Here is a 71,230-nt window from a genome sequence, read left to right on the forward strand (position 1 = left end):
CTCACTTGGAAGGTCATACAAATCCAAAAAGATGTCCAAGATGCCTCTGCAGCTCCCAGCTCTGGCCCCTATAAACTGTTCAGCAGAATCCCACCCCGTGCCAAAGATCCTGTGCCATTAGGGGGTCATTGGTGAAAAGCTGACCTCTGGTGGTATGTGGGCTGTCATCTTGGCTCCTTGGAAGCCTGGATCCCGTTCTGAAGGCTGCGAGTGCAGTTTGGGATCCAGGTCTGCAGCGACTGAGGATGGATGAAACTCCGAATCCAGAGGTCACTGCGTGCGGTGTACCTGGCTAGCTGTAAGGATGTCACCACTCAATCCTGCTGCGTGCGGATCTCTCCAGGCTCAGGATTTAAAGGGTAGGCAGAGCTGGCAGTTGGTGACTGTGTCTGGTATTTGCTCAGACAAGCTTCGTGACTGCCAACAAGGGATAAAGTGTTCAGAGCTTGCTAGTCAAGGCTGACCTGTGAGTAGATGAGGGCTGAAGGCGAGAGAGGGGAGGGGACAGCCAGCGGAGCCTGAAGTCAACTAAGGGAAGGCCATGGGATACTGCACATACTAAGAGAGGGCCACCTTTGTCCCAGTTCCTCGAGAGATAGGATGTTTTCGGCACTCTGCCAAACTCTGGCCAGGGGGATTTGTTGCTTTCTTGTCTTCTCAGCTTTGGCAGCCAGACATCTACTGCCCCCTGGCAGACACGTTTGCTCCTCTCTCCATGGTTTCACATCTATGGACCCAGGGTCCCTGCCAGCATCTTGACTGGGGGAAGCTGGGGTCCACTTCTCCAGCTTCAGAGGGTACACAAACTGTTCTCAAGATGGGGGAAGACTGAGTCAAAACCCAAGACTGGCACAGGTGCTTGGCAAAGTGTCACCCTGGGGTGGTTGCACAGTGGGGACATCTCACCGGTGTCCATCACAATCCATCTTCTCTTTCCATTCACCAGGTGTATTGTGTGTGTGTGGGGGGGGAACTGGCCTCCACCCCCAGATCTCAGGACAAGAGCAGGTGCATAGCCTTATTACTTAGCACCAAAGGCTGGTAGTGGCTCTTCCCCACCCACCTGCTCAGGATAGTTACCAGAAATCCAGAATGCTCTGACCAGCTCACACCTACAGTCACATGCACAGAGCTGAGTGCCTGAGCCCACGCTCAGTCACAGGACATGTTTCACAGGGGACAGCCACCTCCAGACATTAGTATCCAATCCCTTCTCTGTGTTCCTTCCTCCAGAACATCTGCTTCAGCAGGGAGGTGCGAAGGGTCTTCCATCAGGTTGGAATTTGGGAGTCCTCTATAAGGAAAAGGCAGCAATCCCAGACAGGTGTTTAGCAGCAGAGGGCCAAATATTTGTGTGTGGAATAAGAACAGTGAGCAGGTATTGAGTGATTCTTACAAGCTAACTTAAAAGCTTTTGCTAAAGTCTCCCCATGACCTATGATTCTATTTTAAGGAGGGGGTAATTGAGACATGGAGATATCAAATAATTTGCCCATTGTCCCAGGAGAGCTAGAGACTGATCACAGTAGTGTGATGCCAGGGTCCAAGCCCACAAACCCCTGCCCAGAACAATGCTGCTCCAGAGCCCCAAGACAAATAGACTTCACAGCCCATCTTCACCAGCTCCATGACAGGGCAAGGAAGCTCAGACTTCAGGGACTCTGCACTCACAGGGTCTCCTGAGATAGACACTTTTTTTTTTCTAGGCAAAGGAAACTGTATGAGGGCAAACATGTCCAACTCCTTATTCTGTGAAAGCTTTGCTGACCCCCATCCCTCCCTTTCTTGTCCAATGGTGGGGGACTCCATTGTTCCTTTTGCTTTTCCACACACTTTGCTTTGTTCACAATTTTATTTTAACAGGTATATTGAGAATTGTTTGCACTGGGTGTGATGGTGCACACATTTAGTCCCAGCACTAGAGAGGCAGAGGCAGAGGCAGGAGGATCTCCTTGAGTGTGAGGCTGGCCTGGTCTACAGAGTGAGTTTCAGGATAGTTAGGGCTATACAGAAAAAGCCTATCTGGAAAAAAAAAAACCACACACACACACACACACACACACACACACACACACACACACACACACACGGTTTGCAAGCACATCTCACCTATTGATAAACCATAAGCTTCCTTTACGGCAGGAATCCTGGCCTTTCCTTGCTTTTTCTAGCTCATTACAGAATTTCTTACAGGCGTTAATTACTCAATAAACACTTCCCAGAGGAGAGAGATGAGTTATGGGATATGATGAAGGATCTGAAAGAATTATAATTTGCTTGAAATACGATTCATGAATGAGAGCTGGAGAAACCTGCTACCGTAGTTGTGAAAGTAGGCATGGCAGTATCCCGTGCTGGTAAAGAAGTAGAGAAATGGAAACCTGGACACTGCTTATGGGCCTGCTCTGAAAAACAATCTATTAGCACCCAATAAAGCCAAATATGTGCAGACTCCATCATCCAGAAACTCCCACTCCCGGGAAACTATTTTCTTCAGTAACTTTAGTTATGGCAATTTTTGTGGTTTTTTGTTTGTGTGTACTTTTTGCTGCACTAGGGATCAAACTTGTGGCTTTGCACTTGCCAGGCAAGTGCTCTACCATGAGTTACATTCCCCAGCCCCTGGTTTTCAAGAGGGTTTCACTTCTGTACCTCAGGCTAGCTGGGAACATCGAATCCTCCTGCCTTAGCAAGAGTAGCTGGGAATTTCATGGGTTTTGTTTTGTATTGTTTTAAGGGAAAAGCATAGAACAGCAGTTCAACACTCAAACGCATGGTTGAAAGAGATTACCAGCAACTAGGTCAAACAATTGAATCTCACATGTCATCAACCTTGTGAGCAAGAGCCTTAATACCAGCAGTCAGGAGACTGAAGCAGGGTCATCAATTTGAGGACACCCTGGGCTACAAAGCCAGACTCTATTTCAAAAACAAAACTTTAAATCCTACTCAGCCCTTGGGAGGCAGAGGCAATTGGATCTCCATGACTTTGAGGCCAGCCTGGCCTACTCAGTAAGTTCCTAGCCAGCCAGAGCTACATAGTGAGAATCTAACATTTACTAGGGATACTTTTCAACTCCTGTGTTCAGAGTATTCATTTAAAACCATGGAATGAAGAAGACTCAGGGTGAGTGTTCACACGAAGAAGAATAACCATAAACTTAATTAACGTTCAGTAGTAAGTGTTTAGAATATCGTCTTTGAAAGTAGTGTGTCGGGCTGGAGAAATGGCTCAGCAGCTAAGAGCACTCTCTGCTCTTGCAGAGGTCCAGGCAAGGCCACATTCACTAACATCCTCCCTGTTACCAGGGAGTCTTTAATAATTGATTAATAATTTAATAAATGATTGAGGCTGCCAGGCTCGGAACCACATAAAATGTTTCTAACTCACTTGGAAGATCAAATGTTATTATTTGAATACTGAAGCCAGGAGCTTTGCTCTAACACATGATAATGTTCTGTGTTACCAAGGGCTAAAGGCCATGGAGCCAACTATGGACCAATCCTTCTGAAACCACAGTCCCAAATGAAACTTCATCATGTAAGCTGATTTCGATTTCGTGATGGACTAGCACACTGGCTGTCATTCTTTCAAGTAACAAGGATGTTATGTGTCTTAGTCACCGCTCTATTACTGTGAGGAAACACCATGACCAAGGGAACTCGTAAAAGAAAGCATTTAGTTGGGGGCTTGCTTACAGTTTCAGAGGGTTAGTCCATCATCATCATGGTGGGGAGCGTGGCAGGCAGGCAGGCATGGTGCTGGAGAAGTAGCTGAGAGCTACATCCTGATCTACGGGGGGGAAGAGGGAGGGAGGGAGGGAGGAAGGGAGGGAGGGAGAGAGAGAGAGAGAGAGAGAGAGAGAGAGAGAGAGAGAGAGAGAGAGAGAGAGAGAGAGGAGAGAGACTGGGCCTGTCATGAGCTGCTGAAACCTCAAAATCCACCTCCAGTGACATGCTTTTCCAACAAGGACCTCCTAAACCATCTAACCCTTTCAAACAGTTCTGCTCTTTGGTGATTCAGCATTCACATATAAGAGCCTACGGGGGTCATTCTTATTCAAACCACTATATTATGGAATAAAAAAAAGAGTTAATTCATCTCATGACTAAAATCATCACATTCACACTCATGATGACCATGCAGCCTTGATTTGCAATGGAAAACTCATGTACAGCTCTGTATCCTGACACAGACCTTTGAAAATTTGTTCTATAAAGGGTCAAGATTGAAGTCTCTTAATGAAGTTTGCATCTTTAATGCAGACCATCAGAAGCATAATTCAATCCTCAGTGCACCGTACGAGGAATATGGCAGTACAAGTACTCCAGCACTGCCTGGATCCCGTTGCCCACTATTGCTTTGGTACCATCAATACAAATGTCAACGTTTGTTGGTTGTGCTGGCTCCTGGGTTCTATAAGAAAGCAGGCTGGGCAAGCCAGTAAGCAGCATCCCTCCATGGTGTCTGCATTATCAGCTCCAGATTCCTGCCCTGTTTGAGTTCCTGTCCTGACTTCCTTTGATGATGAACAGTGATGAGGAAGTATAAGCCAAATAAACCCTTTCCTTCTTTGGTCATGGTGTTTCATCACAGCAATAGTAACCCTAAGACAATGACAAGAGCAGACAAAGGCCTAGTACTACTGCAAGAGTAAGTTTGGCCTCATGGCTGTCCCTCAAGTATCTTGGGTTGATTTCAGGAATGATTTACAACTCATTGAAAACCTCTGCATTAACTTTTTTTCTTCCCAAAGCGTGAAAATAGTAAAGAATGGAACTGATACTTGAAACTAAGTTTTAATGACCAATGATTCTTGGTCTTGTGGATTCTCCATTATACCACAGCATATTAAATAAGTGATAAGGATAGAAAGTATGATGAAAACTGCATTAAAATTGAACAAATTGCTACTGCAGGACTGGTTATAAATACAATTCACAGAGGCTAGGAGTATGGGGTTGGGCACTTATAGAGTGTGTTGGACCCTGAATTCAATCCACAGTATTGCTAGAAAAAAATTACTATTAGTAGGCATCAAGTATGTCGACACATTTTAGGCATTATCTATTCTAGATCATAAAGACAATTTAAACAGATTTTTTTTTTTTTTTTTTAGTTTTTTGAGATAGGGTTTCTCTGTGTTGCTTTGGAGCTTGTCCTGGAACTCACTCTGTAGCCCAAGCTAGCCTCGAACTCACAGAGATCCACCTGGCTCTGCCTCCTGAGTGCTGGGATCAAAGGCATGTGCCACCACCGCCTGGCATTAAACAGATTTTTTTAAACTATGATGGTGGGGCTGGAGAGACTGCTCAGTGGTTAAAAGTACTTCTTGCTCTTGGAGAGAACTCCAGTTGCTAGTACCCACAGGATGGATAACAAGTCTGAAACTCCAGTTCCAGAGGAGCAGATGTCCTCTGCTGGCCTTCTTGGGAATTGTATGCACAAATATACACACAAACACATGCAAAAAGATACACATAGAATAAAAATAAATAAATCTAGAAAAAAGGGGGAGGGATAGAGAGATGGCTCGGTGGTTAAGAGCACTGGCTGCTCTTCCAGAGGACCCAGGTTCAATTCCCAGTACCCACAAGGCAGCTCACAAGTGTCTATAACTTCAGTTCCAGGCAATCTGACACCCTCACATAGACACACATGCAGGCAAAACACCAATGCACATAAAATAAAAATAAATAAAGCCAGTGTGGTGGTGCATGCCTTTAATTTCAGCACTCAGGAGGCAGAGGCAGGCAGATCTCTGTGAGTTCGAGGCCAGCCTGGGCTACAGAGTGAGTTCCAGGAAAGGTTCCAAAGCTACACAGAGAAACCCTGTCTCAAAAAAAAAAAAAAAAAAGATTTGAAAGGAAAATAAAACCCCACCATGATCAAGATGGCCCTGATGCTGTTTCTTTCAGTGTTTGACTAGTTGTCCATAGCAGATCCCAAATCTTTGTCTTAATGGCATAGCTCACGCTGGGTATTAACAACCAGCAGCTTTCCATGAATGACTCTTTAATAGAGGTAGAGGTCTTGGTCCACAGGGGTGGGAAAGCCTGTGCATTAGCATCCAAAGACACAAAACCCTGCAGCCAGCATGAGGATACACCAAGTTTACCAAACAGCTCTGAAACGCTCAGTGCCCCTCTGAAACATGCAGCTCCCTTTCGAGCCTGAGAAACCATCAACATACCACCTCCTCGGCCTACTCCTGTCTCTGCCTGGCTTACTGCCTGGACATCTTTTAATAACAATTTATATCATTTAAGATGCTATTTTAAGCTGGGCGGTGGTGGCGCACGCCTTTAATCTCAGCACTCGGGAGGCAGAGGCAGGCGGATCTCTGTGAGTTCGAGGCCAGCCTGGGTTACAGAGTGAGATCCAGGACAGGCACCAAAACTACACAGAGAAACCCTGTCTTGAAAAACAAAACAAACAGACAAACAAACAGAACAACAACAACAACAAAAAGATGTTATTTTAAGCCAGGCATGGTGGCACATGCCATTAGTCCAAGCACTTGGGAATGTAGAAACAGGTGGATCTTTGTGACTTGGAGGCAAGCCCAGTATATACAATTTGTTCCAGACCAGACAGAGCTACACAGCAAAAACCTGTTGAGTGTATGTGCAGAGAACCATGGAGTTGGCCTGGCCTGGCTGCCTTGAGAGGCATTCATCATAGGTTTTTCAGGTTAGAGTCCCTGGCTCCTGGGGCATAATATACCTTCCAGTTCCTGAGAGACTGATGCACTCCCTCAGGCAGTGAAGCTTTTATTCAGGCTGCTCTGTGTCTCTCTGTGTGTTCCCTTAGAACTCAAAGAAACATGGAAACTTGACAGGACAATTGGTCTTAGACATTCATCTCGTGTACCCTGTGTGGCTTGCAAACTTCACTGTATCCTGGCAATTACCTGTGTTGATCCTGGCAATTGCCATTATATTCTGTTTCTGATAAAAGTATAAAGAGTCTGATTGCTCTCAAAAAAAAAAAAAAAAAAAGAGAGTCACAGCCTCAGTTGTACTGTGGCCCCCTGCTGTGGGATGTTCTGTATGGCAAATGTGTTGCTGATTAGTCAATAAATAAAACACTGATTGGCCATTGGCTAGGCAGGAAGTGTAGGCGGGACAAGGAGGAGAATAGAGCTGGGAAGTGGAAGGCTGAGTCAGAGACACTGCCAGCCACCATGATGACAAACAGCATGTGAAGATGCCGGTAAGCCACGAGCCATGTGGCAAGGTATAGATGAATGGAAATGGATTAATTTAAGCTGTAAGAACAGTTAGCAAGAAGCCTGCCACGGCCATAGAGTTTGTAACCAATATAAGTCTCTGTGTTTACTTGGTCGGGTCTGAGTAGCTGTGGGACTGGCAGGTGATAGAGATTTGTCCTGACTGTGGGCCAGGCAGGAAAACTCAAGCTACACCCCCCCCCCCCCAGCCTGGCCTGATTTCATTCCTCGCTGCCATATCAGGTGACCTTGACCAGGTAAGTAAGTGTGGGCGCTTATGAGGGAGGGAGGGAGGGAGGGAGAGAGAGCTAGGGCTTCCAGGTAAGATGGGTGGTGGACTGTGAGCCGCTCCCATGTGAGCCAGGGAAGTAGAGCCAGGGTAGGAATAAATAGACCCTATTCCAAAGAGAGAAAGAGGGGGCAAGCTTCAGAAACGCAGAAAGGTTTACCAGAGAAGAAGAGGCGCGAGGCACCAAGCAAGTCAGACACATCTTCAACTGCGCAGCTCCCTGGCAGTGGGCGGGAAAACAGAAGCAGTTTCCAAAAGGTAAACCAGGTGGCCCTGACCACGGGAGACAGACAGTCCCACCCTCAAGACAAACCCACGGCCCTCACAGGGCCCCAGTCAGACAAACCCACGGCCCTCACAGGCCTCCAATCCAGCAGCAGCTCTGGAGTCCTCTGGCAGTCAGGTCGGGTGAAGAGAAATCCCACTTTATCACACTATATGAACTAGAGGGCAGAAGCCAGGAGTCATTTTTACAGCTAATTTATTTGAAACTGAGCTACCCTAGAATCTTGAGATCAGGGAGCCACCACAGGTCAGGGGACCTCAGTTTGGCCTGCCATGGGAAATGTAGGGAGCCAGATGCTGACGAGCTGGGGTGCAGGGGGCAGGAAGTTCAGCTTAGTTGGAATTGCATAGAGAAAGATGGGTGGCTGGAGGCAGCTCTCAACAACTGAGGATGACCCTGGAGCTCAATGGCTCTGCCTGAGGCCAGTGGGTGGGTCTGCCCCGGCTGCCACGGGTGTACATGATACCCACAGCTGCATCCCTCCATCGGGGGATGGGAGGGTGGGGAGGTGGTCAGTGTGCAGGGGGGCTTGAAAGCATGAAGGCAGGCGCCGATGCCAGTGCTGTGGTTTGGAGCCACGCTCCCAAGGTACTTGGGAGACACCTCCCAGCTAAAGCATTACACAGTCGTCCCAGGGCTACAATATGGGGGCTCCCAGGAGGGTGAGAGAATCCAGGCGGACCACAAACTAAAATATAAGTATGGCCAGCAGAGGTCGCTAGTGTGCAATGGCGGGAAGCCACCAGAGTGAGCTCACAGCTAGGAGAAATCAGACATTAACCAATCAGCCTCAGCCTCAGCATAAACCACAGGAAGGACGAGAGTGTGAGCTCAGCTGCCTCTCCTCCACCTTCAAGCACATAACTAATAACCCTCAATTTTTGAGGGCCCAGAAAAGAGCTGACCTAACACTCCACCTTTGGTTTTTTGGTTTTTTTTTTTGTTTTTCGAGACAGGGTTTCTCTGTGCAGCTTTGCGCCTTTCCTGGAACTCACTTGGTAGCCCAAGCTGGCCTCGAACTCACAGAGATCCACCTGGCTCTGCCTCCCGAGTGCTGGGATTAAAGGCGTGCGCCACCACCGCCCGGCTCACCTTTGGTTTTTAACCCCATGATTCCCTTTTACTATAATTTTACATTATTTTTAATTTTTTAAATTGATTTTTAGTTACATTCATGATATTCATTAATTATACTCATATTAATTACATTTGTGGTATTCATTGATTACATTCGCAGTATTCACTTAATAATTATATTTATGATATTCAGTAATTACATTAATTGTATTGATTTATTATTACATTCATGATATTATGTCCTGATACTACTGTCCATTTGTGGGGTTTTTCCATCACACAAAACAGAGATTCTGTACTTGGGAAATCATTGCTCTATATTCCTTTCTTCTCTGTCTTGAGATAACGTCTGATCTTTCTGTCTCTATGAATTTGTATATTCTGTATATTTCATGTAATACAATTCTATAGTGTTTGTCCTTTTTTTAAATGTAAAAACATCTTAGGTACAGCTGCAGGAGAAATAATACACGGACAGCCTGAACATAAAAAAAGGTTATAATTCAAAAGTCCAGGGTTATTTTAAACAGTAAAATATTTTCTCTGTAGAAAATAGTATAAATGATAACATTTCCCAATAAGTCCTTTTAAGCCAAATGATAGCTGAATTATACATATAAGTACTGTTTAGATTCTGGGATACAGAAGAGACTTATCTTCATCTGTTTAGAGAGCTATGTTTTACTTAAGTTGTGTCCTATTCATCTTCCCCTTCACTGTTTGATTTATAGCAGACATTTTTCTATAGGTTAATCCATAGTCTAAAAAGATTTTAGCCTCCCCTCCTGAAAGTATGGCCAGCATTTTCTTTCATCAGCTTGATACAGTATAAATTTTTATCCTAATAGTGAAATGTTTCACTAAAGCTTGCTCAGTGATTGGGTAAAACCAAAACTTATTATAAGCCACAGTTATCCTAGGGTCCCCCCTGCTAGGTAGCCTCCCTAGATCTGTGGGTTGCAGTCTGATTGTTCTTTGCTTTATATCTAGTATCCACTTATGAGTGAGTACATACCATGTTTGTCCTTCTGAGTCTGGGTTACCTCACTCAGGATGATACTTTCTAGTTCCATTCATTTTCCTGCAAATTTCATGATTTGTTTTTCTCTGCTGAGTAGGAAGGACTCCATTGTGTATATGTACCACATTTTCTTAATCCATTCTTCAGTTGTCAGGCATCTAGGTTGTTTCCAGGTTCTGGCTATTACAAATAATGCTGCTAGGAACACAGTTGAACATGTGTCCTTGTGGTGTGATTGAGCATTCCATTGGTATATGCCCAAGAGTGGTGTGGCTGGGTCTTGAGGTAGATCGATTTCCAATTTTCTGAGAAACCGCCATACTGGTTCCCACAGTGGTTGTACAAGTTTGCACTCCCACCAACAGTGGAGGAGTGTTCCCTTTGCTCCACATTCTCTCCAACATTGACTGTCATTTGTGTTTTTGATCTTAGCCATTCTGACAGGTGTAAGGTGGTATCTCAGAGTTGTTTTGATTTGCATTTCTCTGATGACTAAGGATGTTGAGCATTTCCTTAAATGTCTTTCAGCCATTTGAGATTCTTCTTCTGAGAATTCTCTGTTTAGCTCTATAGCCCATTTTTTAATTGGATTGTTCAGTATTTTGATGTCTAGTTCCTTCAGTTCTTTATATACTTTGGAGATCAGTCCTCTGTCAGATGTGGGGTTGGTGAAGGTCTTTTCCCATTCTGTAGGCTGTCTTTTTTGTCTTATTGACCGTGTCTTTTGCCCTACAAAAGCTTCTCAGTTTCAAGAGGTCCCATTTATTAATTGTTGCTCTCAGTGTCTGTGCTGCTGGTGTTATATTTAGGAAATGATCTCCTGTGCCAATGTGTTCAAGAGTACTTCCTATTTTCTCTTTATCAAGTTCAGTGTAACTGGATTTATGTTCAGGTCTTTGGTCCACTTGGACTTGAGTTTTGTGCATGGTGACAGATATGGATCTATTTGCAATCTTCTACATGTTGACATCCAGTTATGCCAGCACCATTTGTTGAAGGTACTTTCTTTTTTCCATTGTACAGTTTTGGCTTCTTTGTCAAAAATCAGGCGTTCATATGTGTGTGGATTTTAATGACTTATTTGTTTCCCCCTTATTAGATCTAATTTTGCTTACACATCTTCATCATTGGGCAATATTTTTCCTTTTACCTTAGTTTCAGCTTGTCCAAGTTTCCTCCTTTCTCTTCTAATTTACAATATTTTGACTTACCTTATTGGTTTTCACTTGTTTGTTTGTTTTTATTTTGATTTGGTTTTGGTTTTTGGTTTTCCCAAACAGGGGGTTTCTTTGTGTAGCCCTGGCTTGTCCTGTATCTCACTCTGTAGCCCAGACTGGACTCAAACTCACAGAGATCTGCCTGCCTCTGCCTCCCAAGTGTTGGGATTAAAGGCGTGAGACACCACCATGCTGCTGTTTTGTTTGTTTGTTTGTTAAAGTCTCCCCCCCCCCCCCCTTATACATTTATGTACTTCAGAAACCTTTTTTTAGGGGCTGGGGAGATCACTCGGCTGTAAAGAGCACCTTGTTTCTTTTGCAGAGGACCAAGGTTTGATTTCCAGCATCCACATGGCCCCTCATAACCATCTGTAACTCCAGTTCCAGGGGATCTGACATCCTTTCTGGCCTCTGTTGCCACCAGGCACACACATGATGCTCAGACAGATACATACACAGGCAAAATATCCATATACATAAAATAAAATGAATTAAATCTTTTTTTTTTTTTTTGGTTTTTCGAGACAGGGTTTCTCTGTAGTTTTGCTTTGGAACCTGTCCTGGACTAGCTCTGTAGACCAGGCTGGTCTCAAACTCAGAGATCCACCTGCCTCTGCCTCCCGAGTGCTGGGATTACAGGTGTGCGCCGCCGCCGCCGCCGCCGCCGCCGCCGCCACCGCTGGCTGAATTAAATCTTTAAAGAACAAAATCTTTTTATGTTATTGGGACATCTTTCCGTTTGCCTTTTATCTTGATTTCTTTTCAATCTCTTGCCCTTTTCCTCTCCCTCCACAGCACTGTTCTCTACTCTTCTTCCTCCTTTAATTTAAACTTGTTTCTCCTCATTCTTGCCCTTCCTCTGCCCTCTTACTTCATCTCATTCCCTGACTATTCCCACATGTTCCCTAAATCACTTGAACTTCATAACACATTCTATTTATGTATTATTTTGGTGTTTCTGAGACAGGGTTTTTCTGTAGAGCCCTGGCTGTCCTGGAACTCAATCTGTAGACCAGGCTGGCCTCAAACTCAGAGATCCACCTGCCTCTGCCTCCCAAGGGCTGGGATTAAAGGTATGTGCCACCACCGCCTGGTTTAACTTCATAACACATTCTAAAGTAGTTTTACCACTTCCAGTTTTATTATCATTGGCAATATATTAGTGGGCTGTTAAGAAATGGATAAACTCCCAGCCATAGATGACTCACAAAATTAAATCAACAGGATATAAACGACTTAAACAGACTCATAACAATCAACAAGATGGAGACAGTAACCAAAAGTCTCCCAAAAAATAAAAACCTAGGACAAATGGATTAATTGCTGAATTCTATCAAATCTTAGAGAAGATATAACACTAATATAAACACTCCAACTGTTTCATACAATACAAGAGGGTAGGAACATTGCCAAGTTCATTGTACAGTTAGCAATACCTTGATATGAAAATTGGATAAGAACACACATTAAAAAAAGAAAGAAAAGAAAGTCGGGTTATAATTATTATTAGAGGCGTGCGCCACCACACCTGGCATAGATCTAATCTCTTTCAAACCCCACATCCTGATTCTCAGAGGCCAATTGGATCCCGTGTTAAAAATATTGACTTCCTATTCCCAGTTCAAGCCTGCTTCTGTTTCAAGCTTCCTATTTTAGTTGGTGCAGAGGCTGCCCCTGCAGACACTCAAAGTAAATCCTGTCATCATCCACACCCCCGACCCCGCACCCATTTCACACACTGATCCATTGGACAGCTATTATCGCCATGACCCTCTCCGGAGTTTTCCAAAGCCTGGATTTAGTCTTCCAGCCCATATGGTCCCCTCTGCCGTCACAGCAACTTTCTCAAATATCGAGATTTCTTTGTTTGGCTTGAACATATTTGAGGACTGACTCCTTTTAAGACTCAATGCAGACTCTCACCGCCTTCTCTGCATTTTTCCCTCCCACTGTCCACTGCATGCCCCTTCATGCGGAGTGACACGCGCCCGGACAGCTCCTCAACACTTCAATGCTGTGCTTGCTTTTCAGCGTGCTCTCCTCTGAGGCACGACCCTATCTGCGGTCTGTTTGCTAACTCCTGGCGCTTGGCCTCCTGCGCCATAAGCATTTGTACTGCGTAGACGACAACAAAACGTTCGCAGCTTTGCCAGAGCCCCCCTCCTTGGAGATGGCTGGTGAGCAGAGCCCACACTCAAGGTCACTGTTAGGGCACCGCGGGCCTTGCAGAGTCCAAAGCGGTGCATCCCTAGGAAGCTCTAAATTGGCTCCAACTGCGGCCGCAACGTGCACCCGCTCCTCCCGGCAGGCTGTAGGGGCGGCGCTTCGTGATTGGGGAGGGCGGGGACAGAGGCTGGTGCGGCTGCTGATTGGCTGCGCGGGGTCAGGCGCTGTGGGCCGAGTGGACGCGAGTGACTCTAGGGGCGGGTGCTGACCGAGAGTAACCCCGGGATCGTGTTCCCGCCCTAGCTGGACCTCGGAGAGCAGGCACCCGCAGAGGGCCAGGACTGGAAGAAAATAGCGTTGGATGCTTCCTTCTGTCTCAGGCCCTCGGCTTAACCTGTGTTGGAATTTAATAGGGCTTCGTGTGAGGTCACCAGCACAGTAGTTTATGGTGTGTCGGGGGTGGGGGCGCGATGCATTAGTGATCCAGAGAAGTAGCCACACTGCCTGTTCTGGAAAAGGTGTGGCTGGAGGCATGGCTGGAAGCTTTGGCTAAATGAATCCTGCTAGTACAAGCGCAGCTTCTTCCACTCAACCCCGAAGGGGACAAATGTTAGGGTGAAGGGTCAAGGGTGACACTCCGTCGTTGCTGGTTTTCAATGAAGAGTGCGTCAGCCGCTGTTGAAAACTGTGCACCCCACAAAAAATTGAACAAAATTATCACAGGAGAGATCTCATCTTGTGTACACAAATCAACAGAAAGTAGGTGTTAAAATATTTGCACATGAACGTGCAAAGTGCACTATTCATCGTAGCCGAAGTGGGGGGTGAGGGAGCAACTCAACTGTTCTCTACCAATGCAGTGGAATGCTAAATAAAGAAGAGTGAAAAACCCATATAGGCCACAGTGTGAAGATGTGAGGTATCTGCTGGAGGAGACTACTTGGACGCGGATTTAAGCCAGTAGAAAGTCTTTATTAGCTGGCTGGTGACCATGCTGGGCATTTCCCCCGTAGCCCTGAACCTTTCTCAGGGTGAACTTTTAAGTGCAAAAACTATGTCCTTGGTTGACACATCTCAGCAAGAACAGTTAGCCTGAAGGGGAACTACAGAAACCAAAAAGCACAGTTAGTACATTTAGAGACTTTTCCAGAACTATGGACTTTGATGAATTAAGTCTTTGTTTTCATTTTGGCAGGTGATGCTGCCTACGTGCTGGGTTCCATGGCCTGTATAGTACTTCCATCATGATGTCAGTTGTGTTAAGATCCGAGAGCCAAAGGACCTCCTTTGTGTGTTTGAGCCTATGGGGAGAGGCTGAGGTGGGCCAAAGAAGCCCAGGCTGAGACTGAACAGTACTGCCTGCAGAGGAAGAAGGAGTTCAAGGCCAGGGAAGCTGCGGCACTGGGGTCCCATGGCAGTTGTAGCAGTGAGGTGGAGAAGGAGACCCATCAGAAGATGACTGTCCTCCAGAACTTCTTCCAGCAGAACAGGGATGAAATCCTGGATAACCTGGATAACCTCTTGGCCTTTGTGTGTGACATCTGGCCTGAAATACGTGCAAACTACCCCATAAACGGATAGGAGATAGGAGCACATCCTCTGTGGATTGGCTTGGGAGACGCCCTTACAAAATAGGAAAACCTCCACAGAGCCCGAGTTCTGTTCTGGAAGGCATTAAGCTTCTCTGTACTGTTGTAGATCCTTCACTTGTTGAGAGTATCAAATCCAGCTTTTTGTACAGCTTAGTAAGTACCTGAAGTTTCATCTTTCTACCTTGTGTGCCTTTAAGGAGTGTATGTTTCCTGTGTGTTTGTACAAGCAGCAGGTATCACTGTTGATTTTTCTTTTATTAGTCTAGTAGGAAAAAAAACAAAACCAATTCTTTGAAGAAAGAAAGGGAGTAAATTCTTCCCTTCCGCTTTCTTTTTTCTTTTTCTTTCTTTTTCTTTTTTTTTTTTTTTTTGTGTTTTTTTTCTGAGACAGCGGTTTCTCTGTGTAGTTTTGGTGCCTGTTCCTGGAGCTCCCTCTGCAGACCAGGCTAGCTTCGAACTCACAGAGATCCGCCTGGCTCTGCCTCCCGAGTGCTGGGGATTAAAGGCGTGCACCACCACCGCCTGGCTCCCTTTCCACTTTCTTAAAGGTCAGGGGCGTTATCTATAAAAAAAAAAAAAAAAAAAAGTAGTAAATAGCCTTTGTAACTCCTATGAAGCAGCAGCCAGCCTAACAGGTCCGTCCGTTCTGGCTAATTTAGGACGGTGAATATGCTTGTTCAGGCTGCTGTTAGTGTATCTTAACCCAAATTGCTAGATGCTAGGACTCAAGAACATGTTATATGTTATTTTGATGTGCTTGTAATCATTTAAAACTAAACCTTTGTCTTGCCTTTCAAAAAAGAGAAAGAAAGAAAAAAGATCTGAAAGTTCTACTAAGGTCTGGGGGGCCTATTACAAAGAAACACACAGAATAACATGCTGGGATGACGTCAGGACACACGCTGTATGACTGTTTTTCTGAAATATGCAGAACAGTTGATCCATAGACAGTAGATTGGGTTGTTGATACAGTAGGAAAGCCGTGAGGAGTCATCTGAATGAATATGGGGTTTCCTTTTGGGGTTTGAGGATGATGAAGATGATGAGACGCGACACAGTGGTGCACACCTTTAACCCCAAAACTAGCGAGGCAGGAGGCAGGAGCCAGCCAGCTGGTCTACAGAGTGAGTTCCAGGACAGCCAGCTCTACAGAGAAAAACCTTGTCTCAAAAAATGAAATGATTGGGGGCTGGAGAGATGGCTCAGGTGGCTAAAAGCACTAGCTGTTCTTCCAGAGGACCCTGGTTCAATTCCCAGCATCCACAGGGGCAGCTTACAATTGTCCTGTAACTCCAGTTCCAGGACCACCCAACACCCTCATACAGATACACATGCAGGCCAAACACCAATGCACATAAATAAAAATTTTAAAAAAAGAATACTACAAAATAAAAAGCCAGACAATGATGATAACAATAATAATGGTACTTAAACAATATTATGACCTTTAATATAGTGCATTAATAATGCCATTTGTTTAGTTAGGTGTTTTTATTTTTGTTTTTTCAGTGTTGGAAATGCAACCTAGGGCATCCTGCAATGCATGACAAGAGTTCTACGTGTATCATCAGCCCTAAAAACTAATGAATGAATGAATAAACAAACAAACAAACAAAATAAATAAATAAAGCAAGCACCTAGCATCTACAATGAGGAAACATCACTCCGGGTTAACAAGTTGTAACTAACACAAATAGACTCAGAGGAGAATTATTCTTACCCCCCCCCCCCCCATCTCTAAAGGAAAGTTTGTAAGAATACAGGCAGGTGTGGTGCTGGACGGAGCAGGCCTCTCTCCACCGCTTTTCTCTCAGTTCCTCTCCCCGTTCACAGTCTGCTGCAGCCTGACCCTCACTGCTCATTGTTCCTTGTGGGGAAATGGCCAAGATGCCAATGCGGCTCTTGGATGTCCCCCAGCACCGAAATCACCATGAGTCAGCACAGCATACACTGCTCTTTTGTGAGCTCTCTGTTGCCTGGGCAGAGCAGGCTGGGCAGGATAGTGTGGGAGGGGCGGGTCACCAGAGGAGGAGGGCTCTTTCTGCCTCCAGCAGCAGATAAGAATCTCTGCCCCTTGGGGGAGCTTATCATTGGCGTTTATAGCAATTGCTCAAAATGTCAGTGCTTTCTTTGTGGCATAGAAACATTAAGTACAGGTCACAGAACAGAACTCCCACTTCCTGTGACATTTACCACTGAGTACCACTGTTGAGGTGCCGGGAGACATTTGCAATAGAGGCCTTGAGATGCTCAGAGATTTATATGGGACCAGATTGCAGTTCATAAAAGTCACGAGGAAATGTCAGCACTATTCATATGGTCTGAGAGGTGGGCTTAAAATTCAGGTGTGGTGGAATACTAAGGTAGTCACAGGGGAAGGGTGAGCTGGGTTTGTTTGTTTGGTCAGAACAAAGTAAGTTCATGCAGGGTGACTGTGCCTCGGTTCTGGGGGAGCCAAACCACTACACTAGCTACTTCTAAATGACCCCAGCCACCACATGGGAAGGACCCATCACCCGCTTCTGATGTGAGATGAGCATCTTCCAGCCTTTAGCTTGGTGCCTGACCAGAGAAATGCTGCTGGCATTGCCACTGCATCCTCCAGCCTCGTAGACTCAGAACTTGACTGTGCAGCTTCAAAAGACCCTGGGTTTGGGTTTATGTTTGGTGCAAGCCCTTTTCACTTACGAAGATGGTATCTGGCTTTTCCCAACCACTGTAATTTCATGTGGCAAGATTGTCATCTCAGAGTCTACATTATCGCAGCTGCTTTTTGTTGCGTGGTTAGACTTTGTGTCTTTGAAGTCTGATATCAGAAACCACATCACTGTTGAATTAAATAGAATATAGACGGAGTGTGTCCTTCAATCAAAGACTTGAATTTCACCAGTGCTGTCGTAATACATTTTCATTTGAATCTGAGCCTCTACCAGTACTAAAACCAATAAAACACCAAGTGCTCTTCTTTCAATGTTTGTTATTCAGACATGACCCACAAACCATAAAATCACACTTTTAAAATTCATGATTAGTAAGCCAGGACTTTTATTGTGACTCACATCTTTAATCCCAGCACTCAGGAGGCAAGAGGGCAGGTGGATCTCTGAGTTTGAGGCGAACCTGGTCTACAGAGAGAGAGAGAGTTCCAGGACAGCCAGGGCTATACCCTATCTCAAAAAAAAAAAAAAAATAGAAGAATAAAATTTATGATTAGCCACTTCTAGGCATATATTTGCTGAGCTGGGCAACCATCAGCCCAGGCATCGAACTTTTGGAAAGGTTTGTCACTTGCCGAAAAAAGGGGGCTTGTTACTTCTATTCTTCTCTGGCCTCTGGTAAATCCCAATCTGCCTTCCGACTCTAAATGTGCCTGTTTCAGACATTTCATATAAATAAAACCCATACAGTGCCTCTTGTGTCTGACTTGGAAAAATGCTGTATCTTGTACTTAATTCTTATGGTTGAGAAATACTGCACTGTATGAACATACCACATTGTGTTTACACATCTGCTGGTAGACATTTTGGATTGTTTCTGTTTTGCACTATTATGAAATAGAGGTAGGACCATTCATATACAAGTTTTTGTGTGGACACATCTTTCCACGTCTTGGGTGGATACCTGAAGTGAGCTGGTTCTTGCGTTGTTGTTAACTCTTTGGGAGATGGCTAATCCCCTTTCCAAAGGAGATTGTACAATCTCAGATTTCCGTCCAGGTATGAGTGTTAACGATTTGTCCACATCCTCAGCAGCACTTGGTGTTTACTTTTATTTTTCATTGTAGCTATCTTATTGGAAATGAGGTGTTTCACTATGGTGCTTGGTATATACTCCAGGTATGCCCCATGTACTTACTGCCCATCTATGGGTCTTCTTTTCATAAATGTCTATTCAGATACCTTATTTTTTTTTTTTTTTTTGGTTTTTTTCGAGACAGGGTTTCTCTGTGTAGCTTTGCGCCTTTTCCTGGGACTCACTTGGTACAGATACCTTATTTTTAATAGCAGGTGTTTATTGTTATTATATATTTGTTATTGTATCTTTCTTGTCTTTTTCTTGTTGGCTTGTAAGGGTTCCTTTGCTGTGGGTCTAGGATAATTAGCTCAGTAGTATAAACCCTTGCTTCCATGCAGTGAGGATCTGGCTCAATCCTGCTGAAGGCATTCATATCATACTCTTTAACATTAGGTCCTCATCCCAATTGCCTTTTCAATTTCCTGGTACTACCTTTGGAAGGACAAAAATCTCAGTTTTGATGAAACCTGATTCATATACTTAAAAATGTTTGTTGCTTCTGTTTTTCTACCAAATCCAGGAAATTATTGCCCTCTCTTATCCTATGTGATGGGAGGGAGGTGTACAGTGGTGTTTTCTCCTCAGAGAGTTTTGGCTTTATCTAATATATTTTTTAGTTCATGGTTGTATGTGATGAGGTGGTGTACTAACAACGAGAACAGCTACATGTGGATATCTACTTGCTTAACTCTGTTGGGAGATTCTCTTTACCAGCTGAATTATTCTGAGTGCTTGTCAAATAGCAGTTAATCATAAATGTATGATTTCTTTGTAAATTCTCTATTCTATTCCACTGAATTTCTCTGGTTTTTATACTTTCTTTCTTTCTTCTTCCCTCCTCCTCTTCTTTTTCAAGACAGGGGTTTCTCTGTGTAGCCCTGGCTGGTCCTGGAACTTGCTCTGTAGACCAAGCTGTCCTTGAACTCAGAGATCCACCAGCCTCTGCCTCACGAGTGCTGAGGTTAAAGGTGTGCGACACCACCACCTTTTGAAAAAAAAGTTTGAAATAAGGAAATAAATTTCCTCTATCTTTGTGAGGTTTTTTTTTCTTTCTTCATTTGTCTAATCCTGGGTCTCCTGAATTTCCCTGCGAATGTTATGATCTATATATTCATCTGCCTAAAAGGAAATTGACACTTGATAAGGATTGGTCTTGAATTTATTGGTCTGTTTTGGGAACATTACCATCTTAATAATATTAAGTCTTCCAACCCATAATGTTCTCTTTCCTTATTTAGATATCTTCTGATTTCTTTCAATAGTACTTTGAACTTTTCTTTGAGACAGGGTCTCACTATGTGCCTTGGCTGGCCGGGGGTCCTCACTTAGACCAGGCTGGTCGAAGAGATCCACCTGCCTCTGCCACCCTCACACGCCCCCACCCCCAACCCCCCAAGTGCTGGGGTCAAAGTTGTGACCACCCAACCGGGCGGGGCTACTTCATACTTTCTGTGCAGCACCTGGAGCACTTCTTGAGCACGACACCCACTGCTTTTGATCTTGTGATAATTCACTTCCATGTCATTTTAAAGTTATTTATTGCTGGGTTTTTGGCAGTAAGTTTATTTGCATATTATTTCTGGCAGGACATTAACAGCCTCCAGTTTGCTACATGTATGGCTTAAGAGTTGTATACAGTTGTGTCATCTACAAAGAGTTTTTGTTTCTTTCCCTTTTCTTGCCCTCGTAGGACATCCCTGGTTTTCCTGTGGGAGGAAATAACTGGAGTCATCGGGCATCAGGTCTTCCACTCTCGCATTCACCCTCGTTGTCATCTTAAACTGTTTTCTTTTACTTTTGTGACATGGTTTAATTCTGCTAGGATCTTTTCCTACTTTTAACCTCCCATACAAATCATGCAAAAAACAGAATTTATTACTGTCTTCTGGGAGTGTTTACCCTTGAACAAGGAGAGGGAAAAATAATAGTTGGCCTGGCTCTTAAGGGCTGGAAAAGACTCAGCATACAGTCTCTGATTCTGGGTAATCAGAATTAATGAGTCTTAGTTGAGTTCTAGGGATTGAACCTGCATTGACTTCATGCTAGACACCCCTACTAAGCTACACCCCCCCCCACCCCCGCACCCAGCCCTCCCCTTTACTTCTTTAAATTTTGAAGCAGTCCTCACTGGCAGCCTTGAACTTTGAGGTCCTCCGCCCTCACCCTCCTGCACCATGGCCTTGTAAGAGACCTTTAGAATGTCTAAGGTAAAGGTAGATCGGCTGAAGTGAACCGGTGCCAATAGCTGTGTACTCTTGGAAGCCCAGATGTCGGCTGGGGAAGTACCTGCAGGAAAGCCAGCCTTCTACAGTCTGTGTGTTCCCATTTTTGGTACATAAGTAACCTCAGAGAAAGAAGAAAAGGCTAGAGGAAAACAATACAGTGAATTAACATGCTCAGAAGCTACCCAAGACAGGACGTTCCTGAGATAAGCTGGACTGCCCAACCTGAGCTGCAAGGGAAGATCTGCTCTTTAGGTGATGTTGGTTATATCCATTTGGCCATGAGATACATGGAAACCTGGCACTTCTCCAAGCCAAGGTAGTCAGCTGGTGATGTTTTTTTATTTAACGCCAAATGACTACCAGTTTCCTGTTGCCGGAACTGAACCTCAAATTATACCTAAGAAAGGCAGAGCAGGTTTACTGGGGTATGACTCAAACCCCGTGGCTTCTAAATTCTTTTTCTCTCTTAAAGGTGAAGGACATTGTGTGGGGTGGGTGAACCAGACATAGTCAAAACACTGAGACATATTGCAGTCAGATCCATTTCATTTTATTATGAACAAACACAACCTCAGATGAGTAGAAATACTTTCAGAGTTGGTATTAATGAAAATTATTAATTACAAATAACTACTGTTGCACATAATAAAGGAAAAATCCCACCCAAGGAAGGAAATGGAGTCCTGCATGTTTTCATAGCAATGAGTATACATTATCTAACGCATCCATTCAATCTCTGAAAAGAATGATGTAGATTAACAATGTCATCTGGGACATAGGCACGTGTCAAGTCCATGGTGGGACACAGTTACTATAAAAAATGTGCAGGACTTAAATATTCCTCTGCTGAGGGATCCCCAAATGTTTTATAAAGAGCATTTAGCCCTGCTCAAACCTACCCACTGAGGTAGGTCAGGATTATTATCCCAGTTTCACAGAAGTAATACTGAGTCACATTATTGTTAAGTTGACATATCCAGTGCTATGGTTTGAGTTTGTCCCATAGTTCATGGGTTGGGAAACTTAATCCCCAATGCAACAGTGTTGACAGCTGGGACCATTAAGAGCTGATTAGGTCGGGAGGGCACTTCCCTCATTAACATCCTTGTCCAAGGAGTGAATTCATTATTTGTCAGAGAGTGGGACTGTTACCAAAAAAATGGAGCGTGGTAGGAGGCCCTGGCCTTCACCACCAGCATAACATGGCCGCCGCTTTCTTAACTTTCCTACTAACCTATTTCAGCTAAAGAAGACGCTCAGGATACTAGCAAACCATGAAGAAAAGCTTTCACTTTAAATGCTACAACCAGCGTTTAGTCTCAAAACAAATAGCAAAACCCTACAAATCACATACGTTCAAATTACTTCCACCATCCATCAGCTATGGGCACTTCATCAAAACAGCCCTAAGAAAACTTCCCCAAATGAAGCCCCCAAAGGGGAATGCTGCAAATTGATGTACAGTGACCTCCTCCAGCCAGGTCAGTTGATACTGCCACACGGACAGGCTCTCCAGTTTTCAAGGGACTCCACAGAGGCAGAGTGCAGGCTTACAAGCAACAGATTAAAGAGGTAAGGCACCCAAGTCAGATTTTAGCATGTCCACATGGCAAGGACTGTTAGGAAGTCACTCAATCAGATCTTAGTTTCTTATTAATGTGTCACTTTGATTTGAGCTTTAAAATCCTGAAAGTAGTATTCCTTAGTGAGCTGGTACACCCTTATCGGCAGGATACATATATAACGGGGGTCCTCAGCCACAGCACGGTTCAGATCCACGGGGCAGGCTTAGAAGAGGAAAATTGCTTTTGTTTTTCACATATTATTTAAGCGGGCACCTGCTAACCCAAAAGGCCTTTCCAAGGAAGAGGGCCCACAGGTCAGCAAATACACTGTAATCTCCCAAGAATTCTGTTTTAGGTGAACAGCTAAAGGGTAAGGCTGCTTTCATGTGGGCACACAGAGGTCCTGAAGCCTTTACTCCACCAACACAGGAAGACTGTGGGACGCAGTAGTCTATACAGCATTTGGCACACTACAAGCCAATCTTAATACAGCAGACCCACATTTCTGCAGTGCTGAGTGAGCTACAGGGACGGACACGCCAATCAGTTTGCTGAACAAAATCCTTTTTTTGCAAAGTCCATGGCATCTCGACCTCCTATATTAGCCAAAGCTTTGCAGCGGACTGTGGCTCCAGGTATAAGGGATTCCAGCTGAGGCACTTAAGAACACAGACCTGGGTTCCTGTGCTTTGCACTTAGCCAACATGTAGCCCAGGAGTACTGAGGAGCCCAAAGAGCTTTACTGAACATGTGGGGGAGCACTGAGCATGCTCTGCCCTGACTCACACTGCGGCTAAAAACCAGGAACTGTGTCTCGCCCTTCCCCGGCACACTGGCACAACACGACTATTTGTTTTGGAATGACTCACGAGAAAAAGAGCCTCTTTGAGTCAGGGATGTTTCTAGAAAGTTTGCCAACCTTTTTCTTTACAGTTCCCAGAGTGTCAGAAGCCTAAGGGACAGAGGTGGAGGATTTGAAAGTCACTGGAAAGGGGACAGCCAGCTCTCCTTACTACTGATACAGCGTCCTATCTCTGAACAAGAAGCCGCTGGGACTGCACATTTACTGCCTGTGAATACACAGGACAGTTCTGCCTAGAGCAAGACTAAATGTCAAAGAGGAAAGAAAAAAAAAAAAAAAAACCAAACAAACATACAACCCAAACCACAAAAATGGGAAAAAGAGGCAGACGTGGTAGAGCTAAGAGATTTTGGGCCATGTGTCACAGACAGAGTCCTCCATGTAGGCTGGATGGCCAAAGAGCCAACGAGGCATGAGTCAGTACTGTAAGGGAAGCCTTATGATAAAGAGCGAAGAGCTACCATCTAACCTGTTTTCACTAGGATACCCCAAAACTTTGAAGCCCCCTGGCAATGTGTCCCCAGCAGCTTTCCTCTGGAAAGTTATTAGGAGCTGCCTTACAACGCCTTCCAACTTCTCCACCTGCTGCCCAACAGTGGGAGGAACAGACAACACGTTCAGCGTCTCCTTTTCGGAGGGAAGCACTCTGAGTATTTGCAAGTTCCAGGGCAGACTTTATGTCTCTTCAGTTTTAAGTGTGGCTTAAGTTCAACTCTTAAAATGCTTCCACTGTTCAATGTATAGAAACGCCACAGCCATCCTTAATTTATGGGAGTAACCAGACAGAAGAATGGGAATCAGAAGTTGGGCGTGCAACTCACAGAATGCTCAAAACTATGAGTGACTGTCCTCATCAATTCCAAGCATGCCTCACCCAAAGACCTCTGGCTCTTATGCCCTTATAATCACTTTTTATTTATTTATTTGATGTCTCACCAACTAGCCCTGGTTGACCTTGAACTCAAGAGATCCACCTGCCTCTGCCTCTCAAGTGCTGTGATTTAAGGCATATGCCACCCACCACACCTGGCCCCATGTCCTTATTATTAAAGGAGAAGAAAATTTTTTCTCAGTAGAGACCACTTTCCCTACAGTTTTTTACTTTTTTTTTTTTAATCTTCAGCCTAAACTACACTGAGATACTGATATGTGTTACTTGTACTCCAATGTCACCAAGTCCCATGGTTGTCACCTACTCAGAATTAGGAGAGGAGGCATGCTGTGTGGAAAGGCTCCACTGCCTCTGCGAGACAACAGCTGAGCCTGATCACACAAGATTCCCCTCTCCCACATCTTGGCTGAATCACAGCCTGCATGCTGAATTTGGCCCCTTAAGATTTACCTTCCACTCCGTCTGGCAAAGCCTGGGCTAAAAATAACAGGAGAAATCTCTGCAGATTTTCTTGTATCTCTAACTCAGAACAGCTTAAGAGTTGGGGGTGGGGCACAAACCTTTACTTTTAGACCCTTGGAAAGTTGGTATGCTTTGGAAGGTGAACACTGACCTACGGTGGAGCAGCGGCTGGCTTGGGAGGCGATGAGAAATGAGGTCAACAGGGACAAAGCAAAGAAAAAGACAACGAAAAGAGAAGAGAAGATCAGCTTAGCATGGGAAGGGAAGAGCTGTTGACCTCCGATACTTGTCCATTTTACAATACTGTACCAGAATGGGTTAACGTCATCATTTTAGCATCTGGGTAGCAATACTCAGTAGTTAATTAACAGAACATTAAGCCTCTGCCAAGCTGGCTTTTGGAACAGAAACTGAAAGATCCCAAACTCAGCCACTCTTGCAGCTCCCATCTCCAGTTCTTTTGATCCTGGCCAAGACAGCAGCCTTAGATACTTTCTTCCGGTCATAAGCCAGGCCCAGGGCAGCCATGCAGTCGATGAAGAATGTGGTGAAGTTGATGTGCCAGCGGTACTCACTGGCAGAGTAGTCGTAGGGGAAGGCGTGGTGGTAGTTGTGGAAGCCCTCGCCTGGAACAGAAGCGTGGAGAGCAGTTAGGGGGCTCGGTGATGGCTGCTTCCTGCTCTTAGCACCCCTCTAACCCAGTGGGTTCCTTAGACCTTGGAGAGTCAGACTGCAGGTGGGTGGGTGACTGGATAAATCCATTATCTTTTTCTCTGAGCAAACAGATACCCTCAAAGGCATCACAGTTCCACTTATATTATGGGATCTACACACCTTGTCCAAATTACTTCATTTCCAAGAGGATCTTAGCACTGTAGAGTGTAGGCAATTTATTTCAAACATAAATTAAAGAACACGAGCAATGGTAGGCCTCTGAAAAGAAGGCTACGTGCAAATAGTAAAAAGGAAAGTATTTTAAATTTATTTTTAATATTTGCATGTGTATATACATGTGTATACATGCCATAGCATGCACGTGGTAGTCGGAGGACAACTTGCACTTTTCCTTCCACTATGTGGGTCCCAGGGGTCAAACTCGGGCTGGTCAGGCTTGACGAGCAAACGCCTTTACCTGATGAACCATCGTGCCAACCCAGAAAAGGTACTGTTAGTAATATCCAACCTAGCCTAAGTTAACGAGTGTTCTAGAAAGATGAGCACCCATCAACAGTGCCATCGGGCGACCACTGTCTCTTTCACTAAGGAAGCGAAGCCACGGGTCAGTACAGGGAAAACTAACTCCAGGCCTTTCTCAAACTCTCTTCTTGGGAAGGCAGGAAGATGTGGGCACAGGTCACAGAGGCATGCGTTCATTCATCCTGACAGCTGGGGCTGGATTTATAGACTGGATCAACTACAATCAAGTGATCTGGTAGGATTCCCCAAGCAATGTTGTGGAGAGGGGAACTCTAGCACAAAATAGGAGAAAACAGAGAAACAAAGGACATGTGAAAAGCGGGTGGTAGGGAGTGGGAAGGCGTGTGGGCTAATGGCCACCACAGGCATCACTGATGGACAAGCCACGTCCAGGCACACTAGAGATAAAAGTACTATCCATGTAACGTACTTGAAATGCACTGCACTAAACTGCAATCATTCTGCTTTTTGTTGTTGTTGTTGTTGTTGATTTTTTAATCTCGATCTGTACGCCAGGCTGGCCTCAAACTCACAGAGATCTGCCTGGCTCTGCCTCTTGAGTGCTGGGATTAAAGGTGTGCGCCACTACCACCTTGCCTTTTATACAGCATGGCTAAATAAAAACATGAGACTTATATTCATGAATACAACCCTCCTTTTCTCTTTATGATCCCTGCACTGAGTGAGATTGCAGATCTGCCAGAGGTGACTAGGAAACGGAAAAAACTCAAAAGGGCCCATTATGGCAGATTTTTTTACCCATTCCACAGAAGTTATGGCCTCTTAAAGGCTTCCCAAATAAAATTATCCCCAGTGTTATAGCGGGAAATATACAAAAATCAGAATCCTCTGGCTCCTGGCCAAGCATCTCCAGCAGCAAGCTGCCAGATGTGGTCTCGCTGGCAACTTACCCACAGCTCCCATTGAAACCAGGATATTCTCCCGAGAGCTAATGTTCTTGTCGTAGGGGCGATATCCATAGAGGTGAGCGGCACTGTTCACCAGCCAGGTGGCATTGAGCACCACAGCGTATCGCAAGAAGGTGCTGACGCACAAGCTGTTCACGAAAGTTTCACCCCAGCAATACCAGGGCACCAGCGTGGGCAGGATGAAGCACATGAGCAGGAGGCCGGGCTTGTAGTACCTACAACGAGATTGTACATTTCAGAGTCCGTGGAGAGAGGACTCTCACACTTCCATGGACTGTCCGCTCCTGGCAGGCAGGCAGGGTTGTTTCCCCCTTATACCATGAGTAAAGAGTAGCAGGAACCAGCCCCCCAAAAGATGTGGTGGGAAATCTGAGAGCAAATGCTGTTATCTTACGGTGTAGATGGGACAATACGGATACAATAAATGACTCTGCTATCACAGTTGCTTCCTGGGCTGCTGTTGACCTGCCTTTGTGTTTTGCTTTCATGACCACTGGAGTCTTATTTATTAGGTGCAGTGTGTGGTGTCATGCCTCTATTTCCAGCTACGAGCATTCTTAGCTCTGCTGACCCACCCCCAAATGCTCAGAGTGTCCCGGACCAACTGCAGGCCTCCGACCCTACAGCAACACTAGCCAGATACTCCAAGGGAACTGACTCCCACAGCCATGCCTTCCATGTTTACATCACGGGAAGCTTCCCGCATCAAACTCCTTTCTGTCAGCTTCGACCTCGGGTTCCTTGGCTTAGGCTCCTCCTACCACCTAACGTGCCCCTCCCATGAGTGGGCACCAGCCTCATGCTGCTAAAGGACCCCTTAGTAACGCTATTGCTATCGTAACCACTCGAAGTCTGCATGTAGGACTCCTCAATAGGAAGGGCACCAGCAACGTCTTGACTGGCCTTCTTATCTCTCACACCCTGTACTTCAAGCAGAGGGCTTCATTCCTGGAACATTCTTGAGGCTCTACCTCACTGCCTTCTGCCTCCATAGTCCCCCTCCGAAACCTGTGATGTCTCCATGCAGCTGGGGATTCAACATCACTTCTCCTAAGCCCTTCCCTGAACTCCTTCAATGAGAACCTCCCTGCTCTTTGTATCCGTCCGGTAGAGACACAGTAGACTACCTACTCCTTCAAGATAAGGTCTCCATTACACTCAGTTCTCTGTCCTTTTCTCTAGGACAACAACAGGGTTTTTGTTTTGTTTTGCATTTAATTGGTTCCAATCAGATAACACATACAAAGAAAAATTAGTTTATTTATTTCTGTGGCCCATAGGACATTAAAAATAGGTTTTAAAATGAACTGAACATGTAAACCCATTAAGTCATGGCTTTAATTTTACAGTTCCTAAGAAAAAAGGCAGAGTGTAAGCCCCACATTCCCAGGGCCAACCCCCTCACTCACCTCCTCTGGAACATGACCAGCTTCTCAGCTTTGAGGTCAGACATGTCCAGTTTTCCACCCTTCTCTTTGACAGCCGGGTGTTTGCGCACAAGCAGCCAGCCCACGTGAGAGAAGAAAAAGCCACGCCGGGAATTGTGAGGATCGGCGTGTGTTTCTGAGAACTTGTGGTGGGCGCGGTGATCTCGGGCCCATTCATACACATCATTCTGGAGGGACAGGAAAGAGGACCCCAGTACTGAGAAGAGATGCCCTCCTGGGGGAATGCAAGGGCCCAGAACTCTCAGCCTAACCCACAAAATCCTCAGGACTCTGGCTCAAGAATATGCACAGGGCGAAGGTGAGGGGCTCTCCTCTGCTTCACATTTGCCTTGGAAGTACGTACAGAAAAGCAACTTAAAAGTCCCAGAACACAGGAACAGCATGGTTACTTCCTGAGGCTGTACAGAAGGGAGAGAGCAGATATGCAGCCCTCATGTTTCATTGGTAAGTAAGATGGTGGATTTTTTTTTTAAAGTTCATCCTTTTATGTGTGGTCGGAGAATAACTTTCAGGAATCGGTTCTCTCCTTCCACACAGCAGGCTCTAGTGATCAAGGCCAGGTCATCAGGGTTGCACAGAAATCGCCTTTACCCACTGAGCCATCGTGATGACCCACATAGCAGCTTTTCAGACAGTGGCTATGGGACAGAGTGCATGTGGAGTATCCTATCTTCTGGCTCGGAGTATGAGGCAAGTGGCCTTGGGTCCTAGGGTGCAACTCTATAAAACAGGCAAGGAATGCCAACCAAGGCCAACGTTAACGCATGAGCATGGGCACATTTCCAAAGGACCCCTGCACTTCTCTGGGTCCTCCCAAACCTTCAAAAGTACACCAGTGTCTCTTCCTTCCCTTTGTCCTCAAGAATCTTGTAAAGATAAAGTTGCTAGGCCAGAGGCAATTGGGTATATCTGGTGAGCACCTCAAATCTTAACAAGAGGGGACTAATTTGGTTTCCTAGTTTCCTCTTGCTACAAATTAAACCCACCACTGGCTTTATCCTGTGTCCTTAAAGCTCAGTAGCCACGAGAGTCCCCTCCCAATTCTCTATCCTTGTTCTGCTAAAGTCTGTTGTTTGAACAATCTTCAAGATGTTTTACTTCCCACCATACCCTCGCACAGGACTGCTGTGTTGACGGAACCAATCTCTGGGCATCTCCTCGTCTGTAAAAGGTAGTAACAGTAGCTGCTACCTCAAATAGCTGTGAGGACTTAGTCTACACTAAATGCCTGGTGTTTGTTGTAAAACGACAGAGCTCCAGAGTCTATGACACATCACCTTCTGTCCCCCTGTGGTGTAGTCTGAGACAGTTACCTTAACGCGTGAGTGAACTCTTCACTTACGGTCTAGGAAATCAGGGTCAGTACCTGGCCCTGGCGCCTCATCCTTTACATTGAAGACCCACAACAACCATGCTGTGTGACACCACAGGGACCTTGAAAACTGACCCAGCACTTGGGGACCCTGTCGTAGTTCCCTTCTCAGTGACGCTATGGTATATGGACTTCAGCACTGAGTCTGCATTCTCGGTGACCACAGGAGACTAGAAAGGGTGATGGCTGTCCTAAGATGCCTGACTGCCCACCATGGGGTGGAGACACAGTAACAGCACAGCTTCTCACCTGGAAAGCCATGGTGTTGGCAATGATGAGGAAGAGCCGCAGCGGCAGGCGCGCCTTGTAAGTTCGGTGGCTCCACAGGCGATGAGCCCCGGCTGTGATGCCCAAGGCACTGATGACATAGTACAAATATGCTGTAGGACAAGAAAGTGGGGGTGTCACCAACAGGCCAGTTCCGTAAGGGAAGGATGCCAAAGACAGTTTCTGAGCACCAGTCAGCTTCTTGTTTAGCCTTTGGGTAAAGGTCTGGTTTTCCCTGAAGCCCTGAGATGCCTTTGTCTGTGAAATCTCAGCGATTTTACCCCTCTGTGCCACTGGTCGTGACTAGCATATCAGGGCATCCTCCCAGGGCCTATCTTCTTTGACCTCTAGCTGTCCTCGAAGATACTCTGGTCAGGGAACTGCATTTCTCAACCTAGAACCCACACCCAAAGGCATATGTGAAGCAACAAGGGTGATGGCTAGTTGGAGGAAACACTGAACAACGTACTGTACACACGAGGCTTTTACCAGCGGGTACAAAACCCCTTCAGCACTGTGGCAGTATAAGGGATAGTCAGATGTGCAGAGTGGTTCAAACATTACCAAGGATAATAAGTCTCATATTCTCCACATACCTCAAACTAGGTGGGTGCTATCAGTACCATACATTCCTGTGGAAGGTACAGATTCTGGATGGCAAGGGTTTGTCTACTGTTTGAAGGTGGGTTTTCTGTCCCCGTCCCTTGTTTCAGGCCTACTATCCAGCCCCCAAGATCTGTATGCCCAGCTCCTGTCTCTCCTTGGCCACGCTCCTGTCTACGGGAAACGCTCAAGGCTGGCAGATGAGCACTGTCTCGCTGTCCTTGAGGCATGCAAGTTCAGGAAGTGCCAGTCACAGTCTAACTGGGAAAGAGGACAGCAGTTCACCCATATGTCCCCTCCATTAGCAGGACTAGGAAGCAGGGGCTTGGGCCTTGGGAGAAATGGCTAATGCTGATTCCCTCCCAAAGAACATCAGAAAACAAAGGACCTTCAGAGCCTACAGAACTTAGTTGCTATTGGAGACACCACACATTGTACAAAGTGCTCTGTGCCCTTCTGCAGACAGACAATAACTTTCCTAAGAACGCTCTCTTCTCCTTCCTCCCTTCCTGTCCCTCCTGCATGATCCCAGGGGAGCAACAGACAGCATACTAAGGGAAATTCTGACCATACTTATGTCTGGAAAAATCCTAAGGTAACCAGAGACAGGGGAGCTTTAGGCAAAGCAGACGTCCTCAGTGGAACACCAAGGAAACACCTGCACGTGGTCCATGCTGCAGATGACCCAGACAAATTGGATCCAAAAGCACGGATAATATAACTAACGGGGGGGGGGGGAGCAGGAGGTGATGGTGGAGGGTAGAACACAGGACACATGGGAGCCCACACAGAACCCAGGAAGTCTTAAGTCTCCTCAGTTCACCTTCCAGTCTAGCACAGAAGAGACTTAGATCCCTTCCCTGTCTCCCAGAGGAAAGTGTCCACAATAGTGGGCAGGAAACACCTCATAGCTTCAGAAAATTCAAAAACGGGCTGGGGCAGTTTTGCCCATTAGGCTCTCATTGTTGTCAAAGATGTCTATTCAGCCCTGGGGTTCTAGGGTCCACGAAGGTACAGAAGACTCTTCAAACAGCCGAGCCAGGGACAAGGCTGGCAGGGCCCACGGCTAATCTACAGAAGGATCCCATTCTTACTCTCAACCAAGATTTGGTGTCAAGATCATGAGTGGAATACTTGGTACCTGAAAAACTCTCAAGGCCCGTGTCTCCACACCTGTAAGACCCGGGAGGACTGAGGCAGAGGCAGCTAACACTCAGACAACCAGCCCTTCTGTATATACACCGTCCTCCAGGAGAGCGGCCATTAGTGTCCATACTCAGACGTGCTCCAGAAAACCTCCCACCGTGCTGAAGAATCCCTTGCTCATGGCCCCTCAGAGGGCAGCAAGAGCTCCGGGCTCTCCTTTCCAGTTCAGGGTTCAGAGGTGAAACCACCTGCGAAGTACATGTGTGTACCCAGGAGGCAGCAGCACCACCAGCCTGGTACCCATGGATCCCCGTGGAGCTCAGTGAGGCAGCTCTGTGACGTAGAGGCACACTCATACATCACAACCGTCTGAAGGTTGGGACTGCTCAAGGCTCTATCCCCTGCCAAGGAGGCACGTGTTAGGTATGGTGTTTGGAGGGAAAGGGTTCGTCGCACGGTGTGGGCACAGCGGATGAGCAGACAGGATAGAAGGTCAAACACTCCTGCACCCTTACTTTATGCTAAGAATGGTTTGTTGACTGGCTCGTGCCAAAACCTGGAGCCATACACCCTTTGCACTTGGATAAACAGGAGGCCTGCTCTGGCTGTGCTTATAACCCCCTTCTGTTCTCTCTTCCTAAATAGTATCACGTGGCTCTGTACCCTCACTGGGCTCAACATGGTGCCACCCATGAGGCCCCTGGTCTAGTTCTTGGTTCCAAAGTCCCTTAAGCAGGGCCTGCTGCTTTTGTGGCAGGCAGGGCTGGGACAGGTGCCATCATGTGACTCACACAGAAAAGCTTGTTCAGTGGCCTCAACATCACTGCTAAGAGATTCTTAAAATTCAAGTCCCCCCCCCCATCCTAATCGCACTGGGCTCTTTTCCCAGCCCAGATGGTCCATCGGAAACCAAAAATAAAGGGCAGCTGCCTTGGGTCAGAGGCTACCTCATTAAAGAGCAAGAAGAAACCTGAGGTATTGGCCCAGAACAAGAGGAGCTGCTCACCGAAGAGGCAGGTGTAGACCTTGCAGGAGGGAACCAGTGTGATCCCATACAGGGCCCCCAAGTGCAGCAGGGCCATGAGGATGATGTTTCTCCAGACGTACTCTAGCTTGGGCGGGGGCCCCTCCTCATCCTGGTAGCTGGGGTCATATAAGTCATCTTTTATTTCGGGGCGAACATCTGCTCCCCAGTGGTGAGGATTCTTTTCAAACTTCTCTCCTTCATTCTGCTGTCCCCCAGAGGGGGGCGCTGTGATTGTGGTGGTGGCTGAGTAAGAGCCAGACATCTGCCAGGAGAGGGGGTGGAGAATTAGGGCTGCAAACGCTTGGGGGCAGCAGGGGGTACTTTCCTCTAATGTAACTGCGGAACGATGCAATACCGGCCATACCCCAGTGCCAAGGTTGCATGACTGTAGAGAGCACCACGAAATGGAACAAGAGGAAGTTTCCTGAAATGTGCAGACTGGCGGTGATAAACCTTATGCTCAAGGGGCAGGACAGACGTTTTATTAGCAGCACCCTTAGCAACTCACAAAGGAGACCCTGCAAGCATCGAAAAAGGGTCAGGTTTTACTTTAAAGACTAAGAAACACAAGTTGGGGGATCAACTACCCTGAGTAAAAATCTGGTCATCGCCCGGTAGAGAAGCAATCATTCACGGTAGAAAAACTCGGAAATGATGGCTAAATGCTCCCAGCTGCTCTGAACTCTCTCCAACCCCCAACCAGCCACCCACCTAGAGGTCTAATCTGCAAAAGTCCAATCCGCACCCACCAACCTGGGAGGGAGGGGCCACCTGGGGGGAGCTCACCTCTTGCAGTATGTGGGCTGGCATCTCTGCGTCGGGTGCTGGGGTCACGTTCCCAGGGAGGAGAATGCGCAGCGGCGAGCTTCAGACCTCAGGGACTGAGGGTGCTATGACTAAGTTTCTGCAGCCCACTGGTGCAGAGACCCTGAGCTCGCTGTACAAGCCCAGGGCCAGAGCTGGCAGTGAGGTAATCGTGTCCTATATTTCCTTAGGTTGCTTTATTGATCAATGACCAGGTACAAAAATCAAAAGCTAGCTGGCCAACGCAGCCGCGGGCGGAGATAAGGATAGGAAATGAGAGGACGCCAAAATCGCAGCTTGCAGCCACCAGTGTTCAGGAGTCGGAATACTGCAGACACCAACACCGCATTGTCCCATCCCCAGCCAGGCGGAGGGGGGAGATGCTAATGAGGCTTTCGTAAACTCTGGCTCATCATTGGCCGACGGGAATTTGGTACCACCTCGGCCTGCTGCTCTCATTGGCTCTGCACAATCTGCTGTTCCCTCTGCCTCCAACTCCTCCCCCCCTCCTCCCCTCTTTTTCTGCCTCTTGGCTTCTCACCCATCCCCCGCTGGCCCTCCACCCAGCCCCCACCCTGCCACGGGGGCGCTTCGGCGCCCTCCCTGGGAGAGAAGACCCAATCCAGCAGTGGGGGTTGGCTTCCAGGCCAAGAAGACCCGGCGAGGTACATAAAGGTTGCACAGTTGGGGAAGCCACGATAGCGCCGACCACTCATAACTCCATCCGGTCTTGGCATTTCCAGAGGCGCGTGGGAGGGGACATGGCTACCACCGACAGAGAGCAAAGCTGAGCGGGGCCGGCTGGCCCGCCTCCCTCCCCAGCAGGCGCCTCTGTAGACCCTGCTGGAACAATGGCTCTGCCTCGCCCACCAGCTCCAGGATGCTTACCAGATAATACTCGGAGCTCTGGTGCCATAATCAAGTTTTCATAGATCTGTGGCCTGCCCATTCACACTAGGCGCAGTTACTAAGGTCACTCACTGTACACAGCCACGGTCAGTCGGCAGTATCCAACCCCACCCCCCATCTTCATGCTTTCCAAATGCACGTGGCACCTTTGGGAGACCCTTCTGTCAGGCTGGAGTTCTGCAGTTTTCTTTATGGAAAAAGACCAGGAAACAGCAGGCCCGAACGATTACTGCAAGCCTCACTGTGACTGCGCAGTGGGTACTCCATCTTTCCACTTTTAAACCCGAGACACAGATGAGAGAGCTTGCGAGTGGTCTCCTCAGCCAGTAAGTGGTGGAGCTGGCTGAGAGAACAGCCATGTGAAACCGATGCCCAAGCCCTCAGCCCTTCCTCAGGACCCTGTGGCCGTGGACCCTTAGGTGCTCTGATCTCACAGGCCTCCCCTTCACGGCCCCATCTTCTTTGGTTCTGTGTTAACGCTATCAAGAGAGCCTGTAGCCTCGCAGGCTGTGCATTCAGAGTCTGCTTCCGTATGCAGGTCACCCCATTATTGCCCACCTCCTCTAGGGAAAGGGCATGATAGAGATTGGGATGTGACTGGTTGCTCAAGAAGAGAGATGCCGGGCATTTCCTGGGAGCAAGACAGACCTCTTGCCTTCTGGTTCTCGGGGGCTGGCCAGCTCTCTAGCTAGCGACCAGACACCTCCACTCCAGGCCTGGTTTCCCTGGCCCGTGCTAGCTAGGAATGTTGAATGAGACCAGGTGTTCTCAGCAAATGGCAGTTGGGCTGTGGTGGCTCACAAGTGCTGTGTGAAGTTATCTGTAAGTGCCCGCTACCCCTTGGTTGTCTGTGTGATGTCTGATCCACTTGGTTCTTTTTTTTTTTTTTTTTTTTTTTGGTTTTTCGAGACAGGGTTTCTCTGTGTAGCTTTGCGCCTGCCCTGGAACTCGCTTTGGAGACCAGGCTGGCCTCGAACTCACAGAGATCCACCTGGCTCTGCCTCCCGAGTGCTGGGATTAAAGGCATGCGCCACCACCGCCCAGCCTGCTTGGTTCTTTTATCAGCTGTGTCCTTGGCTGCTAAAACAAACTCCCTTAGACTGTGAGGCATGAACAAGAGAAATCAGTTTCTCACCGTTTTGGAGGCTGGGCATCTACAGCAAAGCACCAGCCTAAAGTGGGCCTCGGATTCATAGGTGGGCATCTTTTCTCTGTCTTCAATGGGAGGCGTTGTCTCTGGGGTTTCTCTCTTTTTTTTTTTTTTTAAAAAAGATTTATTATTAATTTTAATTGTGTGGATGTATGTGTGCATGTGAGTATGTACACATGAGTACAGGTACTTGAGAAAGCCAGAGGTGGTGGATCCCCCAGTGCTGGAGTTGAGCAGTCTAATGTGGGTTCTGAGAACCAAACTTCTCGTCCTCTGGAAGAATAGCAAGTGCTCTTAACCGCTGAGCCGTATCTCCAGCCCTTGGGGTTTCTTTTATAAGGACACTAATATCATCCATAAGGGTGAAGCATCACCTTCCAAGACACCGTTCCAAATACTGATGAGGTTTCACCGTAAGAGTTCAGATGTCCAAGTATTGCCCTCTTTCAGGTAGAAGATGCAGGGTTTGCTTTGGGATGCTTTAATTGCTACCGAAGGCAGCTTTATGTCTGAGACAAACTGGCCCTGGCACTTACTCAGGCTGAGGTCCACAGTGCTGCTGTTATTGATAACCCAGGGCTGGCTGGCGTTGTTACTTAAGCCAGTTGCTGTTGCATTCATTGTCTTCCAGAGAAAGCTAAGAGAGGCTTGCCAAGACAACCGTGTAGAACAAGAGTCCTGCATTTCTCTCCAAGACAAGTTGCTGCCCTGGGGAGAAAGCCCTGGGAGCCTAGATAAGTGCTGAAGTATGGGGAGAGTGAATTCCAGAGAGAAAGAAGGTGGAAGCCATGTTGAGGAGCAGGAGTGGCCGCTGCCCGACTTCATCCCCCGTGTGCCCACTTCAGGAGTCCCCGCCTGTGCACAAAATAAAGCCGTGTGGTAGGAACGATATGGGGCAGCGTGAGGCTTGGCAACAAGCATTAAGTGACCATCAGGTTGAAAAGTTCTTGGTGGTACGTGATGAACACTTGTCTACACTTGGGTTTGCAGTGATGCAGGAGCTATTTGGTACAGCGATGCACAGTGTATGAAGATGGACGTGAGCTGTAACATTCCACTGTGGAGCAGGACACACGGTCTTACGGCACTTTTAATCTTGACCCTTCAACTCAAGAGAGTAAGCATAAAATACCCCCCACTTAGGCATCTTAAATAATTAAGTTAATTTTAATTACAGGGAGTTCCTATTGGCCATGGGATGAAGCCTGTACTTCTTACCATGACTTTGGAGGCCCTCTGGACCCTGGACCTTCCCTGCTCATGTATTTCCCTTAAATGTCCTCATTTCTCTTCAGTCCCTTGATATTTCACTGTTAAAACCTACAAACATTCCTTTCCTTTTGCCTACAGCATTCTGCCCCTCCAGCCTTTACCCACTGTCGACCTTACTGATTCCTGGTTGTTCTTTTTGGTTTTGTTTCTAAATTACCCAATGGTTTACCAGGCTGGCTCTCCATGTCTTATGCTCTTTAAGACCTTTGTGGCTTCTGCTTTTCTGACATTTGTACTGAGATTTACAGAGAAGATAGGCTTGAGTGCCTGACCCAAGAGGGACTTTCAGTGGGTATTTGTTCATTGAATTTGTTACATCCATCGTAATAGGAGATATTTGAAATATTACCTCCTCATTATCTCTTCCAGGACCATTCTCTTTTAAGCAATAGATGAGCATTATAGCAAAGGTTGTTTTGAAAAGATGCACCTTCAAGGTGTGTATTGTTTCTTTACTTCTCAACCAGGAAGACAAGTCATAGGAATTTCTAGGTAGGGAGAAGTGGGGAGTGGAGGTGTGGCACATGAATGGCGACTCTTTGGTCTGGCATCACTCTGGGGCCTTGCAGTCAGTCTCATACTGCGGCATGCTTTCTACCTCTCATTTCTAAGCCAAAGGCAGGAACTAGCCAGGCAAAGAGAATAAAGAGGAGGGGGCCACATACTGGACTCTGAGCTGGCTTCACTCTAGTTCAGGAAAGCACTTGCTAGAGGAACACCTTTCAGTTTTTCCATGATAAACGGCTGCCACAGTGTGAACTCATCATTCTCAGGGCGAGAGAAGAATAAAAATTACTGTAAGCAGTTATTATTCCCCATCATGTTCAGATACAGAGTAAGCATTTTCTAATGCGGAGTTAGGTCAGGCTCTTCCCATGAGCTCCATAAGGAATGTAAATTAATAGTCATCTTTTTATTCACTCTTCTCTTTCACTCCCCTCTTCTTCCTCTCTTTCTTTCTCCCTCTTCCTTCCTTCCCCTGCCCTTGCTTTCCTTCATGAACAATTCCAATCCAAAGACAATCGGATAAGTAAAGTATTTGTCCTCCGAGTGGTTGGACTTCCGGAGTGTAGAAGTGTCTACAATTAGGTGCTGCCGTGTGAGCCACTGAAGAGTCCTTGTTCGAGATGCTGTTTGGCACTGGGTGCTGGAGCCTGAGTGCAGAAAGCCAAGGACACTTCACTCCACCTGACCCCCACTCCGGGAGGAGCAGCCTGATTCGGGGTGTTGGATCCCAAGTACAATGAGGAAGGTGACTGGTTGGTGAAGAAGGAAGGGGCCCTTTCGCAGTCTCTGGGAATCTTCCTTCTGGAAGGGGCCCTTTCGCAGTCTCTGGGAATCTTCCTTCTGGAAGGGGCTCTTTGAGAGAGGCTGAAGGTCAGCTCTGCCCAGTCATTCTGTTCTGCTGTAGAACTCTGAACCATCTGAGAAATCTTACTCAAGACTTAGTTTTCAAGTTTAGGAAGGTAGTGTGTCAAGGTAAAAGGAACATTCTATTCTCATTTTATTGAAATGTTCGTTAGCTTGCTTTATAAACCCACATGTGGGTGTTTCTTCTCTTGCTAGGGCCTTGGTATCTTTTGTTTTCCACTCATTATTCTTAGGAGATAAATTAAGAATGTATGATTTAATAAGCTGTCTGTGGGCTAGGGGTGTAGCTCAGTGTTAGAGTGCCTGCCCAGCATGTGCAAGGCCCCTTTCTATCAGCGCTGCAAGAAAAAGAAGAAAAGAGTTGAGTGCTGCTGTTCCCATGTCTCATTTCCTTACTTGGGAGGCTGAGACAGGAGGAATTTGAGTTCAGAACAAGCCTAGACTACATTGTGAAGCCATGTCTAAAATAATGAACAGCCCAGGCCATTTATCACGTCACTCTAAATTGCTGTTACACGTTTAATAAACCAGTTGGCACAGGGATAGTTCAGGTATAGGAAAAACATGTGCCAGGCAGTTGTTATAGAGCTACAGGTCACAAGTGGAAATAGGCAGGCCTGGTAGTGATGCCCCTTCCACATGGTGGGACAGATATGCCCCTGTCTCGGCCCTGTCTAGACTGTCCCTCTGCACTTGTGGGATAGGATCTTCTGTGTGAGTCACTTTGCTCTACAAAAGCCAGGGTATCACAGTCAACTTATTCAAAGTTCATATTTTCAAAATGCCCACAATCTGTATTTTTCTGAAAAGTGAATTTTAAAACCACCCTTGTCTCCTTCTCTTCCTCTCTCTTCATTTCCTAGGGCACCGTTCTCAGATCAAGTTAATGAGAATTTCTTTTGGTTCTGGTAAGAAGCTTGTTACGGGGGAAAGTAGATCAGTTTATGCGCTTAGCTTTTGGCTTGTCAAATCCATCTCTAAGAAGGCTTTGCCATGTGTCCTTCTGAAAAGTCAAATAAAAACAAATTCGAATGAAGAGAGGAGGGAATTTTTACATTTTCGAGCAACGTTCAAGTTTATTGAGGGAGAGTGTCCACAGATTCAGGCACTAGTAGTGCAAGAGAGACAGAGGCAGGGAGAGGAAGTAGGTGAGGGCAGAGGGGCAGGTGAGAGGGGAAGAGAGAGGGCAAGAAAACACACAGAACACCAGCACACACGCAGGCGGTGAGCAGGCCACCAGGATCCTCAGAGGTAACGTGGGGCTGCTGAGATGGCTCATCGGGTGAGGCTGCTGGCCGCCATGCCTGAGGATCTGAGTGTGACCCCTGGAGCCCACACGAGGGAGAGAGAACCCCTGAAGTGGTCCTCTGACTTCCCCACTCAATCTATGGCATGGCTCTCTTGAGCACCCATACACTCACAAAGTAAGTTAGTGCGAAAATCAAAGCGAAAACAAGCAAATAAACACAAAAATCAGGCGGGGAGGAACTCAATAATTATTTAACTTTTTAAAACGCTCAGAAGAACGAACCATTTTTGAGTAGGAAAGGCCAATGAATGTCATTGACGATACAATATGAAACTTGGAAAAAGTGAAGACAGCATTTTTTTTTTTTTCCAAGACAGGGTTTGTCTGGCTACCCTGGAACTCACTCTGTAGACCAGGCTGGCCTCGAACTCACAGAGATCTGCCTGCCTCTGCCTCCCAAATGCTGGGACTAAAAAGCATGCGCCACCACCACCATGAAGGCAGCATATCTTAAAAAACGGTTTCTCCTGTGACTAATCGGGAATGTGCTTCTCCGAAACAACGAAGTAGCTGGGTGTTGGTTGCTGCCAAATGTGGAGACAGAGACAAGTGGGGGAGGCAGAAAAGGGTCAAGTGGCACTCATGAGTAGTGTGTAAAGCAGGAGAAGAAAAGTAGTGACCAGGTCCAGAACAAAGAAAGGTGTGCACTAGTGAGGCCACTGTGTGAACAGTATTTACAGGCTCCGCAGTTCAAACACTAGTTACGATTTAACTACAACCATGGCACAACTGTATCGAGAAGATGGAGAAAATGAAGTGTGCAGGTTCCTACCTGAGTGATCGGACGTGTGGTGGTCACCACAGTGGTGAGTGTTTAAAAATTACATTTCCATCTTCCAAGGCGAGAGGTCAGTAAATGAAATTCTTAAGTCAGTTAATCGTGATATAAGCATGTTTTTTAGAAACACAGAAAGGAATGCCAGGAGCCAGCCAAAAAGAATTCAGAGATGTTCTTCTGAGGGATGAAATGGAGAGGCAAGTGGGGCGCTACTGTTTCTGCCTCTGCCTCTCTGTGTCTCTCCCTCTCTGCCCTGCCTCTGCCCCACCACACTGGGCTACAAGAGACTTTTTACATGAACCAAGTCCTTCCCTGAACCAGTCAATCTCAATCTCTGTCTCTCTGTCTCTGTCTCTCTCTCTCTCTCTCAAGTCTCCCAGTGTAGCCCAGCTAGCCTTGAGCTTTTTAAAATATTGAGAATTGTATACACACATACAAAGCATTTTGATCAAAGGTAGCCTTTAACTCTTGATCCTTCTGCCTCAGTTTCCCGAGTTTACAGTTATGTGACACTATGCCCAGCATCTCCCAAATCTCTTAAGACCTTGTTTTATTTCATATTTCCTTAACACCACCCCACCCCCAGTGGCCTATACCCCAGCACCCAAATAAGGGTATCTTAGGACCAGAAGACACGGGGGGGGGGGGGGGGGGGGGCACGTGATTCTGGAATCTGTGTCTCGAGGATTAACTTCTAAGTCTCCTTCAGCTATATTACATTGTCCCTTGATGATTTCTCCCTGAGGCTGTATAAAGGTTGAGAAAAACAATAACAAAAAAGCCCACCTAGGCTGACTCCGTTCTCTTCTGCTTTCTCACTTCCAAATCCTTGACTTTCTCGTAGGAGCCTTTCTCAGGATCTGCATCTCACAGGTCAGGAAGACCATGGGCCCTTCTGCCTGCTTTAGGTGGGACTCAGAGGTGCTGAGTCCAACACTTGAATAACATGCTCTTTTGGGTTTTTTGTTTGTTTGTTTGTTTTTTGAGACAGGGTTTCTCTGTGTAACGGTCCTGGCTGTCCTGGAATTCTCTCTGTAGCCCAGGCTGGCCTCGACCTCACAGAGATCTGCCTGCCTCTGCCCCCACAGTGCTGGGATTAAAGGCGTGCGCCACCACCGCCCAGCTGGATAACACCTGTTGATATTTGCATCCGGAACTATCACTATCTAACAGATTTTTGAGCAGTTTTCTTTTTTCTTAGCTGTGAGTTCCAGGCCAACTCTGATCTACATAGTGAGTCGCAGGCTTGCCAGGGCGGCACAGTTTTTGTCTCAAAAACAAATATAAAGGGTGGGGGGTGGCACTCCTGAGTGTGGGAGCTGGCAAGTGAGCCGAGGGAAGAGCATGCCCTCAAAGAGCTTCAGGCCATGGTACTCATGAGCCTTACAGAACATTTACACAGCACCCCACTTTGAGCATGCTCTGTGGTATGAAGTCCAGGTGAGGAATGGCTTCTTACAGTTTTTCTGTCAATTGGCATGTGCCACCAGACCCTGGATTCTTATGTTCTTTAACATGGTCTTGCCTGCTCCCCCCCCCCCCCCCCCCCCCCCCCCGCCTTTTTCTCTCTTTTCAAGTCTCTCTACATAGCCCTGGCTGTCCTGGAACTCACTATGAAGACCAGGATGACCCGGGATTCACAGAGATCCTCCTGCCTCTGCCCCCCAAGAGCTGGGATCATAGGCATGTGCCACCATAGCTGGCTCTTGCCTGCATTTTCAAGCAGCCTTTATTCATGCATGATTTTGTAATGTGCTGCTTTTGATTCCCTCAGTTAGAAGAATGCTCCAAAATATTAGCTTATTTCATTTTACAGAATAAAAAGGTGTTCATTAATATCACCACTGATTTTACCAGACAAGTCTTAAATTGTTAGGAAGCTCTCAAACTCCATGCCATATGCAAGGCTTCCAAATGTCTAATGTTTACCTTAAGAATTATTAGGGCAATTATCATAAATTGTTTCCTTGAAGTAAAAGCTTTACCTTACCAATATCCGAGAAAGTCTGCCCATTACTGAAGTGATTAACAATTGATTGGCCATCACTTTGAAATAAAAATGTTATATTAAAGAAAAAAAAAGAGCCAAGTGTGGTGGCACACACCTTTAATCTCAGCACTTGGGAAGGGGAGGCTAGTGAATCTCTGAGTTCGAGGCCAGCCCGGTCTCAACAAAATAAATCAGAAACCATACACACAAAAACCAGTTAATTCATCCCTTTCAGATAAAGTAACAAGAGTGCTGCCCTTGGAGACACTCAGGCTGAACACTCCACCTTGTGCAGATCCCATCAATAGAGTGCCATTAATTCTGCTCCTAAACTCAGATGTCCTTTGCCCTTTCCACTAGCACCTTTAAGATTTGAAGGTCTCACCCCCTAACAGGCGTCCTGAGGAAGCCTGGATCTGGCCTTCCAGCCCTAATCTGGTCCCCTCTGCTCTGGCCACCACAGTAACTTTCTGAAACAGAGATTTTCCTGTCCTGCTTGAGTGAGTGCATCTCATGACTCCTTATCACCGAGCAATCTAGACTCTCTGTGCCTGGCTGCCTTTCTCAGCCTCCCCTGCAGTCTCCTCTCACACCCCTTCAGGCCCGGGAACATCAGCCTGAATCGTGACTAAACACTTTGGTCTCTGTGTTTTCTGTAACATCTTAACCCTTGCCACGACATATTATTGGGTTTTTCTTTGATCTGGCGCCCTACCTCCTACATGATAGATGTCTGCGTGAAGCAGTAAGATCGCGCCCTGCTTAGCCAAGTCCCCCCGCGGAGGAGGGAGCTGGGGACCGGAGCCCATACCCAAGGTCATCATCCATGGGGCAGGGCTGGCCATGTGGAGCCCACAGCTCTGCGTCCCTCCTCCTCAGAGAGGGAGGGCTGTACCGAGGTGGGGGGTTGGGGAGGAATCCCCAGGAAGTCATCTATCGGCCTTACACCGGAGGAGGACTGCAAGGTACGCGCGCATCCCCCGCTCCGGAGCCAGACGGGGGTGGGGGTGGGGGGCGCAGAAGAGGCAGTAACGGCGACCCGCGCAGCCAATCTGCAGGGGCGGCGCCTCCTGATTGGAGCGGGCACGGGCAGAGCCGCAGCGCGGCTGCTGATTGGCTGCTCGGCGTCGGACGTTGTGGGCCGAGTGAACGCGAGTAACCTTGGGGGCGGGCGCTGACCGCGAGTAACCCCGGGAGGGGCCTCCTCTCCCAGGGTCTCTCTAGGCGTCTAGGGCCCGGGGCCCGCCCATTGCAGGGAGGCAGGGCGGGAGGAGGCGCACGGTTGGGACGTGAGCGCCTCGGAACTTGGGCTTCCACACTGATCTTCCTTATGCCCCAAGCTTCCTTGCGTGGGAGTTTAATGGAAAGTTTAGCGAGACCACAGAGGTGTTGGAGCATAGCAGGAGTCACACAAAAGACTTTAGTGTGTACCTTCATGATCCAGGGAATTGACAGCCTGCCCTCCCTGCCCTACTGTGGAAAAGACAGATGCTATTAGGTGCAGTTTCCTCCACCTTATGTCCCAGGAGCAAGAGGCAGGTTGGAGGATCTGTGGGATTGGCTTTTGTGGAAGCAAGGAGGAGAAAAGGGACAGATGTGTGAACACATGAATACGCAAGGGAGGGACAGTGATTGCTGGTGGGGATATAAAATGGTGCAGTCACTGTGAAACAAAGTTTGACGTCCCCACAAAAAGAAATAGAAATACAATATGAGCAATGAAATCCACTCCTGGCTGCATACAGAGAATATTGAAAGCGGGTTCTCAAATATTTGCACAGAAATAATCATAGCAATTCACATTTCACATTTAGTGAAAGATTGAGACAACTGTACACCAACAAAGGGAACTTCAACTGGGGTACACACTACAACCCAATATTGATCAGCAGAAGGCAGTGAGGTACAGACATTGTGGTATGAATGAATGCCCAAAAAGTCATGATGAGAGGAGAGATCCGCAGAATACCACAGGCTGTGTGATTCCATTTCTGTGAAATATCGCCAATGGGTAAATCCTAGAGATGGGATGTTGGTTAGTACAAGGCATAAGAAGCTGAGTGGAGCTGGAGTTGGGGGAGCCACTGTTGAATGGGTATGGGCTCTCTCTGGGGGTGATGAAAATGATTTAGAACTAAAGGTGGTGGTTGCACATTATTATGAATGTACTAAATGTCACAGCAGTGCTTGACTTAATATGGCTAATTTTATGCTGTGAGATCCACTTCAGTTTAAGTATGTGTATGTGTCAGAAATCACAGACTACAGGGGAATTCTGCTGCCCTCCAGAATTTTCTAAGGGGAAAGTATGGAGCCCTGAGTAATTCTGGGCCCTTCTCCGCCTTTCACCCTCATTTCCTTGTTCACAGGTCTTACAGCCTGGCCTGGTGACTCATTGTTCCCTGTGCAAAGTGGCCACGAAGCAGATGTCCCTTTGGTCCCCGGAAGATCCTTATCTGAGCCTAAATCTCTGAGCTAGCACAGCACACATGCCCCTTTTGTTGTTCTTGCTATTGTGTTGTTCTGTTGTGGTGATGGGGATTGAGTGAGTCCAGAGCCCTGTGCATGGTAGGCAAGTACTCCAGCACTGAGTCCCCTGTGCCAGCCCTCTGTGGCATGGGTCTGGGGAAGAGTGGCAGAGGAGCAGACCCGAGTTTTGCAAGGAGAGGAGTTTTGTTTGTGTGTCCAAGAAAGTCTCAGGTCCTTGTAGCTGTTGTTTTGAAAATGATAAGCGGTGCTGGTTACCAAGGTCATGAGGCAAGAGCCACAACAAAACCCAATATCAGAGCTTTATTAGGGGGAGGGGGGAGACAAAAGAACCAGGCCTGGGGAAGAAGCACGTGCAGAGAAGAGAGAGAGAGAGAGAGAGAGAGAGAGAGAGAGAGAGAGAGAGAGAGAGAGAGAGAGAGAGAGAGGCAGAGGTAATGGGGGGAAGAGAGGACAGAAAGGGGGGTGTGTGTGTCCAGCTTTTTAAAGCATAGGTGGGCTTATGGAGCTACGCCAAGCATGCGCAGATTGCGTGACCACTGATGACATAAGATGTAAGATCCCTTACTTAGCTGCTGAACTGCGCATGTGTGGTCATGCAGCTGGAGTGGCGGCAGAGTCCTAACAGTAGCCTGTGATCGTTGCCTGACGTTTTTGCCCGTGTAAAGAGCAGCTAGTTGCCAGTGTCACAGAGATTAAACCTCAGTTACTGCATGCTCCAACTTCCATGACATTTCCAACAGTTTGTAGCACAAAGGGAACTAAAAACTCGTGATATCATCTCGTGATTTCATTGAGTACTGACCATTTAGTTCTGGGAGGCATTTTTTATAAGAGAAACCAGGGAGTAGATGGTGTAGCTCAGTGGTGGAGCCCTTGCCTAGCAAGTACAAGGTCCTGGCTTCAATCTCTGATCTCCCTGCTCCCCACAAGGAGAAAGTTGGCCTTGAGGAACAAGGACTTTATGAGACAGTGGGCTTTGGTTAGAAAAGCAGAGAAGAAATACCAAGTTTTTCTATGATTTGAGAGTACAACCTAAAACTCAGGCGTGGCTGGATATTAAGATGGTCATGAGGCTGGAGTAAGTTGGGTCCTTGAAGGACAAAGGGAGCTTGCTTGTACAGAATGATTGAGTAACTTCAGCCTCCCACCATTCCCAGGCGGGAAGCAGGGCCACTCCCCGAGGCTTCGCTTTTTGGTATAACTGGGAACAGCTGGCAGGTAATGGCTATAAAAATGCTTGCCTAAGTCCTTTGTCCTTGACTCCACACAGGAGGCAAAGCCAAGGTTCTGGAGACTCACCACCACAGCAGACCCTTCGCTCTCTTGCTGCTTTTCTCCAGGGGAACTCACCCACATCGTGAACTCAGGTCTGTCACTGACGGCGGCGCCTGCTGCTGCCACAATAAAATGACGCCTCCTCTAGCTGTGCAGCATCCGACTAGACAAATGTCATCGATGTTACCATGGTGTCCTCCAGTCGCTAGACGCAACATATATTTCCCAATCTAAAGAAAGTTGTATTTAGATCTGTGCCATGCCCTACATCTCCTTTGCCAACGCTGAGCATGCCGTCTTGATTTTTTTCCATCGGCGACAACCGCCTTCTTAGACTCCAGGTTAAAGCGGCCGCCTTTGGCATATTTTTAGCCTTTGTTTTCTTTATCCTTGAGATGGTAGACTACACAACACTGGAATTTAGAGAATACTGAGCGTTTACTTTAACCAAAGTCTTGGGTTTCATCAGTGCTTCTTTAATCTATTTGGCCTTGAATTAAAAACAACCAAATACATAGAATATGCTGGTTTGTTTCAAATAATTTAATTAAAACAATTTATTTGTGAGTGTGTGTGTGTGTGTGTGTGTGTGTGTGTGTGTGTGTGTGTGTGTGTGTATGTGTGTGTGCACGCACTTAGAAAGCCAGGTCTTAAATGATTAAATAAATGTCACCATCAAATTAAGTCTCAGTGTGATAACCTTTGATGGGGGCATTCTCAATGACTGACATCCACCTTCAGAATAGTTCTGAGTCATGATTTCACCCAGAGTAAGGCCAACTTAGGTTGGAAAGTGAAGTGAATGGGCAGAGTTTCTTCTAGCAGCTCTTAGAAGCCAAGATGCTGGTCTGGAAGCTGTTGCAGGAACACAGAGCTTCCACACACTGTAAAGTCTGCCTCCACAGATCAAGTAGACAGAGCAAAACCACCAAAACAAACCCCACCGTTCCCTGCTGCGGCCAGGAAGTCCTCCCTGTTCCAGGGACATGGAGACCCTGGTCTGCTTCCTTTTCTCCAACTGCCAGAGGCGTCAGCATTCTTAGGGGGCTCTTTGTTCTTTGGGGGCAGACATTCTGTAGACAGGAATTGACTGCCCAGCCTGGGCTGCAAGGTAAGAATTGCTCTCCTGGGCAGCTCTGCTGCTGCTGCTGCTGCTGCTGCTGCTGCTGCTCTCAGCCGCTCCCAGGATCTCCATGTTGAGTCTTTGTGAGCATATGACTCATGGAGTCCTGACATTTCCCCAGGCTGTAGTGTCGGCTTGTGGTGCCTTTGATTTAAAGCCAGCAGACTCCATTTCCCGCTGCCAGAGTTTAACCTGACACTACTCTTAGGAAGGGCAGGTTTTACTGGGGTATGACTCGGTCTGTGCAGACTCTACTTCGTTTTGATAGTTAAAGGTGCAGGACGTGGACGGAGTGATGGGCCACAGAGGCAGGTCCCTGGAGTCTATGTTGAAGCCCCAAAGCTCCCAAAACAGTGCAGTCAGGTTGGTGGTGGTGCACGCCTTTAATCCCAGCTCTCGGGAGGCAGAAGCAGGTGGATCTCTAAGTTTAAGGCCAGCCGGGTCTACACAGTAAGTTTCAGGACAGCCAGGGCTACACAGGGAAACCCTGTCCTGAAAACCCAAAAGAAGAAAAATAGGAGTTGGGGTGAGGGTGGGGTGAGAAAAACAAAATCAAACCCACGAACTTACATCAGAACAGTTAGCTTTAGAACTGAGAGCAAAGAAGGCAATGGCAGACTTGTCCATGTGCCACACTGACCCATTTGAGATTAAAATTGGGATATTAGAAAACTCGGGAGAAAAATTTCTACTTCCAATGCCATAACCATTTCTTATGACTTTCCCTGCTGAATTTGCCCCTCTAGACAGTCAGTTGCGTCGTGAAACTGTGTCGCTCGGGCTGGCTGTGAACCCCTTATCAACCTACCTCGGTCTCCGGAGTACCAGGTGTGTTCCACCATGCCCAGCTAGAACGTCTTTTGATGTAATGTTGATAAGAATACATCATGGAGAAACCGGGGCTCGTGAAAGGGACCCAGCTTCAGACTCTGTTCATCGGGACACCCAGTCACTCAGCAAATTCTCGATTTTGGGATATCATCATTCAGAAAATAAGGAGCTGCCTGCAGACGCTGTTTCTTATCAACTGCTTCAGCGTCCTTCCCAGCAGTGTAAAGAATGGGTAATCTACCTCATTCCACCTCTAATTCGGTTTCCTCAGCATCATCCCCCGGCGGAGCTAAAGGTTGGGACATTTTCGGGAGCTTCAGGAACCAGTCAACTACTAGGTCATTCACCTTAAATTTAAATTTTAGGTTGTCTCAACACTACCTTCTAATATGTGTGTGTGTGTGTGTGTGTGTGTGTGTGTGTGTGTGTGTGTGTGTTTTAAAGACAGGGTCTCACTATGTAACCCTGTGTGATCTACAGCTTGCTATGGAGACCAGGCTGGCTTTAAACTCACAGAGATCCACCTGCCTCTGAGTGTTGGGATTAAAGACATGGGCCACCGAAACTGGCATGCTTATCTTTTTTGGATGCCTAGAAATTTTATAGATTATTGCTGTGAGAGCAGCAACCGATGCTCATGAATGTGTCAGAGTAGAGAAAGGAAAGCCATTGGATGAATCCCAGAACTCTGTGAGCCGCTGTTCTCGGGTCCAGACACACCCAACCTGCAGACTTCTCGCTGCACGAAATAAGGAGTTTGCTTGCTGTTAATGGGAAATAAGAACCTTTCCCCCACAGACTGTTTCCTGCTAAGGAAATTCTTCTCCTCCACTCGTCTAAGTTGGAGGAGACTTTGTGTTCCCTGTTGTCTTAAGCATTACCTCCATCCCCTGCTGTCACACTCTCAGGAGAAAAAGAAATAGGCTGTGTAGAGAGGCCATGAAAGATATGGTTAGTGGCTTATTTCCAGCTCAAAGCCAACGTTATTTATGGATTCTACCCTGCAGGCTAACTCCCACTCCTTATTATTTACCTGCTTTCAAGCCCTCTGCCAAATAAAGATCTTTTCCTGCTGAGTAAGATGTGGGGCTCTTGAAAACCAACAGGCCTTCCCCAGAGATTGTGTTCCATTTCTAGCCTGATGCTCAGGAGACCTCCAGGGACTGGGTTATCTGGAGAGACCTTTCCTTTTGAACTCCAGAAAGCTTTCTAGGATTTGAAAGTGATGAGCAGCTACTTGGGAGGCGTGAGGACAGAGGAAGGCGACAAGAACACGGAAACGGAAGACCAGTGGAAATGGAAGACAGAGGAGGGATGATCCACTTAGCATCAAGGTCAGCGTGACCTTCCAGTATTGAGCATTTTATTGATGCACTGTCCTGAAGTAGGTTTCCATAATCACCTAGCATTAGCATCCTGGATCATTAAGCCTCTGACCAGTTAATTTTTTAATAGGACCCCAGATGACTCCAAACTCAACCCTTCTTGCTGCTCCCATCTCCTGTTTGGCCAAGACAGCAGCCTTGGACACTCTCTTCCGGTCATAAGCCAGGCCCAGGGCAGCCATGCAGTCGATGAAGAATGTGGTGAAGTTGATGTGCCAGCGGTACTCACTGGCAGAGTAGTCGTAGGGGAAGGTATGGTGGTAGTTGTGGAAGCCCTTGCCTGGAACAGAAGCGTGGAGAGCAGTTAGGGGGCTCGGTGATGGCTGCTTCCTGCTCTTAGCACACCTGTAACCTATCAGGTACCTCAAACCTTAGAAAATCCTGATGTTGCTGAGTGAATGGATAGACCCAGTATTTTCTACACTAGAGTAATGAGTTGCCATCCCAGGCACCATAAACAAGGATTTCAGAGACCCTGGTTACCTATGACCTGTTCTGGAGCCTCGGGAGAAGAACGTTTCTATCAAAGTCTAAAGGTATAAAAGAGAGACTGGTTCTGCTAGAAGAGTTATAGCACTGGAAGAATCAGTGAGCAGATCAGAACAGGAATGACAGGTAAAATTCAGAGATCCGCCCGCCTCTGCCTCCCGAGTGCTGAGATTAAAGGCCTGGGCCACCGCCGGCTGGCTTATGGGTATGGTTCTTACAAAGGTGAATAAGCAGCATCTTTTCATACAGCACTGGTGTTCCCTGTAAAGAAGCTCCAAGGGAACGGGGAGCTTGATTGAAGAGTCAGAAGGAGGAGGTCTAGCCAGTAACCAGAGAGTCCCTTCAGCCGATGCAGGTTCACCACCGGCTGCTCCGGCTACTGATTCTCTCAGCCTTGATCCTTTGACGGGGGACGTGATGTTAAGCAAAAGCCCTCTGGGTGCTGGAAATGTAACGCAAGTGGTAGAATCCTTGCCTTCATGCCCAGCATGCATGAAGCCCTGGGCTCATCCCTAGCATAGTACAAACAGGCCATTGTGTGCACCTCCAATCCAGAGGCAGAAGACTAGAAAGTCAAGGTGGTCTTCAGTTACACAGCAGAGTTAGAGGCCATACTGAGGTACATAAGACCCTGTCACCTAAAACAGAACAATCAAAAACCCAGAACCACTCTTGCAAGTCTTAGAAATTCCCTCCATCTGCCGCAATTCTGAGAACTCTCAAAATGAACTCGTCTCTCTGACTGAAAGGTAAATAAAGTTGTTCTTGACTCAAGACAGTTGGCATAGTAGATAAATGTGGAAACTCCACAATAGTTTGCCAATTATTGGCAGTATTGCTCTCCCTGAACCTATTCCAACACCAACAATGCTCAGCACTTATCAGGTTAGTGCAATCAACAGGAAATGAGAAAGGTAGTTGAACAAAAGTGTCCCCGCTAGAGTAGCAAATATATAAATCAATAAGCAAGATAAGTCTTACTAAGGAAGCAACTCTAGCCGGGTTTCTCAAGGCATGTCCATCTGGTTTTCCACGTTAGGGCTGTACACTGTAAGAACATGCAAAATGGGGAAGTTGCCAGAAACTAGAGGAGAGAGTCATAAAACAATGAGAAGATAAACATTCTTTCAGAGTGGCACGTTTAAAGTGTCTTGAAGTATTTCTAAATATTTTCCCTATACATTATAAAGCATAGATCAGTATGAAACACTAGAATGTGGGCCTCTCTGATTTCTACTGTTCTACTTATCCAACCTCCTCCCCCAAACAAGACAGCAGGCCAGGTGACTAGAGAAAGGCAAATTAGAAGGCCAATGTAAATAGCATCTGACGATGATTTGGGGACCAGACATGCTGCCTGACTCTATGGGTTTTCCAAGGTGGTGGCTTCTGGTTCACCATGTGTGAGCTTCACAGATGACAGCAAGACTAAGCTGGTGTTTCTGGTCCTGCTGTGCATATTCTAATGCAGAGACCACTAGAAGAAGTCACGCTCTTCAGTGCTAATTTATGGAATGTTTCCAGTGAAGCCAGGCATGGTCCGGTACGCCTCTAATCCCAGCATTGGGAGGCAGTGGCAGGTGGATCTCTGTGAGTTCAGGGCCATCCTGGTCTACACAGCAAGTTCCAGAATAGCCATGACTACACAGAGGAAAAAAACAAATCAAAGCAAAGCAAAAACCCCCAAAGTTCCCGGTGAAAGACAGTCATTTGATCAGAGGTCAATGTTTTTTCATAGGGATTATATCCGTAGAGATGGACAGCATGGTTTATTAGCCAAGTGACAAGGCACCATAATGATTCTTAGGAAAGTGCCAACTCCAGGGCACCACTGTGAGCAGAGCAAAGCATATTAACAGAACAGCACTGAGTCTGTGGAGGTGAGACTCTTACCTGCTTGTGTGTGTTCTCCAGACTGGGCTGTGATTTTCCTCTCAAACCATGAGGATGGGGCAGAAGCCAACAGGAGGGAACAGTTGGAAACTCTGTTAAATATTAAGTTTTTGATGAGGCAAAGCCTTAAATGCCTTTTGGAGGATCATCTCATTAGGCTCCAGTAGTCTAAAGGATTGGAACACTCACCCCCTCTTTTGGGAGGGAGGAATTAAGACTGGCTCTCACATAGTCCAGACTGGCCTCAAACTCACTAAGTAGCCAAGACTGGTCTTAAAACTCCTGCTCCTCCGGCCTCTACCCACAAGTTCTGGAATTACCAGCATGTACCACCATGCCCTGATAACACCATCTTTTGACTAGAAACTCATAGTTCTTTTTCCTAGGAGTATAAAGCCGTGTTGGTTTAATAGGTCCAGGTCAAATCATAAATTTACTTTTCAAGGGCTGCTGCCTAGGCTGTTGTTTGGGTATTGTTATATATTGTGTGATATTTTGTTTGTATTCTGACAAATCAAGCTTGTCTGGAGATCAGAGGGCGAGCTAGCCAAGAGTTAACCATAGAGGCCAGCCAGTGGTGACACACACCTTTAATCCCAGCACTTGGGAGAAGGAAGCTGGAAGATCAGGAGTTCAAGGCCACCCTGGGCTACACGAGATTGAACTAGTCTAAAAGAGAAACAGAGCAAATCGGTAGAGGCTCACATCTTTAATCTCAGCACCAGGCTCGTGCCTTTGATCCCAGCACATGGGAGGCTCGCGCCTTTAATCCCAGCACTAGGGAAGTGGAGACAGGAATATATAAGGTGGGTGGAGACAGGTCTCGGGCCCATTCAGTCTGAGGATTCCTAGAGACAGAATTTGCACCATTGGGTCAGAGATTTTCATAGAGGTAAGAAGTCTGGTGGCTGGCTGCTCTGCTTCTCTGACCTTTTAGCTTTCACCCTGATATCTGAGTTTTTATTATTAAGACTAATTAGGGTCACGCTTCAGTTATACCTTCTTTCTGTAGCCTGTCTGGATCTTCAGTGTGTTACCCCGTTCCCTCCTACTTACTTGATTGATTTCCCCGTGGGTAGCACACTGGGTGTTCTTCATCAATACAGGTCAGTCCCTGCCCTGTCCCATCTTGTTTCTCACGGAGTCTAGGTCACCGACATTCCCAGGGAACCGATTGCTTATGTCACTACACAAGGGATGTGTTTGGCTTTCTTGTCACTTAGAGTCCCTGCATCCATCTCTGACACTGCCCCAGGGTTCCTGGAGAATCCGTAGGGTTTCCCCCCGAGAGAGTTCATCCTAAGTTGGCCTCTAGGTCTCCCCAGGAAGGGCTTCGCCTGTCTTTATCATTCTGACAAGGTCAAGCCCTGGACTTGCGGCAGAAGCACTGGTTCTGGTCCCCGCTCACTCCCTTCCTTCTGATGCTGTGTCTCTGCTCCCTCCTGCTTAAGACAGTCTAGCCCGGGTGAGTTCTCTTTTTGTGTGTTTGGTTTTTTTGAGACAAGTTTCTCTGTGTAGCTTTGGGGCCTGTCCGGGAACTTGCTCTGTACACCAGGCTAGCCTTGAACTCACTGGTTCTGCCTTTCAGTGCTGGGATCAAAGGCGTGCGCCACCACCATCTGGCCTTGGGAGAGTTCCTCCTTGAGAAAACATTTCTTTCATCTCTCTGCTGAGCAGGTCCCCACTCCCTGTACCTCTCGGGTGGAGACCACACTGTCCACTGCGTTGTGGCTGCCTGTGTGCTTGTTTCTTCACTCTCCTCCCCTCACACTGCGCACTCCGGAAGGGAGCTGCAGCCACGTTCACCACAGGGTCTGTGTGTCCTAGGGAGGGACAAGGTGTTAGACACGTTCTTTGATAAGCAGACAGATAGGGCAAAGGGGCCGTGACAAGGTAATGCAGACATCAAACTTCCAAGACAGCTAGCCCGGCTTCTTCCTCACTCTCCTGACTTGAGACAGAAAGCCTGGCAGCTTAAAGCAAAGGGCCTGCCTTTCTCCCACCGCTAGGAAACCCTTGCTGTTGGACCAGCCCTGTGAGTTCAAGGCTGGATCAGGACTTGCTTTCACAACTGTTAGGGGCTAATCAGCCATGGTGTCCTTGGTTAAGCTGACTAACCCTAATTAGGGGAGGGAGACCCTTGAAAGACTTCACCGTAGCTCTCCAGGGGAGACTGGATTTTCAGACTCTGAGACCCCATCTGCTTGGCAAAGGGTCTTTCTCCGTGTGCTCACTGGGCCCTCTCACCCCTAATAAAAACGTTTCTTCACCGTTGACTCTGTTCCTGTGTTGGAGAATTTCCCTACTGCTCCTGTCTCACGTGAGAATTTTCCTGCCTTTTCATTCTGCAACTGGCACAGAAAACAAACTTGATTAAGACCCCTAGATGGTAACAGTAGATCAGTGCATATTTATTGCATTTACTTCTTTTCATTCAAATAGCTTAGAGAGAAAGGAACAGAGAATAATCCACAAGCCATTAATCTAATCTCTCTCTCTCTCTCTCTCTCTCTCTCTCTCAAAAGGAAGTTTGAAGGGATGATTTTTGAACAAGTGAGCCAAATACACCACTCAACTACTGTTTTATAATTCCTAAGAGGAAAGCAGGGACCGTAAACCCCAGATGCCTGGGGGCCACATCTCTGTCTTCACTCACCTCCGTGGAGCATCACCAGTTTTTCAGCTTTTTGGTCAAACATGTTCACCAGACCGCCCACTTCTTTGATGCTGGGTGTTTGTGTATCAGCAGTCAAGTCCATGGGAGGGCAGCGGAGTGGGGGGGAATAGGGGCAGAGCACTCCCAATCTTTTCTCCCACCAGTAGGTACCCCCAGTGAGATGGCTCAGTGGGTAAAGGCTCTTGTCTTCAAGCTTGGTTTGATCCCTACGATCAACAGCTTACCAGTTAACACACATGCAGGCAAAACACTCATACACACAAAAATAAATAAATCTGAAAACATACTCAAAAAGAAAGGTGTACTACCAGAATTGTGTTTCTCTGAACCTCTGGTGGACACAGTGTTCTCAGGCTCACTCATAAACACTTTTCTAGAGAGACTGAGAAGACTAATGCAAGACTGAGGGGAAATGCTTTCCCCGGAGAATCCAATGCCAAGATGTTTGCAAGGCCTTGGTCTCCCAGTTCAGCTGCATACTGTCCCTGAGACTCTGGCTGCAAAGGAGGCGCGCGGTGGGGCCACCCTCCTGCATTTGTCTTTGAAGGTTATGTAGAAAAGCAACTTAAACGTTTCGGAGCACAGGAACATCTCTGCTATTTCATGAGATCAGATGGTGGGAGGAGAGACACAGATCTCAGACAGTTCTTCCAGATATGCAGGACTGGGTCCTAATGCGCTTACTAAGGCCTGAGCACAAAGTGTATAAGGTAGATAGTCCTAAGGTGCTGCTTGGTCATAAAGGTGTGGCGATTGCCATCCTGATACCTTCACTATTGATGGATTACCCAATCCAATAACAAGGCCAGCATGGAACTCATGATCATGACCACATTTTCAACGGATTTGATGGTTATCTGGGCTCTTTTTGTAACCTCAAATATGAACCTCTATGTCATCCTATAAAAGGACAGGAAGCTGAGCAGTGGCAGCGAATTGCCTGGAATGTTCTGGCAATTGCAATGGTGAGGAAGAGCCATAGGGGTGGCTGCATTTTCTAGGTTTGGTGGCTGCAAGGTCAATGCGCTGCCAATGCACTATTCATGCAACTCAAATAGCAGAAAAATGCTGTAGGACAAAGCCCTTGAGGAGTCCTTCAAAGGCCGGTTCCATTACGGGGAAGATGTCAGGGACACTCTCCAGTACAGCTCGTGGCATGTTGCCATGGTGTCTTCTTTAGTTTGGTGATAAAGATCTGCCTTTTCCCTGGACAGGAGGGATACCAGGATCCTGGGTGTACTCATTCCTTCCTAGTTGAAGCCGTGGTAGAAATTGTACGGTGCCCTAGGGTACACTTGTAAACAATAGATCTTCAGAGGCTACAGAATTTAGTTGAAGTTGGAGATGTCACACACTGTGTCCTTCACAAGCAGAGGTGAGAGGTTCTCCAGCAGCCTTCTCCCCTCTTTGTTCTTGCCTCCTGAATGCTGTCCTCTTCTTTCTAATGGATCCCATGGGAGGCACAGAGTCAATATTTAAACAAGGAAAGCTCTGGCTGCATTCCTTCTGGGCTGGGACAAAGCTCAAGGTGATTTGCTGCCTCTGACCACGTTTAGATGGAGAGCATCCCACAGACAGGATCTGATCATAGCCGGTGTGGAAAAGCCTCAGTGGACCTTGAGCCCTGCAGCCACAGGAAGAAAGGAAAGTTTTGGAGCCAAGTAGAAATCCTCCACAGAGCTCCCCAAACCATCGACAGTAGTTTCATCCTGTCCGGCACTCTGATCCAGTGTCCTCAAAATAACGTAGCATCGTGTCTTGCTGGCAACTGGGACCAGAATCCAGGCATTCTGGTGCCTGTTCTAACCACACCTCTCAGGTGATGTCTCGGGTCATTTAGCTTTGTTTCTTTCTTTCTTTCTTTCTTTTTTTTAAGCTATTTATTATAAGCGCCAGAGATGGTTGAGAGCCACCATGTGGTTGCTGGGAGTTGAACTCAGGACCTCTGGAAGAGCAGTCAGTGCTCTTAACCTCTGAGCCATCTCTCCAGCTCTAGCTTTGTTTCTTATCGGCAAAGGATGGACTGCTAATGTCAACACCAGAGTTAAGCAATATCTTATAGCGTTGCTCTCAGAGGGTGTCGGAAAAGGTTCTGCCCTCCGTGTTGGCAGAACGTTGGCAGAACTGCTTCAGTTCAGCCCTCTGGGCTTTTCTGAGCAGCTGCAGAATATAAGAGCCATACCCTCCTCGAGCTAGGAGTCAGGCAAATGCTAGGCCTAAATCACATTTTTGGGGGGGCTATAACAAGAAGAGCCCCAGTCTAAAGGTTGGGGGTGACAGTCAAGCTGGACCACCCGCCCTTTGTGTTCCACTACAGAGATTTGAAACATACATCTCTTGATTGTCATTCCCTCAGCCTAGCTGCTCATCACATGAGGCAGGCACAGGAGTAAGTAGGTCACCGTGCAGACTCTGTGTGCCAACATTCTATCCAAAGTTACAGCACACACCCATCAACAGAACACTGAAAGCTAGCAAGCGCAGCCCTGGCTTTGGGCCAGTGCTCTGTTCCCTGTCCTAGCAGCTGAGATTGACCAAGCACAGGCAGCCTGATCAGTTCTGGCCTGAGATCTACAGGAAGAGGCTGTAGGGAGATGAAATGATGTGTGACGACTCCCCTCCTGGGAAGGAGTGGAGAGGTTGTCCACAGTCCACTGCTCTGGCTCTTGGTGTGTGAGGCTGCTGTTCAGTCTCTGGGCTGCTGCTCTGGGTGCATGGGGCCGCCACTCAGCCTCTGGGTTCTCAGAAGAGCTAAGGAACAGAGCTACTCCTCTCCATCCATCACAAACGGAACGGATGGTTGGCCTGCATCCGGCCTGTTCCCACCACGGTCTTCTGTGGCAGTGAGAAAATGACTTGACTATAACAAAGTGACTTCTCTACTCTAGAACAATGCTCTGTTGATCATAATAGGCATCTGGGAAAATTGCTTCCCTGAGAAAGGAGATCTCAGTTTCATTTTGGTGGCGTGTCCACGGGATTTCCCGAGGCAAAGTTAAGTGGACCAAATCATCCTACCTCCAAGGTCTAAGAGGCCCTCAGCTATCTCACCTGGCCGGTCAAGTTTCTTCCACCACTTCTCTCCAAGACAAAGCTACCAGGGTAGGAGACCTCGTCCTGTCTTCTGGAGATGATGGCTCTCTGCCAGGCAGACAGCAGCGAGTGGTCCTGGGTCGGTAGAACTTCCTGTTCCCCCATTCTGACTGAGTCCTCATGGGTCAGAGGTGAAAACACCTGTAGTCTACAGAGCAGCTGTGCCAACTTCCCACACCACGGGCCTCCAAGGAGAGAGCTTAGGATGGGGGGTGACCGAGTGACAGCTGTCTCTCTTAGTCCAGCATCTTGAAGACAAGGGCTGCTAAAGGCTCTATTCTCTGGCTTGTCCCTGAGGCTGAGGAAGGATGGAGGCAGCCAGTGAGCACTGACATTAGAAGGTACTCGGTCCTTGGCATCTCTTGGCCTCAGTAGACACCGGCAAGAGGAGACTGGATGGGGAATGGAACATGAGACATTTCTGCAGCCTTATTTCATTTTAAGAATATTTTGTTGACTGGCGTGTGTTGCACCCTGGAGACCTAACCTTCATAGCAAAGCTCTCCACTTGAATTATACAAGAGCCTGTTTCTTCCGGGGCAACCCAGCCAGGACTGCCCAGTGGGTGAGGTCCAGATAGTTTTGTGGATGACTGCCTATTGTTCGCTCCTTTTCAATGGTCTTTCCTCTTCAGTAGTCTCCTCTTGCTCTGTCTTCTGGCTAAGCTCAAAAATGGCAGTCGGTTCCCATGCCTCTCGGCTAGGGACTCCATTCACTGTAACAGGCAGAGCTGGAATAGGCAGCCAAGCACTGACTCACACGACAAAGGTCATTCAGGGACAGCTGCAGCTCCGTCATAGGTGTACCCACACAAAGGCCCTGACACTTGGGCTCAGGGCTTACTCCTCAACACCCATGTTAAAAGACCCTCCCCTAAAAAAACAGATAAAAACCAACCAAACAAAATCCTGAGGTGTCTTGCATCCCAATCCCATTAATCTCTATTTCTAGCTCAATTAGCCTTATAAACCAAAGAGAAGAAGGTAGAAAAACTTGAACGGAAAAGGGCCACTGCCCTGAGTCAGAGGCTACCCCACTGATGGACAGTGAGAAAACTGAGGTACTGCCTTAGGACAAGGGGATCTGGTTATCCTAGAGCCAGATGCAAAACTTGCAGGTGGGAACCAGTGTGGTCCCATGCAGAGCTCATACAAGCCGCAGAGCCATGAGGATGGTGTATTTCCCATCGTGCTCCACCTTGGGCAGACACTCTTTCTCCTCATCCTGGTAGCCTTGCTAACAGCCCACACGTGTCTTTTATTTCAGCGTGTGTGTCTTCTTCTGAGTTCCATGGCATCTTCTCTGAAAGGTAGGTGATGGGAGGGACGGATATTCCATAATAAGGGGCCATGAAAGGAATCGGCATGTACCTGTTATTAATGGCTCAGCACGAGGTAATCCCCTAGCCCAGGTGGTACCTGGAGGAGCACAGAAGTGATACCAACAGTCACTAACAGACTCAGCATCCCGAGTCCTGAACCCAACTGTCCAGAGACACATTAATGAGAGAAAAGTATAGGAGATGATAAGGAGAAAGGTGACAAGCTCAGGGATGAGGGTGGACCGCCTCATCAGAGGGACACGACCTTGGGGATGACTTTGTCCTGCTCCCTCCACAGCCTGCTGTCTGGAGATGAAACGGAAGACAAATTTCTGTGGTGTCAGCACACTGCCTTTCTGTAAAACGCAACTTAACGACTCAGCCCCCATCTCCGCTCACTGGCATTTGTGATGACGACCTCACAAGCTGCTTCTCTGGTAGCACAGCCTCTTTCTTCTATCCTTCAGGCCCCTAGAGAGAGGCACTGTAAGGGAGAGGGGAGTCCTGTAGGAACTGAGAGCTGCAAAGAGCAGGATGAGAGCATAGAAGAGAGTAGATACAACGCAGCTGGAGGGAGCACTTGATCTGAAGCTGGAGGAAGGCGGAAGTAGAAGCATACACCTTGACCCTGTGTCCAAGTAACGGTGAAGGTGAGGTTTATCCCATGATGGATCAGTGTCTGGAAACTGTATTGACAAGGTTGGGAGTGAACCTCACTATGAAGGGGCAGAGGAGTGGGAAGAAACATCAGCCCCTCTAGTAACAAAGGAAACTCCAATGAATATATAAACATATACATCGGTGTTGCCACCAGGCTTTATGACTGCAGGGCTCTGTCACCTACCTTTCCCAGCCTGTCCCCTCCCAACTGAGCTTCCCCATTGTTCCTGTTGCAACATCACATTACAAAATAGCCTCTGAAACCAGACTGCCAGGGAAGTAGCAAAAAATTAAAAAGTCACCAACCATTTTTCAGGGTGTCTAGAGATGGGTTACTTGAAGGAATCGGATTTTATTCAAACCTGGCCTGGAAGACAATGATTCTCTGAACATCACATCTCCATGTTGGGGGAGCTTGGTGTTTTGGAATTTCACAGGGGAAAAAAAAAAAGATTAAGGTAAGACAATGGGCAGGAAATCTAATTGCTTGGCTCAGTGGTAAAGGACTTACCTAACATCCTTGAAACCCTGCGTTAGTCTCCAGTACATACACACACACACACATACACACACACACACACACACACACACACACACACATTCACGAGTACAGTGGGGGAAGTATACATGCTAAAAATTATACCACAGGAAATAGTAAGTAAACATGAATTCATACATAATACAAAAGGCAATAGGATGTAAAGAATGGGAAATTGCATTGATAATATGTACATTCAAAATGCCAGCAGATGCATACAAACCAGATACTTTAAGCCCTACCATACAAGTACTTTCAGGGTCAGTATAACACCAGTACCCACACAAATATGCAGCAACAATGGAATATATATACATACATACATACACACACACACACACACACACACACACACACACACACACACACACACACATATATATATATATATATATATATATATATATATATATACAGGATTCTATTTCAATTTAGAAACAGCTAAAACATTAGCAGCTCTTATAATCTGGGCACCACAGCCTATGTAATGAGATGGGATTTTGATTTACCCTATGACCCCATAGCAGCAGGTATAGACAAAGATTTAATTACAATTATTACCAGGATGCTCACCTTACCAACTGAAATACTTCAGGCATGTTTCCATCTAAATTAGAGAGGGTGAGGAATTAAGGGAAGCCCAACTCCTACTTAAGGATGTCAGTTGGAAACAAAGAAGAGAAACAGATGCTATTCAGTTGTAAAACCCATGGATAAAAGTATACCCTCCCAGGAAAGCTTGGCATTAGAGACAGAAATTCCCATCGGAAAACAAGACAAGGGGCCCTGACAGCAACGAGACATCAGCACTTTCGGCCTGAATAACTGGGGATAGTGGGAGAATCCTATTGTCCACACCAACGCCTACACTGTTGACTACCACAGCAGTGACAGCAGGGACACTGTCAACCTGTGCAGAAGCCAAGAGAAAGGCTAACTAACCCCAGTGATCTCACCTGCGGCGGTGATGTCTGTGTTCAAACACTCACATTCTAGTTTGACAAAATGTGATGGAGTGGTCAGCCATTTTGCTTCTTAGACTCAGTCATCATACCATATCATTGTTCATATTCTTTTTTTGTGGTTTCGAGCCAGGGTTTCTCTCGGTAGCTCTTGCTGTCCTAGAACTTGATCTGTAGACCAGACTGGCCTCGAACTCACAGAGATCTAGCTGCCTCTGCCTCCCTGGTGCTGGGATTAAAGGCCTGTGCCACCACACCCAGCCCGTTGTTCACCATGGCTACATCTTACCTATTTTCCTCACAAAAGCAGTATTATTGATGTCCATCTGCTTGTAGTACACCTGCATCTACCACAGCATGCTCACCAGTTCCATAGGTCAGCATATAGAGAATACTGTAGGAAGCTCACAACTGGATCCTTTGTGTATTGTAAACTCTTATTGAGCCAAAATGCTTTACCAAGTCAGTGCCTACATCATGACAAACAGAATACAGAATACAAACTTTTAAAAACCAACTGTACTACACATGACATGTAAAGGCTTATATATACCAGGATAGTACATAAACAAGGATTGGTATATGTATGACCATTATCAGTTTGTTATACACTCAAGGATATTATCCTCACCATAGGTTCAATACCCACATATGTTAAGAATATGGAGACCCTGTATAGGTAATGTGTCATAAGTCAGTCACTGAGGTACAGGTTTATAGTTGTACCCAGCATCAAATGCTCGAATTATTGCAGATTCAGAATGCATAAAGTGATGAATGCTATTTATGTAATGTTGGATGGAAAAACCCTACCTAGCCTCATGTGCTCAGGAAATGTTATATAGAGACCTCCCTATACCACGGCATGGTAAAATCCACAAACTCTCATAGGTAGACATAACACGTTTAGACACAACTATTGAAACAAGCCAAGAGGCACTCAAAATAGCACCTGGTGTCTCCCACAAACAATTGGCAAATGTAAAGGTTCAGGTGAGCCCAGCAAGAGTGCAGTTACAGAGCTAACTACAAACTCCAATGACAGAAGATATCAAAGATATTCATACAAAACACACATTCTTCTAAATCAGCTCCTCAAAGCACGTGTATCACACACAGGTTGACAGTCTCATTGGAACCCTCTGATATGGATTATGACTGGCTAATCTAACCTGTACCATGAATTTTGGCCTTGTCTAAACATTGGTCTTATTGTTCGTAACTGTATTGGAATTTTCTCTGCTTAAGCCTCTGCCACACATCTTGTAAAAGGAACAGTGTGTGATTTCTCTTGATGCAGAACCCCTGGTTCCTGACCTCAGGAATCAGGGAGTGGATTGTGGAGATCATGCAGTCCTGCTCCCGGTTACTCCATGTCATATGAAAAAGTAACTTTCGGGCCGTGCTGTGCCCTAAATGGCTCCATTTCATGAAATAGCACCTCTCTCCATTTTGAGTGCAAATGCTGAGGCGTATGGCTATACATTTTGTTCGAGCAGAATAATAGTCACCATCTCTCTTGCACAAACCATGACACAGCCAGCCAGCTTATTCACACAAGTTCAACAGTATCGCCTCTGAAGTAAATCAGGAACGTCCAGACACTAGGCAGAGGGGAAACATATCCGTGCCCATGAAGAGCCAGGCCCATGAACCTATTGAACACACCAGACCAACAGAGGGTACATCCTCTCACCTAGACCACACAGGAGCAGGCGTACCCTACACATAAAACCCACAGGACATTGCTGGCACCCACCAACCTGTCGTCAGACCACTTGGTGTGTGCATCACAGACCATGGGCAACAAAACTTCAGCTGTATCCCAGAGTTCCCATTCAGCACAGTCTCCCTGCTTGAAGCAGGCCACTTGAATTCCCATTCACCTAGACATACATCAGGCACGCCTGCGTCCTGAATAGCTCTGCATTGTAGTTCATAGTAAAGTTTTGTTTTGTTTTGATTTGTTTGGGATACAGGGTTTCTCTGTGTAGTTCTGGCTGTCCTGAACTCCCTATGTAGACCAGGCTGGCCTCGAACTCACAGAGATCCACCTGCCTCTGCCTCCAGAGTGCTGGGATTAAGGGTGTGTACCACTCTGCCTGGCCCTAACACATCTTATCTAGTACCCTAGAGACATTTTCTTGAGACTCTGTCAGACCCTTGACTCCGTCTTTATCACGGCGGCTTTGCTGTCGCCTCTTCCAACAGTTTCGTTGCTAGTCTATAACTTATATTTTACTGTGTAGTGCGATGTGGGATCTGAAACTTAATGTTAGTAATTAAGACGACAGTAAAAGGATCTGTGATCGTCAGTGTCCATATTATCAAGTGAAATCGGAATTCTCTGGCGAGTTCCGGCCAACAAAATCGGAGGCACTTGTGTATGTATCACTGTTCAATAAATTCTGACATTGTGGAAAGACAAACGTACTGGTCTTCATTTCTGACACAGTCAACTCACAACCCTGAGCAGAAATGTCTTCGGAACTGTCAGCATTGGTGATAACAGAAGTCTAATTTAAATATTAGCCTAGATTGACTAGGTAAATGACTTTGTTACCTCTCAGATGTTTAAGGTCCTAAAACTGCAAGGCCAGCTCAACTCCACTGAGCAAAAGCACAATGAAAACTAGTTTCTTTGTGCGTTTCACTTACAGAGATAGACAGGAGATGAAAAAAAAAACAACAACTTTAACTTCTTATTCTCTTTGCTTCTGAAATAATGGCACCAATGTTATACACAAAATAAGTGTAAATGATGGCAAGCCTTGCTTTCTCTTTTCAAGGAGAAATTAAATCATTTCCTTTAGAAATTATTTCTTTTATTTTTTTTGAGACTATAATATAAATACATCATCTTGCCCTTGGCTCTCCTTCCTCCAAATCCTCCCGTATATCCCTCCTTGATGTCTTTCAAATTCATGGCCTCTTTTTCATTAACTGTTGTTACATGAATATATGTACGTGTAGATACATATACATTCCTAAGTACATAACTACAACCTGCTCAGTCTAGGCAATGCTACTTGTGTGTATATTTCCGGGCCTGACCATTTGGTAGTGGATAAACCAATGGGTGTGCTCTTCCCAGGGGACCATTTCTTCTGCTCTCAGCATTTCTTTACCGCCTCTAGTTCTTTGTGTGGGGTTGAGGTCTCAGGGGCTTTCCCTCTGTCCACGTTAGCATGTCTACTGTTGTCTTTACTCAGCTCACGTCCCAGCTGTCGCGTTGGTGAGACTTCACAGGTGTTGCTTCTGACATTACTAGGAGAAGCAATCTCACAGCAAACTCCTTGATCCTCTGCCTCTTACAACCTTTCCCCCTGTTTCTTCCACTATGTATCTGTTGGGACAAACCATTTCTCAATTATGAGCAATTAGGTGAAGAACTGGAGAGATGGCTCAGTGGTTAAGAGCGTTTACTGCTCTTGCAGAGGACCTGGGTTCAATTCCCAGCAGTCACATGGCAGCTAACAACTGTCTAAAACTCTAGTTCCAGGGGATCTCATACCCTCTTCTGACTTCAGCAGACTTTTGCATACATACACACACACACACACACACACACACACACACACACACACACACACACCCCCCAAATAAATAAATTAAAAAACAATGAGTAGCTAAGTAAATGAAAAAAAAGATAAATGTTTTGGTTTTGTTGTTATTGTTGTTTTAGTTTTTCAAGGCAAGGTCTCACTGTGTAGCCCTGGCTGTCCTGGAACTCACTTTGTAGACCAGGCTCTGTAGAACTCAAGAGATTCGCCTGTCTCTGTTTCCTGACTGCTGGGAATTAAAGGTGTGTGCCACCACTACCCAGTCCAAAAGATAAATGTTTATAAGTGAATTGTTCGGACTTTCACATTCTATTTAGTCAAGTTGTAATTTACAAGTTATATTAAATATATATAGTAGCTTATTGTTTTATAGATTTTTAGATCCCCAATCCTCTATGTTTCTCCAATCCAACAGTGTCCCATAAAATTGCTAAGAACATGAGCTACTCAGGTCCTGAAGCCCTCTGAGCAGGAGCTAGGTAGCCAGATATAAATTTAGGGAGCTACTCCCCTGCCTGATGTGTGGGCCACACACACAGGATTCACCAAAATGTTCATGCATCAGCAGAGACATTCAGGTCACAAACCAGTACAAAAGGGAACAATGTCTTGTTGTGACATCCCAAGACATCAGGAATAAGAAACCCACTCATGGGACACTAGCTCATAGGATTGCTACCAAACCACAATGTCACCACCCATGCTCAATGCCACACTGTCAAACTGAAACTTTAAGGAAGCAGACAGATTTTCCCAACAAACTTCTACTTAAAAAGGATTTCCCCAACTACCTTTTACTTAGAAACAGGATTGTAGCCTACTGCTCATCTTACTAAGGAAGTCTTTTATTTAAATCCAGACAATCATGTAGCCTGAAGTCATCTGATATCATTTGTTTCATGTTAAACAAACAAATCCAACCCCTCAAAACAAACTTAAATTCTGTTATTGACTAATAGGTCCCTTCACTGCATTTTGAAGAATGGGGACTGCTCCAGACATAAATTGCAAATTAAAGTCAACTATAACTAAATTTGCTACAGTTTTGATTTTTAACAAGCTTAAGAAACAAAATACTTGCCATGAAAACACAAAGCCCAGACTTTGATCCTTAGAACCAAAGGAAAAAAAGGGTGCTGTCACATACTTATAACCCCAGTGCTATGGAGTCGGGACACAGACAGATCCCTGGGACTTGCTGGCTAGCCAGCCTACTAGGCTAGCTCCAGGCCAATGAGAATGGTTGGAGCAGACACGCAGCAAATAGAAGAGAAACCATGGTAGTGCCCACCACTCATAATTCCACCATCCTCCCGGGTACACAGGACAAGACACTTGGCTATGGTTTTGGACCAAGGACTTAGATGTAACCTCTTTCTAACAGACACTCGGGGCAAGGAACAGGAAAGGTAATGGCATTGCCCAACCCACAAAATCCCAGGATGCCAGACCAGTACCTGGAGGATCTGTGGCTACAGGTAGACACACATTCTGTTCTGTGTGCTAACATGGAACCGCCACACCCATGTACTGGGCATGCTCTGCAGGCACGGACTTTTTAAGGAGCCAATGGGTGCTAGTCCCCACTGGTTCCCATTCGCTCATCCATATTTCCAGAACACCAGAGGGACAGCAGGCAGATTCTTCTGTTTATCAACTGGAATTTTATCGACCCTTCACTGTGACCCTAAGAGGTGGGTACAACGTGGAGAAAAACAAGAGATCAAAGAACTCACCCCCGGGGCTGGGGAGCTGGCTCAGTAGGTGAAGGTGCTTGCTGCAAAGCCTAATGCCCTGAGTTCCAGCCCCGGGCCATGCATGGCAGAAGGAGAGAACTGACTCCAGCCGGTTGTCCTCTGACCTCGACACACATGCTATGGTAGGCATCCCTCATTCCGCCCACAATTTTAAAAAAGTTTTATTTTATGCTGTCCTAGTTATTTGTTGTTGTTTTCTCAATCCAATAGGAGCTGGAGTTATCTGAGAAGACGGAGCCAGAACTGAGGAAAACACTCCCAGAAGACTGGCCTGTACGCAAGACTAGGGGGCATTTTCTTAAATAATGATTGATGTGGGAGGGCCCATCCCCACCCCAGGGTGCATAAGAGAGCTGGCTGAGCAAGTCACGAGGAGCAGCAAGCAGCATTCCTCCATGACTGTATTTCAGCTTCTGCCCTGAGTTCCTGCCCTAGTTTGCTTTGATGATGGACTGTGATGTGGACGTGTAAGCAAAATACACCCTTTCCTTCCCCAGCTTTTGGTAAATTATCACAGCAATAGAAACCGTAACTAAGACACGTGTATATGGGTGTTTCACCTGCATGTATGTCCATTGCACACCTCATGCTCACAAAGGATAGAGAGACATCAGGTCCTTTGGGGCTGGAGTTACGGACATCTGTGAGCCACCATGTGTGTGCTGGGAATCAAACCCTTGGCCCCTTGAGGAGCGACCAGTGCTCTTAACCACTGAGCCACCTCTCCAGCTCCAAGTAAATGTAATAAAAAAAGAGAAAAGAAAAGAAAAGGAAAGGACATACTCATCGTTATGCCAATGCATTTGTGGTGGAGCTAGGAAATATGCAGCAGATTCAGACTCAGGTAGAAAGATTGCAAATTCAAGACCAGCCTGAGCAACTTAATCAGACCCTGTCTTATAATTAAAAAAAATAAGTGAATACGAAGAAGCCTGGGGATGTAGCTCAGTGGCACAGTGCCTCATTAGCCTGTGTGAGAACCTAAATTCTACACTTAAGTACTGACCCCCCCAAAAAAAAATCACAAGTAAATCAATGTCACCCTTTCCCTTCTAGTTTTACGTCAACTTGACACAAGCCAGAGTCATCAGAGCGGAGGGAGACTTAGTTGAGAAAATAGCTCCATAAGATAGGGCTGTAGGCAAGCCTGTAGAGTATTTTCTTAATTAGTGATTGGTGAAGGAGGACCCATCCCATTGTGGGTGGGGCCACCCCTGCACTGGTCCCGGGTTCTATAAGAAAGGAGACTGAAGGCCCGCCTTTAATCCCAGCACTCGGGAGGCAGAGGCAGGTGGATCTCTGTGAGTTCAAGGACAGCCTGGTCTACAGAGTGAGATCCAGGACAGGCTCCAAAGCTACACAGAGAAACCCTGTCTTGGAAAATAAAACAAAAGCAAAAACAAAAACGAGAGAGAGAGAGAGAGAGAGAGAGAGAGAGAGAGAGAGAGAGAGAGAGAGAGAGAGAGAGAGAAAGCAGACTGAGAAAGCCATGGGGAGCAAGCCAGTAAGCAGCATCCCTCCATGACCTCTGCATCAGCTCCTGCCTCCAGGTTCTGGCCCTATTTGAGTTCCTGCCCTAACTTCTTTCAATGACGGACTACGAGATGTGGCAGTATAAGCCAAATAAACCCTTTTCTCTCCAACTCGATTTTGGCCACGGTGTTTGATCACAATAGCAACCCTGACTTAGACATCCTGTTTCCCTTCTCTCTCCTTTTCCTTCCTTTCTTCCCCTCTCTTCCAACCTTTCTTACCCCTCCTTTCCTTCATGATGATCAATCCAAACAACATTGAGTAAACAAGGTATATGCCTTCAGGTTGGTGGACGGAAGTGCCTAGAATTGGGTCCTTGAAGGGACTCTAGCTCACTAGAGCATGTGGCTCTGGCAGGCCTTGCCCCTCTCCCCCATTCCCTTGGCCTTGCTAAAAAGATTAAATTACATTCCTAAAGGTAGCCACCAAGGTCTGTTCCCTTATTTGGCCACTTCCTCCTCCTGAGGCTAACTACCAGGGTCCAGCAATCAGAAGGCCCCTTTGGTTCACCTAACATGCCCAATTAAAATTAAATACCCCATCCTAACACAGTTTCCCCTTTACCTTTATAAACCGCCATTTGCCTATGGGGCATGTCTGTCTCTTCTCTATCCAGAGGCAGTCCTTTGTCCCTCTTAGACAAATATCCCTCCCTGCCCCTTCCCTTGTCCCATTCCCCTTCTCTCTTGACTGTCCCCTGTCTCCTTTACCACTGCACCCTAGCCCATTCTAACACAGACCTCCCCCTTTTCCTCTTCTTAAGAAGGACACCTGCAAGGTCCTAGGCTGCTGTTTTCCTGCCTGAGTCAGAAATCACCCACTTTTTCTTCCCTGCTTAATAAAGGATCTCTCTGTGTAAACAGGTGTTTGGGTGTGGTTGGTGCCTGAGTCGGGGTCTGGAGGGAACCTCTGCCTTGCGTGCGGGAGTTCCCCCTTCAGGTCCTACAGTATATGCAGGTGAGGGGCCCCTGCAGGGGACTGCCTGGCACTGGGTGCTGGAGCTGGGGTGTGGTAAAACAGAAACACCCACATGGGGAGACAGCCTGGTATGTGGTGTTGAACTCCAACGCAGGGAAGAAGATGAACATTCAGTGAAGGGGGATTTTTAATAATCTCCAGGAAACTTCTTTTTCTGGAAAGGGCTAAAGTTTCAGTGGCGAGGGTGGGTGGGTGGTGTCTGCCCATGTCACTGCTCCAGCTGTAGAACTCTGACCTGAGAATTGTAAATTAAGATCCAATCTTCAAGGTTGTGGCACATATGTTAAGGCAAAAGGAAAAGCCACACCTTCATCTTGTATTTAAGAGTGTTACGAGTTTGGTTTAGAAACCCGGGTAAGGGGCTGGGGGAGATGGCTCCGTAGAAAAAGTGCTTGCTGTGCAATTATGAGGACCAGAGTTCAGATCCTCCGCACCCACACAAAGGCATGGCTTAAGTGGAAGTCCATCTGGAGACCTGGCGCTCAAGACGCTACTCGGGATTCCTGGGCAAGCTAGCTATCTAAACTAGCCTAGATCGGGGGTCAGCGAGACCTTGCTTCAACCAAATAAAATGAGCAGTCGAGGACACCCTGTCAACCTGTGGTCTCTACACACACGGGCTCCTCGCTACACAGGCCAGGCTAGCTGTAGCCTGACATGCAAGCATTCTCGACTCTTTCATCCCTGGTGACATCAGCCTCACTTGGCTGGCGTGCTTTCTCGCATGCTTTCACGACTCAGTCTTTCCTGTGCTTTGCTGAGGTGGCACTCCGCCTCCTACGTGACCGCCTCGCCCTGCCCTGTTTCGTCTGGTCCCGAGACCTCCAAGGCAGCGGTGGACCAGAGCCCACACCCGAGGTATCTGCGTTTTTCCTCGGCCGAGAGGAAGGCGTGTGGGGTAGTTACGGCATCCCTCAGAAGCTCTCCCTCTGATCCAAACGGCAGGGCGACCGCAAGGTGCGCGCGCATCCCGCGGGCCAGGGGCGGCGCCTCCGGATTGGAGCGGGCGCGGCTGCTGATTGGCTGCGCGGGGTCAGGCGCTGTGGGCCGAGTGGACGCCCGTGACCCCGGGGCTGTGAGTGATGGGCGGCGGTTCGGGGCCGCTCCCCGGGTGGGGCTAGGGGCGGGCTGGCTGATGGCCAGGTAGGAGTGTGAGCACCGGGTGTGGTAGAGCAGGGCTGAGGCCTGGCATGCAGCCGCGGCCTTCCTCCCTCAGGATGCGCTGAGGATGTCGGGGGTATTCAGTCGGCACCGAGTGCTGAAGGTCCGTAGGACGGTAGTGTTGGCCGGGGTTGCTGGAATGCCTGAGGTCTGTGCCCTTCAGTGACTCCAGGCAGGTTGCAGCCTGCCCTCCCTGCTCCTGAACACGATTCCTGTTCTGGAAAAGGCAAGGCAGGAGGCTTTGGCTGTTGGCCGTCCTGTTACTTGAGGTCCAGCTTCTCTCACACTGTATCCCAGGTGTGTGTGTGTGTGTGTGTGTGTGTGTGTGTGTGTGTGTGTGTGTGTGTGTGTGTGTGTGGTGTGTGTGGTGTGTGTGTGTGTGTGTGTGTGTGTGTGTGTGTGTGTGTGTGTGGTGGCGGGTGGCTTTCCTGGAAGGAGGCAAGGGATTTGTTTATTTGAAGAATCAAGCGCAATGCTTAAAACATTGCTGCTGGGAAAGTAAAATGGCCGAGGCATTGAAAACAGCTTAGTGACCCCACAGACAGTTAAATAGAATCACACACAAGCCAATTACTCCTGGATATGTACCCAAATCAAATGAAAGCAGATGCCCAAATATTTGTGCGCAAATATTTGCAAGCACTTTTCACATTTGCCAAAAGGTGGAGCCAACTCAGTTGTTCTTCAGTAGATGAACTGGTACGCCAGCCGTGGTACACACATCGAGTGGCTGGTAGGCAATAACAAGGAGCGAAGGATTACTTGAATGTTCATTCATAATGGGGACCACTCCAAGGTATGGTTGAGGAGAAAGTGTTTATTGTAAATATGAGTAGGGTACAGCCAGAGGCATCTGGAAGAGTCCAGAGCAAGGAGAGAAAGTAGTAGACCAAACATGGCCAGTAGAGAACCAGGCCATAGAGGAGGGAGAGATGGAGAGAGCAAGAGAGAGGGCCAAGACCAGGAGCTAAGAGGGCAGGTTATATAAGAATGAGAAGCCTGCGAGCTGGAGAAGTTTAGGGTGGGGGCGGGTGAGGAGAGCTAAGAGGAGCCACAGGTACTGAGTGAGCCTGGAGGCCAGGAGACTCTTTGGTATGCCAATAGGCACACACTACAGTTAGCCATTTGTCCTGAGTTTTCTTTTGAACCTGGCACTACTGGTTTATGCTACACAGTGGGGGATTGCCCCAAACGTAGTGTGGGTGGGACAGCAGACATGCGATATAAATTGTCTAATTCCATTTCTGT

The 71,230-nt window shown here is 46.9% G+C and overlaps 2 protein-coding genes and 2 long non-coding RNA genes across 5 annotated transcripts in view; 2 read left to right on the plus strand and 2 right to left on the minus strand.

Moving 5' to 3' along the window:
* Nucleotides 1–168, minus strand: part of LOC128095133 (stearoyl-CoA desaturase 4-like) — a 10,264-nt gene extending 10,096 nt beyond the window's left edge. The window contains exon 1 of the mRNA XM_052713862.1: nt 145–168. Coding sequence (XP_052569822.1) covers nt 145–168 — 24 coding nt within the window. The remainder of the gene's footprint in view (nt 1–144) is intronic.
* Nucleotides 169–12,190: 12,022 nt separating this feature from the next.
* LOC128093975 (uncharacterized) lies at nt 12,191–16,520 on the plus strand. Its single transcript, XR_008212815.1, has 3 exons — nt 12,191–14,047; nt 14,484–15,033; nt 16,390–16,520. It is a non-coding gene; the product is annotated as an uncharacterized LOC128093975 (long non-coding RNA).
* A 4,908-nt stretch (nt 16,521–21,428) lies between these two features.
* Nucleotides 21,429–33,782, minus strand: LOC128125079 (stearoyl-CoA desaturase 2). Its single transcript, XM_052762055.1, has 6 exons — nt 33,457–33,782; nt 32,650–32,932; nt 29,877–30,007; nt 28,217–28,422; nt 26,790–27,022; nt 21,429–25,307 (listed from the first exon to the last, which is right to left on the minus strand). The coding sequence occupies exons 1-6, from the start codon at nt 33,478–33,480 to the stop codon at nt 25,108–25,110; spliced, it is 1,077 nt and encodes a 358-aa protein (XP_052618015.1). The 5' UTR covers nt 33,481–33,782; the 3' UTR covers nt 21,429–25,107.
* A 149-nt stretch (nt 33,783–33,931) lies between these two features.
* LOC128125080 (uncharacterized) lies at nt 33,932–40,812 on the plus strand. 2 transcript variants are annotated; one of them, XR_008223094.1, is made up of 4 exons: nt 33,932–34,709; nt 35,449–35,579; nt 36,524–36,650; nt 37,824–40,812. It is a non-coding gene; the product is annotated as an uncharacterized LOC128125080 (long non-coding RNA). The 2 variants fall into 2 exon arrangements; XR_008223093.1 differs by having other exon boundaries at nt 36,524–40,812.
* The last annotated feature ends 30,418 nt before the right edge of the window (nt 40,813–71,230 follow it).

Source organism: Peromyscus californicus, unplaced genomic scaffold (genome assembly GCF_007827085.1).
Source record: "Peromyscus californicus insignis strain IS unplaced genomic scaffold, ASM782708v3 Scaffold_4__1_contigs__length_199733344, whole genome shotgun sequence".
Taxonomy (NCBI): domain Eukaryota; kingdom Metazoa; phylum Chordata; class Mammalia; order Rodentia; family Cricetidae; genus Peromyscus; species Peromyscus californicus.

Excerpts from the sequence above, each read along its gene's own strand:
- LOC128125079 (XM_052762055.1), bottom strand. The coding sequence starts at position 33,480 with ATGCCAGCCCACATACTGCAAGAG. Across the intron at positions 32,933-33,456 it reads CAGCCCACATACTGCAAGAG|ATGTCTGGCTCTTACTCAGC; the intron begins GTGAGCTCCCCC and ends CTCTCCTGGCAG. Across the intron at positions 27,023-28,216 it reads CTGGTCATGTTCCAGAGGAG|GTACTACAAGCCCGGCCTCC; the intron begins GTGAGTGAGGGG and ends ATCTCGTTGTAG.